At 36.8% G+C, this 72,089-nt stretch overlaps 2 protein-coding genes across 4 annotated transcripts in view; both read right to left on the reverse strand.

The window, feature by feature from the left end:
* Positions 1-8,492: 8,492 nt before the first annotated feature.
* Positions 8,493-59,292, reverse strand: CRPPA (CDP-L-ribitol pyrophosphorylase A). 3 transcript variants are annotated; one of them, XM_087712756.1, is made up of 11 exons: positions 58,200-59,292; positions 47,218-47,497; positions 38,112-38,261; positions 35,031-35,135; positions 32,942-32,987; positions 29,568-29,665; positions 29,054-29,143; positions 27,992-28,084; positions 27,378-27,500; positions 23,103-23,187; positions 8,493-8,754 (listed from the first exon to the last, which is right to left on the reverse strand). In XM_087712756.1, the coding sequence occupies exons 1-11, from the start codon at positions 58,406-58,408 to the stop codon at positions 8,726-8,728; spliced, it is 1,308 nt and encodes a 435-aa protein (XP_087568882.1). In that variant the 5' UTR covers positions 58,409-59,292; the 3' UTR covers positions 8,493-8,725. The 3 variants fall into 3 exon arrangements, with proteins under 3 accessions (XP_087568882.1, XP_013931702.1, XP_013931709.1); XM_014076227.2 differs by lacking the exon at positions 8,493-8,754 and adding an exon at positions 12,150-13,830; XM_014076234.2 differs by lacking the exon at positions 8,493-8,754 and having other exon boundaries at positions 22,922-23,187; positions 58,200-59,290.
* An 8,214-nt stretch (positions 59,293-67,506) lies between these two features.
* Positions 67,507-72,089, reverse strand: part of SOSTDC1 (sclerostin domain containing 1) — a 4,852-nt gene continuing 269 nt past the window's right edge. Inside the window, exons 1-2 of the mRNA XM_014076132.2 lie at positions 72,074-72,089; positions 67,507-68,795 (exon numbers count right to left, since the gene is read on the reverse strand). The exon at positions 72,074-72,089 is cut by the window's right edge and continues 269 nt beyond it. Of these exons, the coding sequence (XP_013931607.1) occupies positions 68,380-68,795; positions 72,074-72,089 (432 nt within the window). The 3' untranslated portion in view covers positions 67,507-68,379. The remainder of the gene's footprint in view (positions 68,796-72,073) is intronic.

Raw genomic sequence — 72,089 nt, forward strand, 5'->3', positions numbered from 1 at the left:
TCACACAATAGCACACTGCTCCAGGTCCTGAAATTAACCAATAATATCTAGAGTAGTCCATTGGACTTTATAGGTCCAATGTTTGTTTCTCTGTGTCATATATGTGGGTATATGCATGATTTTGTGTTTGTTGGTTTGTTTGTTTCTTTGTCATAGTAATATAGTGCATATTGGAAGTGGTGCCCCTTTGAGAGCTGTCTGCAATGAAATTTCATTTTTATTTATTAGTATACCTCCAAAGTGACAATAATGTTATTCTACGTCTAAGGAACAAGTATAAGTAATTGATCTCCTACATATTTCCAACTGCCAATCAATTATTTATTCAGGCTTATTTTTCTATGTATTCTCATTTCTCCTTCTTCTCAGCAATTACCTATATTTCAATAGAAGAAGTCTGAAGGATAGCCCCTCTTTAACATAATTGTTGGAGAATGTTGAACTGCTACTTCAGTAAAGACCTGGAATGGAAAGCTATCTCTTTTGATGTATCATTTATTATGCTATAGTCCCTCTGCTGGACCAAGTAAAAATAACAGACACTTGACATTTCTTTTGCAATTCCTAAGTACAAACCAGTGTAAGACAGTGTAAGACTCAATGCATAGTATCACAATGATGGGTGAGCCAATCAAATTATTTCAGTACATGAAAAAAATCCCTTTATCACTTCCATCCCTGATGGTAGCAGAGTAAGAATTAAATTAATGTATACTGTGGCTGTTTGCTAGTTTACCTTTTCAACACACTTCAGGTTCATTCTATCTTTTGATGAAGGACAATGGGCAAAACTAATTAGTGGCTGTAGTACTGTTTTAGATGGTTAGCCTAGACACGATAGCCCCTTGATGGTGAACCTTGCCTGAAATGGCAAGTGGAGCTGTTAAGTCGCTGGACACACATGGCTGCGCTTGTTCCTCTTCTGGGTTTCTGGCATGCATGTAGGCACAATGATCAGCTGGCCTTTGTGCATGAAGCAGTGCCGGAAACTAGAAGAGCTGGTCTTCCATTTTTGGGCATGAGTATGCGCGCTGGCCAGCTGACTGTCTCATGTCCAAGCATGCCAGCTACTGGAAGACTAGCTGGCCAGAAACTGGAAGTTCATTTTCTGGCATGCACATGGCCCCTGGGATGCTCCTCTTCTGGATTGCGGCCCTGATGAGCACCCGCACATATGTGCACATGCTTCCTTTTTGGCCATCACTGTGATAGGGGATGAAGGGGAAAGTGTAATATGGCTTGGGGACCATCTACACATGATAGTACACAATTGACATCATATGAGAGCCACAACTCTACCTATGATTCAATCCATGTTGATGAAAAAGTTTTCTTCTCACATTGGTTCTTCTTTACAATGTCATTGGAATGTATAATTAAATCAGAAGTGGAAACATGTGATCCTCCAGATGTCTTTATATTCCAATTGCCATTAAACCAAGCAAGCAAATCTACAGTTGGGCATGATAGGAATTATGGGCCAAAAATATTTAAACATTGTAATTTTTCAACATTTTTAGTAGTAAAAAAAATCAGGGTCTGAAGGCAAATAATTTGGTCAAGAATATACAAACATGTCTAGCAGTTCCTTCTCTAAGTCATATTGCAAATGATTCGACATGCCTCTGATTATATGATCTGGTCTTATGACATTGAAATGTCACCTATAAAGTTTACAGTTAAACATATTTGCTATGTAATAAGGCAACAACTAAGAATAAAAAATTGCCTAAAATAGGGTTAATTTTACTGTTGCTCTTCACACATACTAGCTGCATGATCTCCATCCTACAATATATTTTGACTGATTTATTGTATTTTATAATTTTAGTAAATCTCAGTCCTTCATACAATCAAAATATCAACATATATCAATTTAGATATAAGAAAATCACAATATAATATAAAAGGCAATAAATGCAATTAAAAACAGTAGTGATAACCTCATTTGCAGGTTGACTGCTGGAACTGTTCAAACCTAAACAGTTTCTTGCAGGTAAACAGTTATGCAGCCTAACCTAGAGAGTGTAAGAAGCCATTGCAAAGTGTGGAAGTGCAGCTGAAAAACATTGCCCGCTTTATCTCTTGGCCTGAGAATTACTAGCAGGCAATGAGGGGATGTATAGCTTAGTGTCAGGCCAGACAAGAGACACCAAGCCATTTAGGACTTTGTAGATTAAAAAAAACACATACATTATATGTGTTTCTGAATAAAAATACACTGAATTTCAGGCACGATTTCCAGCAATGCAACCTCAAAACAGGTGGATTATGGTTATGCTTCATTAACATGAGAGATAAATACTAACAAATAAACAAACCAGCACAAGATGTAAGCAAATAAAGGTAAACAAATAATTAATTGCCACTAGATGAAATGGTTGGCATTAAATGACTTTAGAAATGGGATAAAATAATACTACAATTGCTATACATGCATAAAGCAAAGATTCTATACTACAACAACTAAAAATAAGTTTTTTAGTCAGCAATGTCGAAATGGCAGATGCTTTTGGAGCTTTTGATCAGCTGTCCTTAAATCTCAACCCCCTTTAACCACTTAATTTGCTAAAATTGCTACATGCCTGGAAAGGTGACAAAATCTATCTGTTACTTACTTTGATGAGTGACTGCCATATGAACATTTAAATATACTCCTAATAAAATTCAATTGTGGTGTGAGTGTGAAATGACTATTGCTGAATAATTAAATGAGTTTTATTTATGGAAATGTTTTCCAGATCTCTAACTTTCCAATTTATACATCTCTGTATCTTAATTTTGATTTTCCAAGAGAATCAATTAATAATTCTGATTGTCCCTGGAATAGAGATGGGTCAACCATTCTGCCATTCTGGTTGGAGTTTAAGAATGTTCTTTTTTATCAGGACTTTTACTCAAAATTAAGATATTGAGCAACCAACTTTTTTGCTTGTGTATTTGTTTTGCTTTGCTTTAGTTTGAAATTGGAGTCATAAAGTAAGTAAAAAATAAGCAAAATATAGCATTAAAAACTGCATCCACAAATAATTTGAAAGTCAGGATTCTTGTGTATGAAATCCTCAGTTCTTGCTACTGAAGCTAAATTTGAATGAGAAAGTAGATAATGGCTGCACCAAGGGTACAAAGAGTTTGCTCCAAAGATAAAAATAAAATAGATGTAATCTGTGACTTACCATTTTACTATTATCAGTATATGCTGCAATTTGTTGTCAGATAGCAAGTATCTTGCACATATATAAATATAGTAGAAAGGCAAAAAAAAATCTAAGCATAGGATCTGAAAGCTAAATAACTTCAGGGCAAGTATAGTAATATATTTGCTACAATCCTATGAAGAATCCAAATGTACATAATAAAATCAAAAGTGAAACATTGTGTTATAAGGTGAGGTGAGATGAGATGAGATATGAGACGACCTTTATTGTCACTTTTTCTGTAAACAGACCAGCACACATTAAAAAATAAAATTCTTATGCTTGCTCTCAAAAGAAAAGCCGAAATGTTGAAAATCCACCCAAGCTAACAGAATAATATGGAACCAAATGCTTTATTCAAGTTTGTATTGCAATGATGACACAGCAGTTTCTCGCCTCCTGATTTGTTATTAAATCTACCTACATCAGTGGTGGGTTTCAAAATTTTTTAGAACCTCTTCTGTAGGTGTGGCCTGCTTTGTGGGAGTGGTTTTCCAGCCATGTGACCAGGTGGGAGTGGCTTGCCAGCCATGTGCCCGGGTGGGAGTGGCTTGGCAGTCATGTGACTGAGTGGGCATGGCCAACTTGTAAAATGTGATGAAACTCACTTAACAACGCTCTTGCTTAGCAACCAAAATGTTGGCTCAGAAACTAGTATTTGAAGCATGCAAGTCTTAAAGCTGTTAAGTTACAAGACCCTTGCACCCTAAGCCTTTAGAAAAAAAACTCCAGGAGTGTTCAAACTTGATAGCTTTAAGACTTGTGGACTTTAACTTCCAGAATTCCTCCTCCAGTCATGTTGGCTCAGGAACTCTGGCCTTGAAGCACACAAGTCTTAAAGCTGCCACGTTACAAGACCCTTGCACCCCCTAACCCTTTAGGGGGGAAAAACCCAGGGGTGTTCAAACTTGACAGCTTTAAGACTTGTGGACTTCAACTTCCAGAATTCCTCCTCTTGCTCTTCATCTTGATGATGTGCGGATGGATGGGGTGAAGGAGCTGGAACTGATTCTAAACGGCACTGTAGATTTGTGGAACCTCTTCTATAGAAGAGGTTACAACTGGCAGGAACCCACCCTTGATATACATGTAATCCATTTTAGGCTCTAAGGAATGAACATTAGCAAACAAAATAGATGATTGTACAGGTGAAACTTGGAAAATTAGAATATCGTGCAAATTTCAGTAATGCAACTTAAAAGGTGAAACTAATATATGAGATAAGACTCATTACATGCAAAGCATGATAGTTCAAGCCATGATTTGTCATAATTATGATGATTATGGCTTACAGCTCATGAAAAACCCCAAATCCACCATCTCAGAAAATTAGAATATTACATGCAATCAATAAAACAAGGAGTGTACCTAGAACAATATTGGACCTCTGAAAAGTATAAGCATGCATATGTACTCAGTACTTGGTTTGGGCCCCTTTTGCAGCAATTACTGCCTCAATGCAGCGTGGCATGTAAGCTATCAGCCTGTAGCACTGCTGAGGTTTTATGGAAGACCAGGATGCTTCAATAGCGGCCTTCAGCTCTTTTGCATTGTTCGGACTCATGTCTCTTATCTTTCTCTTGACAATGCCCCATAGATTCTCTATGGGGTTCAGGTCAGTCAAGTTTGCTGGCCAATCAAGCACAGTAATCCCACGGTTATTGAACCAGGTTTTAGTGCTTTTGGCAAAAGTTGCTCTCATCAGAAAAGAGGACTTTGGACCACTGAGCAACAGGGCTTTGGACCACTGTGCATCATTAAGGCCAGGGTCAATGCAGCCATCTACCTGGAGATTTTGGAGCACTTCATGCTTCCTTCCGGGGATGTTTCCTTCTGGGGATGCTGACTTCATTTTCCAGCTGCCCACACTGCCAAAAGCCCCAAAACCTGGTTCAATGACTATGGAATGACTGTGCTTGATTGGCCAGCAAACTTGTCTGACCTGAACCCCAAAGAGAAACTATGGGGCATTACCAAGAGAAAAATGAGAGATATGAGACTGAACAATACAGAACAGCTGAAGGCCACTATTGAAGCATCCTGGTCTTCCATAACACCTCAGCAGTGCCATAGGCAGATAGCTTCCATGCCATGCCGCATTGAGGCAGTAATTGCTGCAAAAGGGGCCCAAACCAAGTACTGAGTACATATGCATGCTTATACTTTTCAGAAGTTCTATATTGTTCTATGTACAATTTTTGTACATAGAATTGTACAATTGATTGCATGTAATATTCTAATTTTCTGAGATAGTGGATTTGGGGTTTTCATGAGCTGTACACCATAATCATCACAATTATGACAAATCACGGCTTGAACTATCTTGCTTTGCATGTAATGAGTCTTATCTCATATATTAGTTTCACCTTTTAAATTGCATTACTGAAATAAATGAACATTTGCACGATATTCTAATTTTTCTAGTTTCACTTGTATATATGGATTAGCCTTTAGTGGTTGTTAGCACTCCAAGTTTGCCTCATTTTCTCTTTCGATCACACTGGAAGAAGACTTCCTTGCCTCAAAAGTTGCTGCTCCCCCCGATGATTCCACTGCCAAAAACACCAATCACTTTCAGAGATTGCATTCAATCTCACACCCTCTATGCAATCCCAAACTTCTGCTGCTGGCACCTTCAACAGAAACAGTCTGAACAATTTTATCAATATCCTCTGTTGTTAAGTATCTCCAAATACAATATAGATTGATGGTCATATAATAGTTTGGTAATGCAATTACACCTTCTTGACACAATTTCCATAGATTCACTCAAAACAGATAGCATTTTCATTTCTAAAACCTGAACACTCTTGAGAGTCAAAGCAGCTGCAATGAAGCAAGGCACCGCCTTTTTAGAACCAATGCAGAACACTTTAATTGTCAGTGAAATTATTCAAGCATTATTTCTTCATATGTCCTACCTTTGCTATTAAAACTATGGATCTATAGTTCCATAGATTTTGCATCTTATAGGATACACATAAGGAATAGTTGGTAGGATTATAAATATTCTAATTAGTGACAGAACAACATAGTAGGACAAAAAATATCTTTCTACGGACAACACAATGTAGCACAACTAGAAGAGATTTGTTTAAATTTTGGCAATGAGATAATTATTTTTTATCCCTTTCCCAATTGGTGACAACTCTTGTAGTGATGTATAACCAAAATGGATTGGGCAATATAGCTAGTACAACACAATATTGTGTTGCCAATGTGATCATGGTTAGTTCCAATTACATCACAATCAGATTACTGAATTGAAATATGTCTTGCAGGAATAGTGAGTTTAGATGAATAGATACAAAATTCTTAAAAAACTGAGAAGGGGTTTGCATCCAATTTGGATGCAAATTGTGCCTGGTAGGTAACTGAGCAGGTTGCTAGATTAAATACTTACTCAAGATGAAGAATAATTTTATAAGAAATAGAAAGAAGCTCCTATGTGTTTCAAATTGTATCTTTATAACTAAAAGTATCTACAACAGGACTGTTAAATTCTCAGACTGCGGGACAGATGTGTCACGCAGTGGCCATGCCCAGGCCCGGTTTAGCGAAGAGGGGAAAAGTCCCAATATGTCATGTGACACCACCATGGCGACATGAGTTCGACATCTGGAAGGATCTTGCTTTTCATTAGAAACAGAGAAGACTATCATAGAAGGCAAATCAAGGGAATAAGATGCTCTGTATTACTATGCTGGTATTTTATGGTAAAATGAATTTATCCCACTAATAGGAAGTTTGTTTACATTTTATTTTAAAGTAAGTCAATTTTTCAATTAGTCTCACCAAAGTGAGAGTTTAACTACACTTTCTTAAGAATTAGACTTCTTATTTCTAGATATTGGTATAATTGTGATTTGACACTATGTGTGTTTAAAATACTAAGAGAATTGCATTATTTCAACTTCTTCTGAATATCCTACTGAGATAGCAATTGTAATTCATAACAAAATTGCCAATTGTTGAATTTTACTCAATGTTTCAGATTTTTTTTTAACTCATGAGAAATAAGAGAACTGTCTAAGTTTAACTAATAATAAAACTTCTAAGTAACTAATTTCAGTAATGTCACAAGTTATAACTATTTTTCATCTACACCAGGTGGCAGCACTTCACTGATTATAAAAAGTAACTTGGTGAGATGAAGCTACTATTTCATGGGGGATTATTAGAAAATGCCAGGGATGCAGTTTAAAGTGGCAATTAGAATATCCTGGAAGACAATGTTGTTTGATTTCCATCCTTGGACTCATAGGAATGACTTGTATCAAGGAATTTTTATCTTGGTTTTATCTGGTTTATATCTGACTGTCTAATCCTAAAAAGCTAAGAAGAGAGTCTTGTCAGCACTCGGGTGGAATATCACCAAGAAATCCAAGGGCTATAGACTATATCCGTGATGTCAAACCTATGGCATGAGTGCCAGAGGCGGCACGCAGAGCCTGCTCTGTGGGCACGTGCATCATCACCAGCTGGTCTTTGCTGGCACTGGAGCACCAGAAAATGGCCTGAAAATGCCGCCAAACATCCCCCAAAAACAGACCATTATCCGGGCCTTTTTCAGGACACTTGGGGGTCATTTTTCAGGCCAAAAATAGCACAGAAAACTGCCAAAAAATGCCCCCAAAACAGGTATGAACGCTGGCGAGCTGGTCTTTAGTTTTCTGGCGCACGAACATGGATGCACATGCACACACGTTCCTGTTTGGGCACTCGGTGCTGAAAAGATTTGCCATCACTGGACTATTTGGTAAAGCAGGAAGAATGTTCTAGGCAAAATCAATAGCAAACTTATTATGTTGTCTTTTACGCACCTAGAGGGGACATTTTTCTAAACTCACTATGCATTAGGCATAACTGAAGGGGAAAGTTATTACAATGAATGGTTAAGCAGAATCTAGACTAGCTTGGAGAGCAAATTTGGTTTTAATATAAATTAATCAACACTTAATTGATTTATTGGTTCTAGGCCACTAAGAATTTCAAACCATTAATTTGGAAGTTTGTTAACTCAGAAAACACAATTGTTACATAATCAGGCCTGGTTTTTTTCAATATCCCTCAGGAATTTGGCTCAAGTTAACTATGGAAGAAACTGACTCCTCACAAAATGAAATAATTCACAATATTTTAGAAAAAATGCTCTTAATTTATTGCTTTAATTCTATTTTAATTGTAATTTTTTTCTTTTAAGAAATTTCTCTAAGAAATTCATATGCCTGATTATTACTGACTGTCAATTGGTTTTACTTATTAAGAGCAGTAAATGCAATTATTCTTGTCTTTGTTTTTAAATCTTTCTGGATAGAAATGTTGCTGAAGTCTCTGGGTGGCAGCTTGCATGAAGCTATACAAAATACACACTGGATTAATGAGGGATTGTTATGATTTCAAACAACAGGGAAAAGGTAGCTTTTGCGTTGTTGACTCAAGGCATTAGGAAAAGTTTGTTTTTTCAAGCTTAGTATGATTTCCTTGAGCGGGTGTTAAGCAGCCACTCCCAGCTCCTTTGCAGACAGTTAAGTTTCCTTCCTCTCTTTTCTTTTGCCTATATGAAAAAACAAAAGCAAACATAAAGCCCACATTTAAACCTCTAAATCTTTTTAAATATTATTTTCATGACAAATTTAGAAAAAAGTTAGTGGAAGTCTGGAGTGCATTGAAATTGGTCTGTTCATTACTTTTCATGGAAACTGGTTTTGAACAATCCAAGGAAGAAATGGATTGACTTAGTTAAGAGTTGGTATGTGTGTGGAGCAACAAGCAAACTCCTATAGTGGTAGGTTATCCTTTCCACCAGCTGCTCTTCATCTGTAGTTTGTTGGCTGCAGAAGTGCCATCTGCTCTCTGAGCCCCACCAAGCAAAGCTGAAAGATGCCAGAGACTAACAGCCTTAGTTCCTGATCCAAAGAGGCAAGGGAAGAACTCTTCTGCCAGACCATGGAAGAAGACCATTTAAAATCAAGCAGGGTGGGCTTTCAACAAGGAAAGTTGGCCAAGGGAAGCACAGAAACCATGAAAGCTGGATTGGTCAAAGACCATTTGAGGACAAAATGCTCTGAAAGCGTAAGACATTCTGGAAAAGATGATCAATAATGAGTGATGTTGTATATACTCCTCCTTTTCCAGTACAGCCTGAACAGTCAGAAGGAATAGACTGAGTGAAATGATCACAAATATACTCATTTAGAAAAGTACCTACAGCAGTGATGAATGTCCACAGGCAAGAACCTGAGGACATGTATATAAAGATGCAACTCTTGGTCTTAACAAATGGCAGTTAAACCACTGTCATCAGTGAAAATAGAAACAAGCAGAAACAAACAAGTAATTACCACATTTAGACTGGCCTATTTGAACTAACTCTTCTAATTTGGGGAGGAGCGGGTTAAGGCAGTTTCAGATCAAAGGGAACTCCCACTATTAGATAATATTTTCTTATTGTTAAAGGAAAGAAAGCTCCATCTGTTTTCTCCTGAAGCCCCAGTGTAGCCACCATTATTAATATCACTCTTCTTGTGTCATATACTATTTGCAACAGAAAAATTTGCACTATCAGGGTTTAACATGTGAAAATCGGCATAAACTTCTCCAATAGAAAAATATTACTGTTTTTTTCTGTTTTTAAGTCACAAAGAAAAAATATCTAACAGTTGGTGGGCTGTCCAGATTTCTTAAGACATCAATAGCGCTAAATAAACATGTTAAATCTCTAGATAAATAATAATCCTGAGTGCAATCATAGCAAGTACAGAATTTAGTGCCTAAAAATGTGATTCAAAAGCAAGCAATATTTCGAGTTCGTAAAAATTATCACAAAATGTGATGTCTATTAATAAAATAGTTGCCATCGTGGGTATGGAACAAAAAAAAACCCCTTCTATTTAATTAGAGGGTGAATGGACAACATTCCTATCTTCTAATTCAGTTTTGTTCTTTCAGGGCAGTTGTTTCCAAACAACATTTCAATGTTTTAAAAATGCCTATTCTTGTAAATAAAGATACTTTCTATATACTTGATTGGCACTTTGTTGTGTAATTACATTCATTTTTAATTGCAGATATCTTTGAAATAAAAACATAAGAAGTCAACAAGATTAATCAAAGGAAACTTCCACAGGTATTTTGGAATCAACAAACCCTACTTATCTCCTTATTATCTGATGGAAAGTTCACAAACCAAGACTACCTGCTATACTTATTTTCCTTTTTGATTATAATAAACGTGTGTCATGTGGAATTAATATTCTTTTCCAGTTATGCAGATTAAACAATGCTTGGATTCACTTCACATCCTGTAGCAACAATGGAAATGAACACACCCAACTCTGACTCATTGTCTTACAAATCCATGATTGTTCTGTGTTAACTTGCTCTCTTGACTCCAATTGGATAGGATTAGAACACTTCTAATTTATTTAATTGCTTTCATTTTCTTTTCCTCAGTTACATTGCAGAAAGCTAAATTTTGCAAGCAGACTGATATATATTCACAACTTTTTAATTCCTGCAAATGTTGAGTTTTGGGTTTTTTTCCAGAACATTTTTTATCTTTTCCCAAGAAAAGATGGCTTTAGGCAATTTTCAACACTCCCTTGGCTAAACTTTAAAAAATTGCCCTTAAAAAAATAAATAACAAAAAAAAATGAAAAATTCCCACTGTGGAGACAACTGGGTTTATTCTTTTTCTTTCTGAACCATTAGTAGTTGACAAACTTGATCTCAAATATAGATCCATATCAGCATGCAAGTCCTGTGGGAAAGAATTTAATGTGAGTGGAGGAAACTATGTTTAGAGTTGCCTCTCTCTTTACATTCAAGCATCTAAGTGAAATAGAGCCATTTGGACTGATATCTAACGGCTTTGGCAATGCGGGTTAAGTAATACAGTGCATTTTAGATTATTTTGAACAATAATTTCCAGCAACTTAAGCAATGCAGCAGATGGCAAAAATTTGTAGGAGTTAAAAAAATCTGGAGGACACCAGGGTGCTTATTTCTGCCTGCGGCAACAAAAGTGTCAACAGAGTATTAAGACAGGAAGCGCCGAGCCTAAAGGAATAGATTTTCTTTCTATTTCAAAGGAACAGATGGGGAAACAAATTACAATGAACAGGAATTAAAAGTAGTTGATTAATGTAAAAAGCACAGTGTCTGCTTTTTTGTGGCAAAAAAATTCAAATCCCTTAAGTAGAAAGCTTTCAAATGTAAATCAAGTCTTACAAAAACTAAATTCAATATTATTTTAGAATATAAATAGATTCTGCTTAGTATTAATCCACAAGCCATAGTGTTGGACTTCCTTGACGCCATGTAAATTAATATTTACAGAAAGCTGCATCAAACAACTTATTTAACATTGTATTTCCATAGGTCAACAATGTATGAATCAGTTTTTAAACTGCAAAAAAACCCTTCAAAAAGTAACAATGTCTTTCATACCTGACACATTTCTAATACACTTTTCTTTATTGTTTTGCAGATATTCCAGTGTTCAAATTCTCCATAAAATTCCCACAATCATTATTTATTTTATAGGGCTATCAATACTGTTTTTAATTGTATAACTATTTTCAATCAAGGCCACTGCATTTGATTAATTTATTTGAGAAAAAAGATTAAAAAATAGCCATAATAATAATCATGTGTGGAAGTAACTATCACAATAATTCCTTGTTCAAAATTGGCAGAAAGCACCTGTAAGATACATGTGCTATGTGGTCTATTTGAAAATTAAAAATTAAAATGGTAGTTCTTAAAAGGTTAAGTTTTGGTGATACACCCTGGATAAAATATAAGTCACTAACAAAACAAAGAATTTCCAACTATAATTTTCACCAATAGATTTTAAAATTAATTGCTTTTGCTGCATTTTTGCAGTAAAAATATTTATTGCAAAATATTTTTTCAGTGAATGTAAATATGGAAACATGAAAAACAGGATCAGATACATCAACTTTTATTCTTATGTTTGCAAATTCAATATCAATCAAGCTTCAAGAAGATGGCCATGAAATAGATCTTTCAGCTAGATTTACTGTATTATACAAATACAAAAGACAGCAATTCATGAAAAATGTTATCAACCAAAGCACCACAAGGGATATTTATTTTGCATGTCTTGATATCTGTCCAAGTTTATCTAGAAACAAAAACGTGATTCAAGAAAGCAATCTTTGAAACAAGCAAAAAAGAAACACTTTTGAACAGCATTTTTAATCACATAACGAAACCATATATTTCACCGAACCATATATTTCAAGATAGGATAAATATCAAATCATAAATTTTCAACAAATGAGATTAGAATTAAATAATTTCACTATATAATTAAAAGACTATTTAGGAGTCTATAAGGATAGCCCCAGAATAGTTCTGAGGGATATACCAAGGCTTCTCTGCTATTGCATTGTCAAATTGCTTGCTTAGAGAATTGTTTGTTTACTGCTCCTTATATTGCTGCAGTATGAAAGTACAACCTCTTCCTGAATTTGAGCCAAGGTGTATTAGAGCAGAATTTTCCCGAAAAAATTTGATATGAAGAAGTTTTCAACCAATATCTCTAGTCATTGCCAGTTTGGTTTAGTGGTTAAGGCATCAGGCCAGAAACCATGACATTGAGTTATCTAGTCCTATCTTTGGCATCAAAGTCAAGTGATTTTGGGCCTGTCATTTTCTCTCAGCCCAATTCATCTCACAGGGTTGCTGTTGTGGGGAAAACAGGAAGAGGAAGGGATATTAAAGATGTTCTTTGCCTTGGGTTATTATAAAAATAATAAAGGGGGAATATAAATACATATTCTATTATTATTTTTCAATCAGCAAGCTTGGATTAAATGGTTTTGTGCTGTTCTCCAAGATCTCAAACTCTGGAACAAAGCATGCAATAATCCTAAACATTTTTACCACAATTATCATGATTTTAAAGTCATCAGGAAAATTGCTGCTTTGTTGAGACTATCTAAACACTTGGTTAGCTCTTGACTTACACGAAGGACTAGAAAGGGAACTTAACAAATTTGGGATCATACTAAGCTGGCAAGAATACTCAACACCTTAAATGATAGGTTCAAGAGCCAGATGTATCTTGATAAACTTCAACACTGGGCCCTATCTAACAAAATAAATTCAATGTATTGAAAAGTGAAGTCTTACATTTAGGCAAGAAAAACCAAAAGTACACATATAGACTGGGTGAAACCAGGCTTAATAGCAGTAACTGAGAGGAATCTTTGAATCTTAGTGGACAACCAAATAAATATGAGTCAGCAGCAGCTAAAAAAGCCAATGCAATCCTAAATTGCATTAACAGAGATATTCAATCAAGATCACGTGAGGTACTAATACCACTCTATAAAGCCTTAGTAAGGCCACACCTAGAATACTGCATTCAGTTTTTGTCATCATGCTGTAAAAAAAAAAGATGTTGAGACTCTAGAAAGGGTGCAAAGAAAGACAACAAAGATGATTAAGGGATTGGACTATAAAACATATAAAGAATGATTACAGGAACTGGGCATTGCTAGTCTGGTGACAAGAAGGACCATCGTAGACATGATAGCAGTCTTCCATTATTTGAGGGGTGATCACAAATAGCAGGAGATCAACCTGTTTTCCAAAGCACCTGAAGGCCAGACCAGGAACAATAGATGGAAACTGATCAAGTAGAGATTCAATCTTTAAAAAAAATTGACAGTGAGAACAATCAATCAATGAAACTGCTTGCTTTCAGAAGTTGTGGGAGCTTCATCACTGGAAGTTTTCAAGAAGAGACAGGACTGCCACCTGTCAAAAATGTTGTAGGATCTCCTGGTTGGGTTGGACTAAATGATCTATATTGTCCTTTCCAATTCTGTTAATCTAAATGGAGTTGCTTAAAGCTTTTGCCTCTACAAATCATCAAGTCTTTATTTGCACCACTGCAGAAAATCAAGACAGTTGAAATGCAGAGCATATTTTACCTGTTAAAATGCATCACTATTGCTTTGGGTATGAATTTAAGACAAATCTGATTGAAGTACTTTAAATTTAGAATGGTTCTTGACCCTTTAACTAAGATTGTTAGCAATGAAGTAAAGTTGGCAGAAACATATTTTTGATGTTACATGCACTATATCAGTAATTCTGATTCAATATTGTAAAATTTATATTCCAGTCAAATTAAGAAATAAATATATGCGTCAGAATAAATTATAATTCTGTTAATAATATTGCTTTTATTTTGAATTAGTAGTCAAAGCAGTTCATACATCATTTCAGAAATCAAGCAACATCCCTATAAAATATGCTAACAAGATTATTTCTATTCTGCAAATAAGAAAATTATACACTCTTTGCATCTAAGACCATTTGTACAAAATTATTAACTTAAATTTATCATTTATTTTGTTAACCACTACATCTCATTTTTTATATTCTAATGTTGATATTTATAAAAATAACACTTTCTTTTTTTTATTTTTCCTTGAAAAGTTTAACAGCATTGTTCTTTCCAATTGGCATCCAGTGCTTGGTGCATATGAAAGTACACAATTGTAGACATTGTTATGAAGAACTCACATAATTATTGAACACAGAGAAAAACAAGGCCAAAAGATACTCTGTCTATGCAGCCATTCACCATATTAGTTTGCTTTTAATAATTTGCATGATCTTCTCAGTATTGATTATATCATACTGCACTCTTCAGAAGGAAGCTCTAAAATTTTCAGAAGAATTACTTGAAAATAGAATTTCTGCACCAAACCGCTCTAACTGATCTATTAGCTCTATCATAAATGATAAAATTTAAATCCATGAAGCAAACAGCATCTCGGGGATATTCAAGGTGTCAGTTTATAAGCATTTTTATTTACCTCAAGTATGTATGAAATGATGTAAGAGATGATTAATTCTCAACTCAACCTCAAAGACTTTGTGCGTGAATATACACAGAAAAATATAAAATTGCTTAATGATCATCTAACATCAGTCAAACTTATTTAGTGTGTGTGTGTGTGTGTGTATATATATATATATATATATATATATGTATGTATGTATGTATGTATGTATGTATGTATGTATGTATGTATGTATATATATATACATATACACACACACACTATATATATATATATATATATATATATATATATATATATACACACACACACACACACACACACACACACACACACACACACATATATATATATATATATATATATATATATATATATATATATATATATATATATATGGAAACATGCAGATGAGGCTCATAAATGCAACAGGAGTGTGTTCATGCATACACAAGGGTATTAGGGTAGAAATTATTCCATATGAATACTAAGAGACAACTATCAAAGTGGGCATTACATGATTTCTTAAGATAGCACCATAACTTAAATTAGTATTAAAATAATGTTTTCCAAAAATAATATATAGAAAATAATGTTTTAACATTTCAAAAGACATTTAAGCTCTTTCAGTCCTTACTACCAAGACCATAGAATTATAAATATGCAATCTAAATGTTTAACATTTACTGCTGAACACAAGTGGTACAGTACAATGGTCAAGATGTTGGCATAAAAACCATCTAGTTTTCCTTCAGACATAAAAGACAGGCTGGTAGCTTTGGGCCAATCATCCTCTCAGTTCACTTTACAGAATTGTTGTTTATAGTAGGCAGGACTATTAGGTATATATTCTATCAACATGTTCCAAAATAAAGGTTGGATAAAAATAGCATTAAATGCAGCATCTGCATTAAAATGGCAGTTGGACTTACCTGAACTTCAGAGTGGCGTGGGAGGAGTAACACGTGGGTATTACCAAAGCCTTCTTGCCTATTGGAGACTGAGGTATTAATCTTTTGGAGCCACACCTCCGTACCTCCTCCTACTCTCCCAGATTACCGATGTATCGTAGCAGACACTGAAAAGGAAGGACAAACAAAGAACAGCCAACACATATCCTTCCTAATTGCTAACGCTGAACCTGGACTCGCTCAGGTCCCCTCTAGGCGCAGGGCGCCCAGAATGGGAGGGAAGTGACTCCTCCCACGCCACTCTCCGAAACATGCAGTTCAGGTAAGTCCAACTGCCAGTTTCCGAAGAGAAGGCATGGGAGGAGTAACACGTGGGACATACCAAAGCTAGATGTCCTGGGAGGGATTCGTTGGGCCTGAGCCCCCCGGGGAGTCCAGAACCCCCTGCAGAACCTCCTGCCAAAGGCAGCCTCCGCAGAGGTATGGCATCCAGTCTGTAGTGTTTAATGAAGGGGGAAGGAGAAGTCCAGGCGGCCGCCCGGCAGATCTCCTCTATGGGGGCCTGGGTGGACCAGGCTGCAGAGGTGGCTGCACTTCTAGTGGAATGAGCCGTGATACCTTCAGGAACCAGAAGTCCTTGGGCCCTGTAAGTCTGTGAGATGGCCGCCCTAATCCATCTACTGATGGTGGTCGGAGAGACCTTGGCTCCCCGGGAGGAAGGCTGATAAGACACAAACAGAGCCTCCGAGCGTCTAAAGGAGGCCTTGCGCTTTAGGTATATGCGCAAGGCTCTCTTGACATCCAGCTTGTGCCAGGATTTTTCCCTGTCACCTGAGGGGTGAGGACAGAATAATCTCAAGAGCCCTGTGGAAGGGGGAATTAACCTTGGGCATGAAAGCGGGGTCCAGTCTGAGGATGACCCGGTTATCTAAGAAGGTGCAGAGATCCGCCCTGTTAGAGAGGGCGTTGATTTCGGAGACCCTCCTGGCCAAGGTGATAGCGACCAGGAAGACGACCTTGAGGGTTAGGAGCTGAAAGGAGACCTCTCTCAGGGGCTCAAACGGGGCTTCGGTGAGGGCCTGAAGGACTGTGGGAAGGTCCCAGGTGGGGAATCGATGGACCACTGAGGGTTTCAGATTCGCTGCCCCCTTGAGGTAGCATTTTAGGACCGGATGTTGGGACAAGGGAGGAGCATTCACCCCCCCTAGGACCGTGGATAGGGGGGAGACTTGTCTCCTGAGCGTGCTAGTGGCTAGACCCTTTTCGTGTCCCTCCTGGAGGAAGTCCAGGACCTGTGGAACCAAGGCGGCGGCTGGACGGAGACCCTTAGCTCGGCACCAGTCCGCGAAGGCCACCCAAGACGCGTTGTAGATGCGCATGGTGGACTGTCTCCTGGATGCCTCCACAGTTCTGATGACCTTTTCGGAATATTGGGCCTCCTTTAATTGTTCCCGCTCAATCGCCAGGCAGTCAGATGAAGCCTTCTGGGTTCAGATGCTCCAGAGACCCCTGGCGGAGGGCCAGCACCCCCGCTGGGATCCTCCAGTGGGGGCCTGTGGACAGATCCACAAGATCTGCCAGCCAGGGGTGACGAGGCCAGAAGGGAGCCACCATTATCATCTCCGCTCCCTCCGCCACCACCCTCCTCAGGACCCCGGGAATGAGAGGGGGGGAAGGCATAAAGAAGACCTGGTGGCCATCTGCAACGAAGGGCATCCGTGTCCATGGCTCCCCTGGTCGGAAGCCTCGAAACGAACTCTGGCAGCTGGGCGTTCTGCAGGGTCGCGAAGAGGTCCACCATCGGATAACCGAATCTCTTGCAGATCTGATGGAAGATCGAGGAACGGAGCTGCCACTCTCTGTTGTCCATCGTCTCCCTGCTGAGCCAGTCTGCTTGATGGTTGTCTGTTCCGGAGATGTGTTCAGCTTTTATGGACTGAAGGTGCCTCTCTGCCCAGTTCTCCAACCGCAGGGCCTCGTCGCGAAGGGCCCTGGAGTGGGTGCCGCCCTATCGGTTCACGTGCGCCTTGGCCGCTAAGTTGTCGGTAAGAACCAGGATGTGTTGACCGGCTACCGAGCCCTTGAAGTGTCGAAGGGCCAGATGGATGGCTCTGAGCTCCAGCCAGTTGATGTTGTTTCGCAGATCTGACGGGGTCCAGCGGCCCTGGGCGATCTGATTCTCCAGGTGGGGCCCCCAGCCGAAGAGACTTGCGTCTGTGGTGAGGATTCTCCTCGTCGGTTCTCTGAAGAGGCATCCTCTGTTCAGTGCTGGGGAGAGCCACCAATGGAGGGATAGCCATACCTGCGGGTTCACTCTGATCCTGAAGGTAGCATCGCTCGTCCCGGCTCTCTGGTGAGGTAGCAGGAACCACTGGAGCTCCCTGGCGTGCAGTCGGGCCCACGGTACGATTCCTATGCACGAGATGAACTTCCCCAGGAGCCTGGAAAGAAGAACTACAGGGACAGAGCGTAACTTGCGAACCTCAAGAATCATTTTAATGATGCTGTCCTTGCGATCCTGGGACAGGAAGACCTCCCCAGCTACCGAATCGATAATGGTGAATAATAAGTGAAGAAGCCTGGTGGAAGGGACCAGATGGCTCTTTTCCAAATTGATGGAAAACCCCAGGGCCCTAAGGGTGTCTATGGTGGTTCTCAGGTCTCACTCAGCCAGGGCGGGAGACCTGGCTAAGATGAGGATGTCATCCAAATAACAAAACAAATGGACTGGAGGGAGCGTAGGTGACCGGCTGCTGCTGCTAGGATCTTGGTGAAGGTTCTGGGGGCTGATGCCAGCCCAAAGGGAAGGGCCCTGTATTGGAAATGTTGCCCTTCATGTGAAAACCTGAGGAATTTATGGTGTTCCGGGGCGATCCTGATGTGTATGTATGCCTCTGTGAAGTCGATAGAGGCTAGGAAGTCGCCCGGTTGAATACCCTCCAGAATGGACTTTAGGGAGGTCATTTTAAATTTGCGGTATACCACCCTGGAATTTAGGAGCTTAAGGTCCAGGATGGCCCTCCATCCCCCTGAGCTCTTAGGGACTAAGAAGAGGTTCGAGTAGAACCCGGATCCCTCTTCCCCTTCTGGGACTCTTTCAATGGCCCTGATGTCAAGTAGATGTTTAATGGCCTTGGCCTTAAGGGCCCGCTTGGCCGGTACAGAATCTGCTGGGGGGAAGAGAACGAAACTCCAGGTGTAGCCCGAGCTTTACAGTCTGGAGAACCCACTCATCCAAGGTGACCCGTTCCCAGGCATCCGCAAACAGGGAGAGGCGACCACCGATGGGGAACTCCGGGCCCAGATTACCTGAATCTGCGGAAGGGACGACCGCCTCGCCCTCGAAAGGGCCACTTGCCCTGCTGCTGGCCCCTGAATCTGTCCCTCTGGAACTGTCTATCCCCTTGCCTGTGGAATCTAGGGTTCTGGTACCTCTGATTCTGGGTGGTCGGTACGAGGCCCTCCTGGGGTATGGCGTGTGGCGGAAGTCCGATCGCTTAGTTGTTGTTTGGAGCACCTTCCGCTTGTTTTTATCCTCTACGAGGAGAGGATCCAGCACCGTCCCGAATAGCTTCTCCCTGGTGTAGTCTGCGCCCGTTAGGTGCAACTTCATCCGGGATTCCGCCTGCCAGTGACGTAGCCGGAGCATGCGCCTAGAAGCAACTGAGGAAGACATAGCTTGGGCCACATACTTTACCGCATCCAGCGTGGCATCTGCTGAGAACTGCGTTGCCGCCAGCATCTTGGATATGTCTTGTAGGAGGCGCACATCAGAGGCCGGAGTCCTGTCCCTCAGCTGCTCCAACCATAGGACTGTGGACCTGTTAAAGAAAGAGGCGGAGGCAGCCGCCCTGATAGCCCAGGTGATGGCCTGAAATGTTTTGCGCAGGACAATGTCTGCCTTCTTGTCCTCAGGCTTGAGGCAATTGGCAGTGTCTCCTGCGACCATTGTTGAGGATGAAACCAGAGTGGCCACTGGGTTGTCCACCTCCGGTACCTGGAGAGCCTGGGCAAAGGTTTGATTAAGGTTGTAAAACTTTCTTTCATTCCCACCTGGGGTGGGGAAGGACCCTGGTTTTACCCACTGCGATTTAAGGACTTCCATGAACATCTCCGAAGTGGGAATCTCCTCCTTGGCCACGGGGGGTCTATGAAAGGGCCCCTTTTTCTTTTTGCTCTTACCCTTGCCTGATGATTCTGCTGCCGGTTTGGGATCCGGGGGAGGATCCAGATCGGCTGTGGCCGCTGCCTTGCGAAGTAAGGAGCTAAATAAGGAAGACGGAAAAAGCCCTGCCACGGTGGAATCATCCTGTCTGGGGATCCTCATCTTCTGAGAACCCCACCTCTTTTAATTCTCCTTCCTCTAGGTCGGAGGCCTCGCTAGCTGTGGAAGGGGAGGGAGACCTGGCTTCCCTGGCAGCTGGGGTGCTGGGACGTTCCTGCTGGATCCTAGGGGGATCCTGTGGGGCCCTGCTCCTGGAACCTTGAGGTTGCTGACCTAAGCTAGAAGCCATTACCTGGGCCAGAGCCCTGGCTAGCATGTCCTGGAAACTGTTAGTTAAGTCAGGTAGAGCAGGCTGTAGTTCTGGAGGCTGCAAATATTCCCTGGGCTCCAGAGAAAGTGGAGCCAGGCGAGGCCTGGTTGGGCTGGTGGTTCTGCGCCCAAAGGAATCCACTCTGGAGTCCGCTGGGGGAGCAGGCGAAAGGGGGGGTGATAAAGAGCTATGCCTTCTAAAGGAGCCCCCTGGAGAGGCTGGAGATGCTGCCTGGGCCTCCACCCGGGCTGGGGCCCTGTGAGGGGAGACCTGGAAGGGGAAGGGCTAATGGTCGCCCTGAATTCCCTGGCTGAGGCCCTGGTGTTTCTGGCCTCCTTCCTGGGGGCTGCCTGTTTGGGGGCCCTGGCCTTATCCCTCCTCAGTGGGGATCTCCCCCTGGGTGCTGGGGAAAAACCTCTGGAAGTTCCCTCGCCGGGATCCTCACCCCCTGGGGCCTTGGGCCTGGTGCCCTTGCTCCTGGTTGCCTCTGCCATTACTCACGGTTAGATGCACACCACCTCCTCCTCCTATAGCTGGCTGCAAGGTCGGATTCTGCTCTCAGGGGCTGGATCTGCTCCTTAAGCCCTTTGCTGATCCTCTGAAGCAGTTGCCGGCAGGCCCAGCTCTGGATTACCCCCCCCCCCCGGATCACCGGCGGGGTGGAGCCTAGAAGAAGCCTCTTCCGGCTTGCTGGAGCCTTCTGAGCACTTTGGGCCTCCGTAGGGAAGCTCCGATCACCTGCTCGACCACGTGGTCTTTTCAAAATGGCGACCGGGCCGATTCTCCTGCTGCTGGAGATCGTAGGGGGAAGCTCCTGGAAGTCCCCGAGCCTTGCAGGTCCTCTTCTGCCTCCCACAGGACTGGGCTTCGCCTGGATCGATCGTGCCAGGCAGAGGCTTCTTTGCCCTCTCTTACGCAACCAGCCGGTCGTACGGGGCACGCGCACACACGCTGGTTTGCAATGAGGCTTTTCCAGCGGCGCAGAGCACAGCGGAGGAGAGGTGAGGAGAAAGGCAAGGTCTTTGTCGGAATCCTTTGTAGCTAGAGATCGCTGATCCAAATATGAGGGGGGAAAACTCTAAGTCTTCGCAGAGAAGGGAGAGAAGGAAAAACACTCCTTTTCAGGCTTCAGACTGAGGTAATCTGAGAGAGTAGGAGGAGGTACGGAGGTGTGGCTCCAAAAGATTAATACCTCAGTCTCCAATAGGCAAGAAGGCTTTGGTAATACCCACGTGTTACTCCTCCCACGCCTTCTCTTCGGAAACAAGAGAATACCTAGGATACTGTCAGCCTTCCCAAGTAAACCAGACAGGAAAAATATAGATATGAGCCAATTCTACTTTACTGTAAGGCTACATTAACAGAGTGTTGCAACTTTGAAAGTGCAAATATCCCACTGTCTCCTTAACAGCCTGTTAAGGAAAGAAAGAGACCCTTCTGAGTCTCTTTCTCTGCCCATTGGCTATGCAGCTTATTTTACCATTTCCTAGGGAGCATTTTTTTCATCCTATTTCTCTTTCTCACATACCAGTAGAGATATAAGCTATCTGTTCACAATATTTGACAATGCAAAGATGATGCATTCATGTGCAACATCAAGCCCACGACCATGAACAACAAACCCTAACAGCTGGGCTGATACAACTTACTAGGCCAAAATCAAACAAAAAACTTAGTGTAGTGTAATGTGTAAAGCTAGTTTACAGTTACTTGAGTCAGTCTTTTATTAGTCTTTTATTTTCAGCTCAGGAGATGAGCAAACCTGTAGTAGTGGCAATACTTTTATTTTCCCTAAAAGAGTCAGAATTTCATTTGGAGTTAATGGAATTGTGTTTAATCCTATTCTGTAGTTATTAGGATATAATAACTTGTTTCTTAAGTGTAATTTGGAACACTTTGTTTTAATTTTCCCATATAATTCATTTTACTATTGTGTTTCACCACATTCAATTCAGTCTTCTCCAATTTTTAAATTTTTCAGCAGTTTAGATATTATGGAAACTGAAATCCAGGACATCTGAGGGAAAATATTTTGGGAATGCTGATCTATCTCCATTATATGTTTAAGATGAAATCTACTACAGGGGCTACATAAAGCAAATATATATATTGTAACACTTATATTTTTCACAGACTTTTCCTCCCCCTTTTTCCTACTTACACAAAAGAGCAAAACTATGAGCATACAACTATACAGTATTTCTCTAAAATAATAGTCATACACATTTTAATAAATAACTACTGATAGGTTCCTTAGTTTATAGTTCAACAGAACCAGACTTAAAACATTTTTCGGTTTACCAGCTCATTATTATCATATAAATTTGAAACATTCACTTTTTACTTATCTCTTCCTAGAAGTATTTTATTTAGCCTATTTCCTACCTTCCTCTCTGCTCAAGGCACTTGAGGCAATGTGCCTCAAGGCACTTGAGGCAATGTGCAACTGAATCTTCTGTATTTATTATAAATATATTTTATTTAAAATATTTGTATTTCATGCTAAATATATTAGTGACAAACCCTAGTTTTTAATTGTTAAAAACATATGTACTTTCAAACACAAATAACTAAAAATATTATTTTTTCATGCTACTAGAAGCTGACCAACAAATGCAGGATTTCGTTCTCTTATTAATACAGTAATAAGTGCAGCTGCTGAATCCATGGTCTCTTGAAGCTTTAGACTTTCCTGAAAGAAAAGGAAAAGTTTTCAAGAATGAGATACATATCTAGAATTTTAATATAAAATTTCCTTCACAACAGCAATGTTTGAAAGCAAGTCCCTAGTTCAGTATTTCAGTTCTGCATTTTGAATGTTCTTAGATTGATGTAGACATAATTGCTTCTGAAATCCAAATTCAATTCACAACCTATAACTACATTTTTCTAATTATTCTGGATTTTTTTTCATTTGTAGTGAATAAATTTATATACAATAAATTATCAAATATATCAGAATAGGAAGCATGCCAAAAATAATTTGTTCTTAACATGTTAAATATTTCACAGGATCATCCAACAGTTGATTCTTTCTGCAGTTATTGCTGGCATTTTATATTCCAGCTTATAGATGATATGAAATATTGTTACTCATTACCAAAACCTGAACAAGGAAGGAAGGTTTTAGTAATTACAAACTCTTTATGTTCAGTAATTGGATGCTATTGAACTATTCATCAATTATTTCCATCCATGTAAATACTGCATCAGGTACTGAAATATATGGAACAATGTAAACTCTACATTTTATATGCCATAGCTATTATCCTCTGCTTGCTTGGTAAAAAAATATGCATGGAAGCATTATTTCAAGAAGAATCTTTTTACAATTTAAAGATTGAAGTACACATATTATCAGACCCTAACCTTCTTTTCACAAACCCGGGAATATCTGGTGGAATGCAAGAATCTCAAATTTCAAAAGCACTATTTTTCATGGATTTGTTCAAAATTAACCATTTAAGCCTTTCCTTGGAACCATGAGGATGAACTATTACCCTTAAAATATTCTAGAAATGTGATTTCACATGTTATAATCCTTATAATCCATACATATTATTTTTTCCTGAACACCTAAACAGAACAAATATTTATTTTTTGAACAGTATTAATAATTCTAAAAAAAACAGCAAGCGAACAAATAAAATCACCTTTTTTTTAAACCTTACTAGTGCTATCCAGAAAGGAGAGACCACCAAATGTGTAGAGTATATGTATAACGTGTATAAAGTGTAGACAGCAATGTTGCATTGCATATAGGGTGACAGAAGTAGGACAACATAATTCTTTGCTTTTTGATAGCAATTATATTTTGCATCTTCATTAGGTGACAGCTTGAGCTTCAAGCCTCAACAGACATATAAGAAGCAACTTGATTTAAGAAAAATTAGTAATGCAAAAGCATGAAGTATATATGGATATTTGTGGAAAGAACCATTAATAGAAGAAGCTGGAAATAGAAAATAATTTTGGCTTTTAATATTATTACTGACATATCTTGTTTATATTTATACTACTATTCAGCATTGCCAAAGTCCTAAAGAATATTGGTTTTGATGAATACACAAAAGGAAATTACACTAAACAAACTAAAAAAAACCCACCCTTTAAAACAAAGCCAAGAAAGGCTTTAATGACAAGATACTTTTTATTGAACAGTGATATTTCTGCCAAATAAACATGCACTCTTTCTAAATTAAATAATGGCATGCTTATGGAGTTTTTCTTCAAAATTGCTAATTATTCAATTCTTTAGCAAACATTTTATTCCTAAGCAAAATAGCTATTCAACTATAACTTCCTGCTTTTCTACACTGTTCTTCCAACTGCCAAAAGCATTTTCCAAATTTCTCTTTTAATTTATTTCTTTGCTTTGTTTAGTAATTGGTTATTTTAATTGCAATGAAAAAAAATAATAAATACTTTTCAAAATTGCTTTGTGAAGGAGTGTTGGTTTATGTCAAGATTTCATCATTAAAATTAACTAAGCTTCATGATTTAGCTGAAAAGAATAACTTGCCTTACAAATTAAAACAGAAAACTAATATACGGCGCCATAATTTTTCTTCCACCAAATACAAGTTTGGAGACCAGGAGAATTTCATGAAAGAAGATACAAATTTTGTAAATATTGTATATCAACAGAATTATAAATGGCTTTCCCACTATTTCTACTTCTATTACCAGAGATGACTTTTACAGATTTTAATTAGGAATTCTGAATAATAGAAGTTAGAAGGGACCTTGGAGGTTTTCTATACCCTGCTGAAGCAGGATACCTATAACATTTCAGACACATCACTGTCTAGTCTCTTCTATCAGTAATTGTTCTTGATATATTTGGCAGGCACCAAATATATCATATCTTTGCGGAAGGCTTTCCAAACATACATAATATTTTTTTTCCACACAACACTTCATTGGCTTTATTTTGCATTGCATATTACATCATTGCATCTGCCTCTATCTGTATGTAGATATGTATATATTAATATTATATTCTACTCTAGAGTAACATATTCTATTTGGGGAAAAGGAAATAAATATCATTCTTGAACACAGGTATGAGCAGTCATAAAAATAGGTACAATAGGTACAGCCAAGTATTGTCCTCTGAGGAAATTAGTGGAATTCATTGGGATTTATTTCTTGGGAAGGTTGCTTAGAATTTATATGAACTTCAAACTTCTATTGGGAATTTGTCCTTTCTGGAAAAGAAGATGACTACTATTTATATATCAAGTATATATTTTTAAATATGCTTTACTTTATTCTTGTTCACTGAAAAATGCTTTGAACATCAGCATTGTCAGGATGCATGCATGAGCAGGTAAATGAATGTCTAATGTCAATATAAAGTGTTAGAACTTGGGCAATAAATTTATAATTATAAATTAGGACAAAGTGAAGATCTATTACCTGTTACTGTAATTATATTAATAAAATCACTGTTGACTGATGAAGACATGTGATATTTATGCTTGAGGGTTTGTAAAGGAAAACTTACTGACGGTCAAAATATTTGAGCAATTGCATTTTGGTTGAGATTTTTACCAGAAAGGTAGTATAATTCTCCCCTCCCCCAAATTCCACATATAGCTTTTAGCATTCTTGTACATAATTCAGCAATGCACTGTTATCTGATTTACTTGCTCACAATTATATTTTATCGAAGGTAGTGATGAAGTAGTATGCATTTTATACAGTTCAATGCAGGTAAACCATTTTTTCAATTAAGTTAATACAGTAAGGTAATACTTTATTTCTCAATAACCACAAATCATAGCCAAACCTATAAACTATATAGGTTTATTTTTCAAAAGACTGATGATCCCGGACATATCACACCAATAACATTTATTCTACCCTGTTTACCTGAAAAGAGCCCTCCCAGATAATTAGCCTAATCAGACTTTTGAGTGCATGCGCTAAAATAAGCCCTTCCCTGAAAATAAGCCCTCCCTGAAAATATTGCAGCACAGCATATTTGGTACCTCTTGCACCTGAAAAATCATCAAACCTTCCCGAAAATAAGCCCAAGCGCTGTCTTATTTTCAAGGACACACAGAATGTAAGCTATACTTGTAACATTTTTATTAACACAAGGATTCTTGTTTTCGAATGATTCCAAGTATTTTATGCTTAGAATAATCCTCCTTTTAACTACAATATGGAATGATAAATTTGTATATCACAGGTTTGGTTGTGAGGTGGTACCAGCCTGGTTGAAAATATTGTGTTGGCTAATATGACTGCTACTAAAGTCAAGCTTCTGGGCTACCTGAGACCTCTACTACCAGGCCTTCCAAGGTTTCTACTTGTTAATTTTTTCTCACCATCACACATCAGACTTTCACTTCCTGTTTCTTCTAATTCTCCATTGCCTGCTTCTCTCCTATAATATCTCTAGGACTTTAGTATTTCTTATTCTTTTCTTCCTTTTTTATTTCTATGAATGACTACTTGCCACCTCAATCACAGGCAGAAAAGCTTAAGCTTCAACTGGTAGGAAGTATGGGTGAAGTTCTGGGCACATTCTCAAAATATGCCTTGGAATCTGTTATCACCCTCCCCCACCACCACCACACACACTCCCTAGTATCAGCTCACAGCTCTCCTCTGTAAGATTGCAAACTCAAACTCTTTACACACTGCCTTTATGTGATGCCCACTTAATGACCCACATGGACTTGGGTTTATGATAGTAACCACTGCCAGGACTGCTGTTGCTAAATGATATAATCATGCGATGTCTTGCTTTACAATTGCATTGTTTAGCAATGGAAATTCCAGTCCCAATTGCTATCATAACCCAAGAACTACTTTTATATGTTACAAAAAACTGATACAGATTTTTTCCCCACTCATTGTAACACATACCTTTTTATACTGCATAAAGAGACCATAAAGTAAAATATTTTTCTTTTTAACTTCCTTGGCAAGTATAGTAAAACTTTCAATTCCACTGTTAAAAGGTGTATTTTCTAAAATACTCATGTTTATCTGCAAAGGAAAGACACATCACAAATTATTTATTATCAGAAATGTTTATATTTTCTATAGATACAAGGGAAAAGGTGATTGCTATTTAACAGTTGACAAAATATTTTTTCTCAGAAATATTATGTACATTTTGCTTGTAATTGTTAGCATGCTAACCAGGAAATAAATGCAAAGACTAGTCTATTTCTAAACAAACATGCATGACTGAATCCTATATCTTATCAATTCTTTTATATATTGTCCATCTGAATTTTAAACTATTGCTTTTTGTATGGAATAAGAAATCAAATAAAATATCCAACAAAATAAAAAACCCTCTTCTCGAAGAGTAATAAATTAAAAAACCACGTAACTAGTTGAATAATTTTGGTTTCCTTTTTACAAGATCTCTTACTTGTTACCAAAGTCACAACAATTATGAAAAACAAAATATTAATGTATTGTACCAGACTGATAAAATATTTTAGAAACCTGAAGAAATTTTAACCTACCAAAATGAGAACAACAGGGTACAAAACCGAAGCACCTGTCTTTTCAAGTTTGTCTACCAGCAGTGAGACTTCATCAAAGCCAGGCAGTTTATTCTAACAAAAAGGGAAATAAGATTCATTTTAGAAACCTGAAATATATTATGTTCCTTTTCTTTTATAAATATGGGAAATTGCCACGCTGAATCAGTTCATGTACATTCAGTACATACCTACAATGAATTTAAGGTACTATTAAGATTTAAATCTCTCTTTTCCCAAGTAACTATGGGAGTTTTTTCTAGACTTCCATATATCACTATAATATAAATTATTAACCTGTTTATAAATTAGTTTTCCCATTTTCTGGCCATTCTGAGCCATAGAATCAGAGAAACTGGAAAGAAACATAAAATGTAATCTTCTTAAGGTCATTTGTATAGTCAAAAAATAAAACATTCATATTAGAATCATGGTCTGGATGAGATGTCTTCAGCATCATGAACACATCACTTACAGAGGATATAACAGGTTTTTTTTTAGAGCAATTTGTTCAGAAAGTTATTTTAAAAGCTTCAAATAATTTGGATCACAATAAATCTGCCCAGGTAAGCCAAGTGCAAACATGTTTTTTAAAAAAAAGCTAAAATTGCTAATAAATTTGATGTCTTCCCATATGTGATGAATTAGTTACACCCTCTGATACTGAAAGCATATTTTGAAACTTTATATCTCGCTGCTACTGTTGTGCAAAACATTCTGAATTCAGAATTTCCAGTGCACAGACTTTTCAGTTTTTCCAATCATTTTGAAAATGTTTCAAGCTCATATTAGCCTTGTTTCAAGTTTGAAAAAAATTAAGCTCAAAATATTTTCAAAATGATCAACACAACATTTTACTCTAAAATGCATCATATCAAATTTAAGCTATATTTCCACACTTCTCTGAATGTAAAAATTTGGTTAACATATACGTTAGTACAAATTTAGAAAAAACGTTTAAGTAATATTATGTGGCTAAAATATTTTTAAAATTATGAAGTGGTCTTCCCTCATAAACTATTATTTACTTTCTGTAATACTTACTTTTATGCAAATAAAGTTGTAGTACTGTCCTAACAAAATATTTTGTAGATTGTCATTTTTTTGAAGGGTGATTGCTACATTTTTAACATGCTGAAAAGAGAAATAAAAATCATTGAATTAATTCATTACAATTCATTTTTAGTAATGAATTGCTAAAACTGCATGTCTCAACTGAAATACAAATTGTTTACTGAAGAATATAGAGTATTATTTGCATGATTTATAAGTAATAATTAATACTTAATTATTCAAAGGAAAAAAGAACAATAAAGTATCACAGTGCAGAAGAGAAAAAGCATTTTGCAGACTGTTTTCTGATCAACATTTATTTCTTTATTAAATAATATATGTATATAACCACCCAAAAGGTATGTAAGAAATATTACAGAAAACCTGTGATATTTTAACTGTGATAAAACCTAACAGAGGAGGTGATAAACTTGTTGAACACAAAGAGTTATTGGCCAACAGCAACTTTTATATATTGGCTTTACATGTTGCTGAGAATACTCACTTTCACGTGATTCTTCATTTTTTCATTAAGGAGCAATCCCACTTGTACAGCATCTTCCTCTATGTCAGTAATAATGCAAACTCCCTGCGATATAGTGTCTAGCAAAGACAATTTCAAAAAAAGAAGAACAAAAAGAGGGGGAGATTCATTTTCTTTACTATTACCTCATTTCCAGGATCCTTTCATTTCCCTATACAAAATCACAGTGTATATAGAAAACAGAATGTTGTTTATGACAACCATTAATATTAATGACATTTCCAGGCTTAAAATCTTGGCTAATCTTATGAATTTTTATAAGGGGAATATATTATGGATTGTTCATGATAAATTGTACAAAACAGTTCTAGGAATCAAAATAATATCTGTTCTGGGCATGACTGTTTTGTCTTTCATTCATAAAACTGGTTGCTACTCATGGATATTCAGAAGACAGCTTTGTATTTCACTGTTCAATTGGTTATTCACTTCTACATTAAAGAGATTCTATAAGCTTTGTAGCGGACTTTGTTTTTAAACTGTTTTTTATAATAAGATATAAATGAGTTTAAAGGGTATAATAAAGTTATTGGTTTTTCTTTTGGGTGCTTGCAACTGTAGATAAAAACAAGGGATTCAGTTGCTTTATTTAACACACAATATTATACTTATTCAATCATTCACCTACAATTTGTTTTTAAGTTTTTGTACACAGAAATTTTACTGACTGTCCAATGATTATCCTGAATTATGCTATGTGTGAAGAATAACTACTAATAAAAAGTCTTCCTACCAACCAAGAGTTTTAGCATGAAAAAAATGCATAAATGTTCCTTTAATACGTACTTAATTAATGAAGGTTCTGTCTGCAACTCTGGATAATATTCTTCTAACTGGGATTAGGGAGGGATAGAACAACTACAGATAACATGTAAAAGGAGCATTTTTATTTTCAGCAGCATCATTTTACTACATAAAAAATGTTGACGAGGTGACAAGTCCAAGCAGGACATACAAAGTTATGTAGTGCCTGCTGGCAATTCCCCTGTGAACATAAGACTTAGTGATTTTAAAAAAGGTAAGCTGAAACTGGAATTCAGGAGGTCATATCATCATAAGAATTTGATCAGAGTTCCAAAAATATTAATTCTTCACCTAATTTTAAATATACATTTTAGGGACTACCTTAAAGGCAGACTGAAATCTTCAAGCTTACATGTTTCAACTAGAGGTTCAAAGATATAGTTAGCCTGAGGCAAGAAATCCTTACACAGATTCTTTCAGGATGTTTTTATGCTATCCAGGTTCTAACTACTTTTATAAATGAGTCATCTTAACTGCAGGATGAGGTTTCCCTATTTGCAGACTAATAATATAAGAAAAAGGAGAGACATGCGCCACATTGTCTGCACATCCAGCAAGTTGCTACCTGCTTTATTTCAAGTGCATTAAGACTTATTTTTATTAAATCAGTATTCTATTATTTTCCAATCTACATTTTAAAAGAAATACAAAAACTAAAAAAATCCATGGTTATTAGTTTGTATGTGTGTTTGTATGGAGTCCTTGGTGTTCTCTGAACTTAGTTGTTGGCTTGCAGATGTTTCATTATCAACTCCCCAAATCATCATATATAAAACTGTTTGTTTTTCTTACCTACATCAGTGTTCAATTTAATAGAATGGAATGTGTTCTTTATCAACAGTTTATTCTGCATACAGGAAAACACTTGATTTTTTCCTCAAGCATTTGAAACTTATTCTACATTTGCATAGATAAGATTACATTTGTAATTCAAAGTATCAAACAGAGCTCAAATAATTAATATATATATGATATATTAATTTGTTCTAAATTATTTTAGGCCATGTATCTCCAGTTGACTTGATCAATTACTTTAAAGATCAACAGGACAAATTAATAGCTATTATTTGAAATGCCTGTAAAAATATCTATGCAAAGGTTCTGTTTAGTATTTAGTTGTAATATTTATTTAACAAATATATATGGCCATCCATATTTTAGTAGAAATCATAGGCAACCATATACACACAAAAACTATTTGAAATAAGCAACCCTTCCCAGAAACCACTTGTATCCATCCATCCATCCATCCATCCATCCATCCCATTATGCCATTTATAGCTCATTTATAATTAAGACAAATGAATGCTAAAGCAAATATCTACTTATTCTTCACTTTTTATTGTTATGTTCCAGCTGAAGTTTCATAATAAATTCTCTTTTTAATTTGTCTATGATATAAAGCATTATCAATAATGTCATGATATATGTGTGATTCATCTGTTATCAATGAATATTCAGTTTGGATCCAGATTTAAGATGATTCAATAAATAAACTTCTTAGTTACTAAAATTTTCATTAAGTTGAATGTTGACCCTAATGTAATTCTCTAAAAAATTCAAATCTGGATAATTTGATCCCAGAAATACATAGCATTTACCTCACTGACTACTCTTAAAGGAAACTAATTACCATATGTATCTTTCAACAATCTTCATATGAATAATTAATATAGGTTTTTCAAAACAGTTAATATATAGTTCTATATACATAATAGAATGTAGAATTAACTTGAAACTGTAGAATATCTGATGAAAATGTCTGGTTGATTCAATTTTAAAATTATTTAAAAATATTTACATTTTTAATATTTAATTATTATTTTAGAAATATCTTAGATGGTCAGAAATCTGAAGCCTGCATAATTGTTTCATTTAATTTTTTTCATAATAATTTCTCATAAATAACTCAGTGCTTTTTTCATAATTTCTAGTTGCTCTTATATGGGAATAACTTAATCTACCAGCAATGAAATTTTTATTTGTTTATGCAAATTTCTGAAATTAACATCAAACTTAATATTAACTGGTGATTGCCAATCTATTAAATAGTTACATTCACAGAGAAATATGACTAATACTAAAGAAATGAAAAGAAAAACCTACAATTCTGTTTTGTTCAAAAACTCAAAAGGGAACCACTCCATATGACATCAATATATTTGCTATTGGGATCTAAATAATTATAATAGCGTTTCTGCTCTTCACAAAAGCAGCATATATGCCTATATCTATACATCATATCATTCATCAGCTATTCACACCCACTGACCATTTCCCACTAATGTTACATGTTAAACAAAATTTATATTCTACAACCCTCATTGATTAGTATATTTTTAGACTTACCAAATATAATTATAGAAATTTTTTATTCTAACTGATGTTCTTTTTATATACAGGAATTTCCCCCCTTATTTGTAAAGCACTCTCAGGTAGAAGGAACTGCAATGTTACCAAAAAGAATTGGTGACTGTGTCCAATGCCTAGAAGGAAATATGTAAATTGCAGAAACAAGGAAAAACACATACCTTTGATTAAACAATCAGCTGCAAAAAGATCCCACTTGTAAGTTACCTAAAGGATAAATAATATTTTCTAGAGCAATCAATATATTAATAAATAATTGCAAGCAGAACAGTGTCCAAAAGCAACTGTTTACAATATATGTAAACACCTCCAAAAATTTCTTAATCTTATTTTTCTAAAAGATTAAGATTTTGTAGCATTTAAAATCTATTGAACATTAATTTTGACTCCTTGCAAAGAACTTGTATTTCATTTAACAATACTATTTATTATAATTTACAATTAATAGAGTAATTATAATTCATTCAGTAACAGAGATATGTCTGAAAATTATAATCTTAATGCATAATATCATCAAATCAAATATCTTTATTACATTCTTTGATCAGTTTATGCAGTAAAAAAGGAATGTAATTTAACAAAACAATTCATTATCAGCAGGTCAAAACAATAAAGACAATAAAACAAGGTATATAATTGTTCAACTGCATCAGTTGGCAAAAAAAGTATCTGGAACCTAGTATGTGACTTAACAACTCTTAAAAAGTAACCAATTTATATTTAATTAGTATGATTTATAATTTAGTGGTAATGGGGAGATCATACTATATCTTAGGACATCACAGAAAGGACATCATAAAAGAGACATAATTAAAAAAAGAGCGATAAGTCAAGGGGCATAATAAAAACAGAATTAAAAAGGCAAGCTTAAAGGTGGAAGGAATGCCCTATTATAGATTCGATGCCAATGAGATTTAGTTGCTATCTGACCTCAGCAGAGGCAGCAGGCCAGTACTGTTAACGATTACTCTGAGTCCTCAGATTAGAACTGAGGAGCAGACCTAAGTCTTAATATTTGACACATTAAATTCAACTTCAAGACTGCATATTGGGTGCATTCTGGGCTACTGAACAAAATCCTAGGAATTTAACTGAAGCTTCATAAGACCATAAGTTTATATATAACCCCAGTTCAATTGCTTTTGGGATGTAATTTATCTATGGAATTTAGTTATTGCTTGTGTGTTCTGTTGGGGAGTTGAAGTGGCATAATTTGCCTGTGCTGGTAATATCATCTACAAGTGTTTAGGTTTTTTAATAGTTCAACTTTTTTTTTCTTTAATAGAAAAGCAAATAAAATAAATTCAATATAAATTTACAAAATAGGACAATCAATATATAGTAGTACTCTCCATGGACTGGTGGCTTCAAAAGTTTGTGTAATTCTTTCAACATAATTTTCAACCTAAATACCTTAACAAGAATGAAAAAATACAACTGCCATTCTTGCTTTTTCCTCGTGCCAATCAAACCTGAGATGGACAATGCATGTTAGGGGCAAGATCAGCACTTGATTATTTAACTACTTTTGCCATCAAATGTTGATGCTGTTGCCAAGGCTACATATGTTGTTGGACTATTCCAATCATCAGCAGAGGAAAAAAAGTCTGTAATTCTCGCAGTTACAGTAGCAATATTCAATATACAGTAGCAAAGACTAGGAGATTAGCCTCCTTCTCTAATGGAACTCCTAAAGTCTGTAGTTCATTTCCATTTTCTTGTCCCAATCAGATAATTAAAAGAAACATGGAAACTAACATGACAGGCCATGCAATTTATAAACTATGAAATATCTTCTGATAATTGCTACAGAAAATTACAATTACTTGTAATGTGTAATTTTATATAAACTCAAATTTGATATTGCATAGATTAAATTATAAAGAAAACTTCCTTGATGTTACCCGTCAAAACAGAAGGAAAAAGCCATCCCATCCATTATGTGATATTTTGTATTATTCTCTTGCACAGTGTTGTTCTAGTAGCTTTTCTACCTGCCATGTTTGATATTACCAGAATATTTTCCATTCTCCTCTATGCTTTCTCTTTTAAGATGATGGTTTTCTACTGAAATATTTTATTAAACATAAGCATTATTTATTAAACAACATAATTAATGTGTTAAATTTAATAAGATGGTCACGTTTTATTATAGTTAGTGTTATTAGCACCTAGACATTAACACCCTGTAAAAAATTCTGTATTATCAGAAAATGTTTCAATAATAAGCAGCAATAGCAATGTTCTTACCTTCCATAGGTCAGGAGGTCCTTCAATAAGTTTAGCATTTATATTGCTATATTTTAGAACTAGATGCAAACATTCTGTTCCATAATCCAGATCATAATCACTACACTGTAGAAAACAAAAAGAACAAATTATAGAATATTTTAAAAATAAAATATGTCATTTAAAATATGTAATGGGATCTTCAAAATATATATAGAAATTCAACAAAATAGATAATACTTCTCTATGTTTGGTTAATCTTTTCAAAATGTTGCTACAAACACAGTACATTCACTCTCCTGGAAAAAGGTAAATTCTGTAGTATTTCAAATATTTTTAGAATCACACAGCAGGTTTTATCGCTCTGTATATATACTTAAATGCTCCCTATTATAATGATTACAATTTTAATGCTGAGCTCTCACTTTGGAATTCAACCTCTTTTTGCTCCACAACTGTAACTGTGCTTCAATCAAATATTTATTAATATAATGATGTATCATGGTATCAGGATACAAATGCAACTTATTGACTTGTTGCTTAATGACCATTCAAAGTTACAACACATATAATGCACTTCTGAACATTGCAAAATTCCACACAACTTCCCCTGCATAGTCAGATGAGTGTAATCTGGCTTCTTGGCAACCTGATTGCACTAATCAACATCTGTCAAGTGGTAGCTCAGCATTATAATTGTTATCATTATAATAGAGAACATTTAAGTGTTTACACATACAGAAATGACACCTGCTGTATGAATCTAAACATATTTGATATGCTAAAAACGATGGGCACATAATTGCATTTGAAATCTTCTCTGCTCTCAATGATGAGAGATCAATGAGGAAATCTGCAAGGAAGATTGCAAGCTGTTGCCACCTGCTGAGAGGATTCCCTCTTGTCTCTGGGAGCTGGCTGAAAGAACTCCTTTCTAACTTGTGCATGCTTGGATTTTGAAGGTCAAAATTTGAGTTGGCAAGAGCTAAAAATCCTTCTTTTCCACCTCAATACCTGCTTGAACCTTGGCAGCCAAAATCCAAATGTACACAGAGCCCAAAATTTCTTTCAGTCTTCTAGTCTTTCCTTGGTCTATCTCACAGCCCTTTCGCTGTCAGGACTTGACTGCTAAAAGAGAATCTCTCTTGTTGAAGTATGTGTTTTGTGTGTGCATGCGCACTAACACAGCCGTAACTTAAATTTGACCAATATTGAAATGAGTTTTAGCCTTCCATAAAAACTTTTTCATTAACTTATCCATTTAATATAGCTAATAGGAAGTAATCCTGGAATCTCTCTTAAAATATACATATAAATGTAATGTTCTCTTAAAAATAACAACAAATACTTGACTTTTAGTTTTTGCAATTGTATGCACTAAATGAAAGTCTTTCCATAACTGAAGCACTTATAAAGAAAGATATGGATAAATGATCATTTATCCATTGTGTTTCAGTTGTAGCTTGTCTTGAAAGCTGTAAAAGATGATCTCTTGTACTAGACTTTAAAAAATTAAATTATAGGAAAGAGTCTCTGTGAATAATTCCCTCTTGTTCTGTAAGCATCCATTATCATACTTTAAAATCAATTGGCAATGAGAAGCATTCCTGAAGGAATCCTTATGTGCAATTTAATAAAGATTTCCGCTACTCATCATCCAATGATAGGCTACTTACTTTTTAATTATTTCTGCTGAGCTGCCCCCATACTTTAAGTAGTTTTGATTGTAATTTTGTAATTTTTTTTATCATGGAATTGATCATGTTGCCTCAGGTCTTAATCCTAGAGAAATAGCAATAATGCTCTTTAACCATTCCATAATTTTAAGATCTCTGTGGATTGTGGATATGCCAGTTACCAAACTTGTACATCTAATATCAATTTGGGTAGAAATGGGTTGGAATTTCATTAATAATTCTAAGTATGTTATCTTTTCTAATTGAGAGAATAATATATCTCAAATTAATACCGTTCTGTTTAGTCCATTAGAGAAGGAGCCATCATTTTTTCTTCTCTCTATGGCATATCAATACATTATATATACATTTATTCAATTTTTCTCTAGTTTTTGGAATTGAACTCTTGTTTTAATTGAGTGAGGAAGACCTATTTAATTTATGACACATATTGTTAAAATAATATTATATTCACTAAGACAAATTTAAAAAGTTTAGGCACAAATCATTCACCATGAACTATTTATCTGAGCAATTTACACTGTGATGGTAATGATGATTTAATAGCTGACCAGCTGCTGTAAGGCTATAAACTGAAATGAGAATGCAATGAGAATGGATCAGAAGGGTTATCACTTTAAGAGGCTGTCTATATAAGAGAGATCCTGTGAGGGCATGTCTCTGGGTGTGTGCGAGCTTCCGTGCTATATTTGATGATTGATTGCCTGATTGTATCTAGTACGTATATGTATATTCTTTGTAGATAAACCACTGTTTGAAAGACAAACCACTGTTTACTGTATTTTGCTCCTGGGTTGTCTCAAAATAGTTAAATTGTGTGCACTCTGACATAAAACCATAGATTTGAACAAGATAGAAAGCAATCATGAAAATAAGGGCTGCAGAAAGGAGGAATATTGCCTCCCTTTCAGCCAAAAGAGAATTGGGGGGGGGGGGAAACAGGTCAGAAAGTGGATAGAAAGGGACCTTCCATAAGAATCAATTGGAGACACAACTTTGCCAATGTCATTTCTAGTTCCATTCCCACTGGTTTCATTCATTCTAAATTTCCTATGTGTAGTATTTGGAAGTAGGGTAAGTGACAAAAATGTCATTTTCAGAGAGAACCTTCATCTTCCAGCTACCTCAGTTACAGATGGATAATGACATACACGTGGTAATAGGTAGACATATCCTTGGGAAATAGTAGTCTGATCCTGTAGCAGGATAAGGAAGCTGCCTATCCTGAGATCTACCTATATTCAAGCACATGCCAAATCCCTAGCCAAGGAAAAGAAACACTACAACTTGTTCTTTAAAAGAATACTCATTTGGAGCTTTCAGGTGAGAAATGGCATTTAGTACTATACAAATAATCCAGATGTTCTTACTGTTACACTGACGGCAAAAAACCCAAAATACTTACCTGAAGATATGCTTGATGGATTTTATCAAATAAGAAAGCCTGAGGCATTTCACTTGCTCTGTACTTGGCACGATCTAGTGAATGGTCTAAACATCCCTCTGTAGTGGAAGCAATAACCGTGGAGACAAGAGGACGGATTGCTCCTGCAGCCTAGGGTATAAAAAATGTCAGTTTTAAAACAAGTCAAATCAAATTAAAGAGTTTAATCTTTACATACACTATTAACCGAATATAGATACAGATGAATTCCATGTGAATAAATGGCACACCAGAATTAATTGCACAAAATATTTATATATCAAGTTCATGCACGATCAACTAATTGCACTAGACAACAAAATTATTCAATGATACACCGATAATTAATCTAAACTCTTATTTATATTTTTTGTTGTTTCTAAATGGAATATTCATTATCACTACTTGATTAAGCTGATCATCAAATTGACATACTTTATTACCCTAGCTCTTAATATTGATTGAATGCTGTTATGAATGTATGGCAAAGTTTCTTTGAATTTGGGTGTCAAAGATTTTCTGAACAATACTGAAAATTATTGATGACTATGCCTTCAAATGGAACAACATTACATGATCAAATATGAATCAGTCATTATCAATAATAATGATCATTGTGAAATAGTTTACTTATATTAAAACCTTTCCTTTGCTAAACATTTCATTTCTGGTTCATTGATAAATAACTATAAAACATTTGTTTGACTATTAAATTTGATTTAATACCTTTGTAAAGGAGTACCGGAACATTAGATTAACTTAATTTAGTCAAATGATATGCTTATAGATATCCTATGCTAAGCATTTATGAAACTTATGAATTAATTTCTAATATATATTAGATTGATATAAATAATACATTCCAATTACAGGAAGTGGTTAGCAATAGAACTTTAGTGGTTAGAACTTTGAGAACAAGCTTTTCCCCTATCTAAAATTTAGCTCTATTTTTACAAGCGTAAATAAAATGCAAAAGTACATTAAAACGATGTAACAATTTTCAAATTCATGTCATCAATTGTCCATTTCATCAAATTAAACATTGATACTTCTAAATATTCATATTAATATGGTTTTAAACCATAGGACAAAGATCAAAAGCAAAGGGGAGGGGTGAAATCACCTTGATCTTATCACTGACTTTGTTGGGAAGGTTTTAGTTTACCAATATTTAATCAGATTCCCTATTTATCTAATTGTGCCCACTATTTGTCCCTCTTATTGTTAGAACACTGCCAACTGGAACTAGAATTTACATAATTGAAACAACTTTTATTTGACAACATTCATAACAAATTCATTACAAATTCTACATTCAAGCAGAATTAACTGTGTACTTATTTTTGCAACAAGTAGAAACATGTACATCTGTTCAGACATCCATGCTTTCACCAATTATATATCTAATAATCAACATGCTTTACCCATAACTGTAATTACCACTTCTGCTAGCAGAACTGTCTTAAAGAATTACTGTCTTAAAGAATTACCTCTTTTACATTTTTAGAAATGCCACCTTCAAAGAAAAAGCAACCATGATTATGTGACTTAAATATTTCAGTTATTTTTCAGAAAGTACATATTTTGTATAATGAATTTTGTATAAATTCACATTGGATTTATACCATTTCTTTGGAATTAAATTGATTCTGTAATTATTTTAATTACCAACAAACTTGTAAATTAATTAGCAGCAATTACAGAACCAACATTTATATGTTACCATATTGCTGATCAGTAAACCCATTGTTATTTCTTTGACATCACACACATATTTATTTTGGACCCTTTTTGGATAGTCACTTGCTTAAGTTCTAGTATTACAGTACATATACTTTCAGTAAGCATAATCTCAGACTCTCAATGCAAGAAAATACTGTGAACAATTACGGATATGTGAACATTCTATTGTTAATAATTAGATATACAATGGTAATTTGAGTGAAGGGGAAAATCTCTCTATGTTTACATACAATACAATACAATAGCAGAGTTTGAAGGGACCTTGGAGGTCTTCTAGTCCAACCCCCTGCCTAGACAGGAAATTCTATACCATTTCAGACAAATGGTTATCCAATATCTTCTTGAAGATTTTCAGTGTTGGGGCATTCAATTCTGGAGGCAAGCTGTTCCACTGATTAATTGTTCCGTCAGAAAATTTCTCCTCACTTCTAAGTTGCTTCTCTCCTTGATTACTTCATCTTTAGAGGCTTGGGCTATTTGCTTATATTGTGCCTTAATTATGTCTCCCTCTTTCCACTTTTTATACTTTTGTCTTTCAATTTGTCAGAGAGTTCTTTATGCAGCCATGCTGGTTTCTTTTGGGAGCTGTTATTTTCCTTCTTCATTGGTATTGTGCAAAACTGGGCCTTTGTAATCTCATTTTTCAAAATTTCCCAAGCTTCTTGGGTTGTTTTCCCCTTGAGGATTCTCATCCATGGAATTCTTCCCAAGCGCTCTCTAAGTTTATTGAAATTAGCTCTCTTAAAATCCAAGACTCTAGTTTGACTTTGTTCTACTACTTGGGTTTGCATAATGTTGAATTCCAATATTGCAAGGTCACTTGCCCCCAGGGTTCCTATGGCTACAACACCTTCTATCATTTCCTCTCTTTTAGTGAGAATTAAGTCCAATATGGCTGATCCGCTTGTTCCCATCTCTACCTTTTGGGAAACAAAGTTGTCTGTTAGGTTCATTGGAAACCTGTTGGATCTTCCACTTGGTAAAGACTTTATTTCCCAGTTGATGTCAGTAGTTAAAATCTGCCATTACAATTGTGGTCCTACATACCTTAGTTAGCTGACTAGCAAAAAGTTCATCTACTCCTCTGCTTGGTTGGGTGGCCTGTAGTATAAACCTATGGCAATGTCATTCCCCCGCCCCCATAACATTTAATATTGACCCAAATGCATTCAAGATAGTTCTCATCATTGTTGTGCTCTATTTCTGTAGAGATGTAGTTATTTCTTATATATAATGCAACTCCACGTTCTTCTTTTATTTGGTCTATTTCTTTTAAATAATTTAAATCCTTCTAGCTGTGTGTTCCATTTGGGGGGTTCATTCCACCAAGTTTCTGTAATGGCAACAGTATCGTATCTGCCCTCATTTACTTGAATTTCTAATTCACCCTGTTTATTTCTCATATTCTGTGCAGTGGTGTATAGACACTTGAGTCCATTTTGATTGACCCTGTGTTTACTGTCTACATAACCTTTGTTATGCCTGATTGCCCCTATTTTCTTGCCACTTGTATTATTCATGCATATGGTATGGCACTCACTATTAAATGCTTGGTTTTGCTTGACGGCAGGAGTGATAATGTTACCTGCACAAACATCTATATTACATGCACTGATAACCCTATGAGTTTTAGATTGCTAGGGACAAAAATGTTCTGTATCAATTAATTCTCTGTCCCCGCTGTTCAGTTTAAATGTTTATCCAGAAAATCTGTGAATTTAATGCCAAGTAACTCAGTCCCTTTCTTGGATGGGTGCAAACCATCTCTTTTGTACAGTTTTTCATTGGACCAGCTGCACGCATCATGACTAATAAAACCAAAGCCTTCCCTTTTACACAACTCTTTAGCCACACATTAAACTCTGCTACACGCTGGCCCTTTGCTTTTGTTTCTTATATACTGGTAAAACCTCTGAAAAGATAAGCCTACAATCTACACTATTAAGTTTATACCCCAAACTCTGGAAATTATTCTTCACAGAAAGTACATCTTTTTGGGACACATCATTTGTGCCAAGATGTATAATAGCATCAATGTCACAGTCCTTACTTGCATTCTTGACTATGATTATATATATATATATATCTCCCAAACTGCCTTTTTCCTAAAAAGCCCCATATTTCTATAGTTTTTTCTCATAAGGAAATACCTATATTTTTTAAGAACTAAAGGCTAGGGTGAGACAGAAATAAATTAGCAGTAAACATTAAACTGTAATTTGGCTTACATCTAGATCTTGTTTAGCTAGACCTAAGTTTTTCTCTGTTTGGGGTCCTTATATTTAAAATGTCATTATATTTAAAATGCCATTGATGTGTACCATAATCCTTATCAGATCCAAGACAGTTTTCCTTCTTTGAATTTGAACAACTGCACATCACTCTAATAAACAAGAGCAGAGATTTGTCCAATGAACGAAACTCTAGAAGTAAATTCAAGACAGAATGCAACTAGAGTGCAGTACAAGCAGATTTACAGATTTTCCTTCAGAATCTAATTTAAGTATAAAATTAATAGAGCCTTCCAGGTTTATCTATCTCATTGATGGCTAACGTTTTTGGCGCTGACTGCCAAAAGCACACATCCATAATGCAATGTGTGTGCGTGCGCCCCGTGCGCCCTACCCCCATGCATTCGTATGTGACCCATGTGAGCCCTACACCCCACACATGTGCGTCCCTGTGTGTGCCCTGCCACCACACATGTGCACACATGACCCACCCCCGCACATGTGCGTGCATCTTAAGCATGCACCCCACCCCCACGTATGCATGGCAGAGACCCAAAAATCATCTGGCTGGTAGGAGGCAGCATGCATACAGGGCAGAACTGAGCTGAGGCGATGGTTCATGTGCCCACAGAGAGGGCTCTGTGTGCCATCTTTGGCACACATGCCATAGGTTCATCATCACGGATCTAGCCAGTCCCACTGTCAGGAAAACCAAGCAGGATTAATGAAGCAGCTTCAACTATAATTTCAGTACGATCATAATCAGCCCAAATTAGAACTCTGGTTATTATTACATGTGAAAAAGATTTATTTTCTATAGCTAATACAAAAAAAATTCTTTTTGCTATTATAGACCAACATAAAAAAAGCTGCTGAGTTATTGTTAGATACATGTTACTGCAAGTTTCTGTAGCAACAGTAGCTTGCTTTCCAATTACACCTGATTTCCTGGAAATCAGAAAAAAGATGCATAGCTTAAGGCTGTTGATCATTTATGGTCTTGCACTTCTCAGTGAAATGACATGCACTAATTGTGTTGGAAATGCTTCATCCCTGGAGCCTGGTATAGATGAAAGAAAGCTAGGATATCCATGAAAAGCAGGCTTGAGTATACATTTTATGTATTTGTATCCTAATTTTCATTCCAAAATGAAGCCCTAACAATTTTGAGCAAAAAACAACAACCCCACAATATTTTAAAAGATAAATGTTGATAAACTGCTAAAATGAACATATTTCAATAAATCTGTAAATATAATTTAAGTAGCAACTAATTCAGTTCATGAACTACTATAAACTCATAAACACAGAGCTCTAGAAACAGTTGTATAGTTGTGTGAGCAGTGGTGGGTTTCAAAAAATTTTGGAACCTCTTCTGTAGGTGTGGCCTGCTTTCCGGGTCCACTGGTGGAACCTCTTCTAATCAGTTCGGTAGATTTGATGAATCGGTTCTACCGAATAGGTGCGAACTGGTAGGAACCCACCTCTGTGTGTGAGTATATATAGTTTTATAGTTAAGGTATTTTAGTTTTTTCTCAAAGCTTGAATATTATTCTTGTAATAATGTAAAATTCTAACTATTAGACTTCAAGCGTTTTTTGATGGAAATGTGGCTATATTATACTTACTACCATAAGTATAATATATATTGTATTTAGCATATGAGAAACAAACAAATAGACATCAATTAAAGCAAGTAAAGGTATTCCTTGTCTGGCTTTCAGGTGCTTTGGAAAATGTATGGAACCTGACCAGGAGAGATTCAACCTAGAAATAAGGAGGAACTTTCTGACAGTGGGAAAAATCAACCAACCCCTTCGGAAGTTGTGGGCGCTTCATCACTTGAGACTTTTAAGAAGAGATTGGACTGCCATTTATCAGAAATGGTGTATGGTTTCCTGCTTGAGCAGAGGGTTGGACTAGATGACCAACACCCTGCCAATGACCTGCCAACTCTATTAATCTGTTTTCTGTTAAAAGACTGGCAATGGACCAAGTTTTATCGCTGCATAAACATTATGGTTAAAACTGGAACATTGGTGTAGCATATTTCTTTGAATCTCCCAACAGATATTTTTATAATCAACATTCATATAAAAATATATCTTTATATATTTGTCTTAATCATATACTAGCACTATATCTGAATGTCAAAACACCCCCATTTCACCTTTTTTTGCCATTAATGAAATAATAATCCAAGTTTTAAGGAAAAGGCACTAGCATGATATTAACTTATTCCTGAAGTTATAACAGAATAAGCTGAAGTTTTAGTTATAAGATTTCATGAGAAAATTGGAGTTAAGAAAACTCCTGGTCCCAGGATTGACAATTTTTTTTTTTTTTTTAAAGTGCCGAAATTTTTTTTCCTTGTGGTACTGTTAAAACTTTTAGCAATACAAAATTGCTAGGGGCTTTGGAATGCTGCCTTCTTCTGTATTCACTACCTTTCACAACTTGTATTGGCAACAAAAAATGGGTTTCTAGAAATGTATGTTTAATTATGAATTGCTTCAAAACATAAATGGAATTTAATTGGTTACAAAGCTATATTCTAACAAACAGGAGATTGTTTCATATAATTAATTTACGAGGGCATAATTTAGTAGTTCTCATAAGCTCCACATTTGAATCCTGCAGGCACATAACAAACTGATTAGTAAATATAATAATGTAATTTATTCTACTGACAAGTGGAATTAAAAAGTGAAATATCCTACTTGATCAATTGCCATTTCAAGAACATTAGGACTTCATACAATTATGCTATTCATATGGTATGCAGAATCTGAATTTACAATATCATTGTTGCATGAGTGATTTAATGTTAAGTTTCAGCCAAGATTTTTTTTTAAAAAAATAGGAAGTCTAAGTACATAATTTAAAAAGGAAATAATTACTCTTCATAAAAATGTTTAACAAAGAAATATTTATGTAGATTTCTCATTCATCTCACTTCATGTTTCAGAATAGGCTTTGTATATTTTTTTCCTAAGTGGCCATCAATAAAGAAGGATTTAGGATGACACTCCAGTTTACTATGCCAAAAAAAGAGAATATTTATATTGCTTTTCTATGGATGCAGGCACTAGCTATGCATAGGCTTTGCAAAGAAGCCTCCGGAGGACGAAAAATGGACCTACGGGCAGCCCGGAAATTTGGGAACTGACTTTTGGGTTGCTACATTTTTCCCTCCAGAGTCTTCAGGTGGTTTCCCTGAAGCCTCCAGAGGGAGAAAAACAGCCCAACACACAAACTTGAAGTCCGTTCCCGAACTTTTGGTTTGCATGTTGGGTTGTTTTTTGCCCTCTGGAAGCCTCAGCAAAAAATGCCCAAAAATGAAGGCCGAAGTCATTTGGCGCTTCACGTGCCCTAACAAATAGCTCACGTGCCACCTGGGACACAGTGCCATAGGTTCACCATCATGGATATATACATAAATATACATACATACACACATACATGCATGTATACAAACATTTGTGTGTATACATATATGTACAAATATCTTAATCACTGTCCATTTTAATTTTAATACATGGTAGAAAGATGAAACACAAGACGCTTTCAATCTTTTTTCTAGCAGTTATAAATGCATTTATATTTTATCATCACAAGTTAAGTTTATGACATGGTTTCGTCCTTTTCAGTTCTTTCCTTTCTAATTATCAAACCTATAAATCACAAATTTATTTTTTTGTTTTCAGAAAACGTTTAAAGTGCAAAAGTTACCTTAATAAAAAAAATTGTGTATTTTCTTCTAAATTCTTTCTGGAGATAAATATACTTTAAAATCCCATTACCATAATCCTGAAATTTATATTTGGTCTCAATTATTTTTTTCCTAGAATCTTAGATAACATGAGGGTATTTCTATCATTTACTCAAATGGTTAATTAAATAATTCTTTTTACCAATAATACTGTAAAATCTTCATCTATTCTTATTTATAAAATGGCTCTTTAATTTGTCAAAAGGATTATTAGTGTTTCTCTTTTAATTTACACTGATCAGAGTGGATAAAAAGTGATGATTTTTTTTAAAAAAATCATATTTTTAAATTTAAACCCGATTTTCTTATTTAAATCAGATTTTTATTTTATTTTATCAATTTTATTTTAAGAAAATGTTTTTGGAGTAAAATGTATCTAAAGATAGTTTTCTATTTAAGATACATTAGTAATTTAAATCAAATTCACCCTGACACTGATCATGTTCTTCTTTTATTCTTCTTACTCTATCAAATGCCTCTCTCATTTGCTCCTTCTTGCTTAGCTACTCACCCACCCATAAGCCCAGCTTTTGGTGTCTTCCTTAAAACAGTGTAACTGAGTAATGATTCCTCATACAGAAGAAAAAAAGATTTTACTGAATAATTTCGGATAAATGTTTAGAATGTTCTGATATACTATGTGAAAATGCAACAGATTAAGTAAAAATAAATATGGCTAATATTGATTGTAATAACTATTTCAATTATGTCTGTTTATGTTAACTATTTCTGACATCCATAACATATTTTTGATTCTTTGTTTAATAAAATAAAGAAATTCACCAAAGAAAGGCATTTCTTACTTAGCTATCCTATTAATAGATTCAAGTTCAATATTCAGTATTTCATTGATTTAACCATTTACAGTATAAAAAATTAAACAATCTTTACTTATTAAACTTTTAGATGGACTATGATAAGGCAATAAAACATTTTGCTATATATTTAAGTGTGACTTAAACCCTTAAAATAAATTTTAATATATTTTACTGAAGTTAATTGTATTTTCAGGTGGCTAACATTCAAAGGTTACAAAGCAAGCACAAGAGTTTTAACTTCCAATGGTATTTTTCTCTGTATCCCATTCCACATAATTTACTACACACTGGAATTAAGATCCATTCATTTTTAAAAGCAATGTGCCCAATTTGTACTGGCAACTCTTATCCATTCAAGAAAGCAAATTAAAAGTTGCCATGGGTACATAACATTTGTATCTTGAGTATTTTTTTTAATCTTAGTCAATAATTTTAGTTATGCATATTAATGGAGAATATAAGGTTGATAGACTAAACTGAATATTACTATTAGTACAACATTACAGATCTTTTATAATACTTACCCCGTGCTCTTTGGCAGCCATAACTACTTTAAAAAGAATATCTTCCTCAACAAATGGTCTGACAGCATCATGGATTACTATTATTTCTGGTTTCTGGAGTGAGGCACAGAATGTATTGCCTTTTCCAAATACTTTCAATCCATTGAAAATAGATCTGTGACGGGTTAGTCCTCCTTCCACTACCGTTGTCCGTTCATGGCCGTATTTTCTAATAATAGATTTCATTATTTCAATATTCTCTGAAGAGACCACAACAACAACATCAGTAATCCAGTTGATTCTGTAAGACATTGAAGAAAAAATACAATGTCTAAAACTTCCTGGAACGTAATGTTTAAATTTTATTCTATTCGGAAATAAATATATAATATAGCTTCCAAATTTTGCCTATACATTTAGTCTATTTTTCACCATAATACATAGAACAAATATTTACTGTATAATTTATAATATATATTCAGTGAGTGTATAATTGCAGCATTAGTAATAAGATTATGACTAGAGTAGAAAAACCTCTTGTAGTTATAACTATGTTTTACTAATTTTGATGGAAATATAATCTCCGTTTCCAAATCGTAGTTTACATTTATGACTTCAGATTCATCTTGAAAGTTTTCCATGGGGTTGTTAGTTGAGGAAGTTGCAAGGCAAAGATAACATTTAAATTTAAAGTCTATTTTGATTAAGGTGTTGGATTAGAAATCTAAAAACTCAGGTTTCATTCCAATCTGAGCCTAACTAGTTAACTAGGTGACTTTAGACAATCTAATTCCAATCTACCTCATGCCTAGTTAACCTGAACTGAGCTCCTAAATAAGAATCTGAATATAAATCTAATAAGGAAATATAGAAATATATATATATATATATATTGTTGAAGTTTATTAGTGATTATAAAAATTGTTCCTGCTGAATTTTATTAGTCAATATAATTATAATTTATGATTATATAATACAATTATTTATAATTTATAGGAAACTTGACTTGATAATTCCACAGCAAATTTTCCTAATACAGTATTTTAATATTATCTCCTGTTTATATCTTAGATCTAGGGCACATATTATCATATTAAAAGAGTGCTCCAGATTTATATATTCAAACTCTAATAAAAAAGGATTTTTTAAAATGTGAAGATAAATATTCTACTAGCATAAAATACACATTAAAACTAACATTTTATCATGCAACTATACATATTTTCAAAACACAGCTGAAGCAAACGAAGAACTGTGGTTTTTTTAAAAATATATATTAAAACTTGTTAATTTGAATTTGAAAAGGTGATTCAAAGACAGTATACCCCATTCTTTCACAAATTCTGCGTCTGTAATGTGGTATTTATATTTTCCTACTAATGCAAGTACTGCACTGCGTAAACTGTGTTGCTCTTGTCAATTCTATTGACATGGTCAGCAGAAAAGCTCAAAGCATCCTGTTTTTGTGCGTGGAACTAAGAATGTTGAAACTGATCTGAGGCTAAAGCTGACTAACATAATATCCAAATTCACAAACTAATACTATCTAAACAGAATACTTTATTTGGCCAAATGTGATTAGACACACAAGGAATTTGACTCCAGAGGTTCTCAATGTATATGCAAAGCAACAGATTAATAATAATCATACTATTGTACCAATAAGATGGTAGTAGATAAGGTGAGAAGAGAATAATAATATTATAATCATATAATATGAGTAAATATACTGAGACATAATACAATACAGTAAGGATTAAGTGTTCATAAGAGTGATGGCACAAGGACAAAAAAACCTGTCCCTGTGTCTAGATATTCTGGCATGCAAAGTCCTATAGTAAAGTGACCAGATTTTAACATTAGTAAAGTGGGACACCATTGACGGATGGACAGGGGTGTTCTTGATTAAAACTTTTCCTCCAGCGCTGTGGCTGAGGTGAAGCCACCAAAACTCCCACTGGCGCCTCCGCCCGTGGCAGCGGTGCCTCCCTCTCTGCTTGGAGCACCTGAGCTGGGCACTGCGTTACCCCTGCTGCCACCTCCTCCGCCACTGTGATGCTTTTGAGAAGCCACGGAGCCTTTTTTTCCTGCTGCCGCCCCCTCCGCCACCTTCCTACTGGCTCCCGCGGCCTCATGGCTCCTCAAAAGCATGGCGGAGGAGGAGGGGGCAGGGGTAATGCAGTGCCCAGCTCAGGTGCTCCAAGCATAGAGGGAGGCACCGCTGCCACGGGCGGGGGCGCCAGTGGGAGCTTTGGCGGCTTCACCTCAGCCACAGAACTGGGCGGCAAAAGTTTTAATCAAGAACAACCCCCTCATTCCATTCCCAGGCAGAAGAAAGAGACTCTGTGGAGGAGAGCTTGGCCAGTCATTGGAAGGCATTTGAGAAGGAGAAAAGCAGGCAAGGAAACTTCTCAGGAAGTTCCAGAAGCAGCTGCTTCTCCTCTGGAGGAGGGAAGGAGAAGGAAGGAAGGGTAGGGAGGTAGTGAATAAAAGAAAGAAGGAAAGAAGAAAGGGAGGGAGGGCAAGGAAAGGAATGGAAAAGAAAGTAAGGTAGAGAAAGCAGGAAAGAAGGAAGGGAGGGAAAGGGGAGGGAGGAGAAGGAAGGAAAAAAGGAAGATAAGGTAGGGAAGGAAAGAAAGACGGAGGGAGGGAGGAGAAAGGGAGAAGAAGGAAGGAAGAAGGAAGGAAAGAGGAAGGTAAGGTAGATAGGGAAGGAAAGGAGGGAAGGATGAAGGAAGGGAGAAGAAAGAAAAGAAGGAAGGGAAGGTAGATAGGGAAGGAAAGAAGGAGGGAAGCAGGAAGGGGAGGAGGGAGGAGAAGGAAGGAAGAAAGGAAGGAGAGAAGAGGAAGGGAGGGAGAAAGGGAGAAGGAAGGAAGAAAGGAAGGAAAGAAGGGAGGGAAGGAAAGAAGGGAGGGAAGCGAAAGGAAGGAAGGAAGGGGAAAGAGAGGAAGCGAAGAGAAGGGAGGGAGGGAGGAAGAACCCGGCTTTCCTGAGAACAGTCTGCTCCGGGCTGGGGAGGGCGAACCAAAAAGTTTAGACGGGACTTTGCTGGCGGTTGCAAAGCAGCCTTCCCCTGATTGCCTTCCCCCAACACCCCCTAACCCTTTCAAAAGCCACCCCCATCGCTGGCCTCTCCCACCCGGATCCCCTCCTGCCTCCCCTCGGCTCACCCGGACCAGGTTGCTGACGGCTGCTTGCACAGCGGCCACCGGGGTGGTGACATCCAGGATGGCTTTGCCATCTACCTCGCCCTCCTCGTGCATGATGACCAGGTGGGAGATCTGCTGGGCCACCGGCTCCAGGATGCTCTCGATGGTGCGGGTGTGGAAGACCGGCATGGCTGCAGGGAGAGCGGCGCCCAAGAGAAGCGGGGGAAAAAACTTGCGACGGCTGAGCTGCTTGGCCCGGGACCGAGCACTGGGGGCTTTGGGGGAGCCCTTTGGACTTCGGGGACCGGAGCCGCAGCCGAGCCAGGACTTCCCCCTCAAAAAAAAAAAAAAACACCTCGCTTCGCCCAGCTCAGCCTTCCGCTCTGCAGTCCTGATCCCACACCACTAATCCCCAGTTCTAGCTGCCTGCAAAGGACCTCCCCAGCTTCTGGAGCCTGTGACAGTAGAAATCACTGTGCAGCAGTTGCAAACTGCCACACAATGTTTTCTTTCCATGTGTGCGGTCGCGTGAAAAATCAGGACTTTTTAAAAATGCCGCGGAACACGGGACAAATTTTAAAAAATCGGGACTGTCCCGCCAATAGCAGGATGTCTGGTCACCTTACCCTATAGTGGCATCCTGAGGGGAAGCATGGAAACAAATGATCAAATCCAGGATGTGAGGAAACTATAGACATTTTCTCAGTCCTTGAACCCTCTCATTCCATGAACGATTCAGTTCATGCACATTCATTACATTAGAAAAGTACATTTATTAAAATCTAAATTATATACTTTGATTAAGTGGTCCTCCAAAATATTAAAAAGATTTCAAGCAGTTCATGTGGAAAAACAAAAACATTACACAAACCCTTTGATCTTCATTATTGCAGGATGTAATGGAAATAATTGATTTGTTTATCAAAACAATTGGAAATAAAGAAAAGCTATAATATAATAAATACATTATTCTAAGCATATTTTAATCACTAATACTTAAAAAAATATCTCAACTTGTTTATTCTCTGAGAAAAAAATATTCTTAAACTTCCTACTTTGTACTAAATTTGCAGAAAAGGTGTGATTCATGTTTTCCAGATGTCACTTTTGTTTTTAAAAAGTTGAGCATGCTGTAACACAGCCAACAAAAAAAATGACTGAAAAGAAATTGGTCTGAAATTAAAAGATTAATTACTTTAAAACATAATTAGATTTGAGATAATTTTGCATTGAACTTATACCCTGGCAAACATGGAGAGTTAGAAAACTTCTTAGCTTCTACACATGATCTTAGCCAAAAGACTGAGAAGCGATCATACCCATTTATAAAAAAGGTAATAGAAATGACCCAGGCAATTACAGACCCATTAGTCTTCTAAGCATTATTAGTAAACTGTAGGCGAAACACCTAAACTATAAACTTCAGGATTGGCTAATTTCAGGGGAGATAATCAAAGATGAACAAGCTTGTTTTAGAGAAGGAAGATTTACGGTGGATCACATCTGGTACTCCACCATCTAGTACAAAAATACAGGCCTTTGATTCAATATCCAGGAGAAATTAAAATGCGCTACTATCGATAAATGCCTCCTTTTCCTTATATAAAACTTGTATGACAATTCCACCTTGAAAGTGAGGTGCAATCCTCAAGGGACTCTAACTGGCCTAGTAAGGGTACAAAAAGGGGTATGGCAGGTTGCATCCTGTCCCTCTCCCTTTTTAACCTCTATATCAGCGATGGCGAACCTTTTTTGGCTCACATGCCATAAGTGGGGGGAGTGCACAGGAGTCGTGTGCGGGTGTGCTGCACCCATAATGCAATATGGGATCCCCCAGTGCACATACGTGCACTACAGGAACTCCCTCCCATTTTTGCATGCTTTCTTTGCCCTCCCCAGGCTCCAGATGCTTTATAAGAGCCTGGAGAGGGCGAAAACAGCCTCCCCACCCTTCTGAAGGCCCTCAGGAGACTTCAGGGACCTTCAGGAGGCTTCCCTGAAGCCTCCGGAGCACTCAAAACGACCCTCCAAGCAAACCGGAAGTCCGTTCGTGAACTTCTGGTTTGCCCATAGGGCTGGTTTTTTTGCACTCCGAGGCTTCAGGGAAGCTCATGAAGCCGCCAGGGGGGCCTCGGGGGGGGGGAGCGAGCGGGGACTCATGTCACCCTCCCCAGTCTCCTATAAAGCCTCTGGAGCCTGGGGAGGGCAAAAAATGGCTTTAAAAAGGGTGAACTCAGCTGGCCAGCACATGCATGCGCGCTGACGAGCTGATGGGGCAGCGCCTCACATATCTTGACAAATGGCTCCGCGTGCCACCTGTGGCACGCGTGCCATAGGTTCACCATCCCGGTTCTATATCAACCCTCTGATCAATCTTTTACAGAACCCTAATCTGTATCCTCCAAAACTAGCACAACACAAAATACCGATTCTCCTATATGCCAATGATGCCGCTATTATTTCACAAACTCCTGTAGGACTGAAGAGAGAAATTAGGGCAACACTTGGCTATTTCAGGCAAAACAAGCTGGTCCCTAACTTTGATAAATCAAAAATTTTAATTTTTGCTAAAAGACTAGCCAATACTTCTGGAAAATAGAAGGCATAGTTTGGAAAAGGTTAGAATATTTAGATATCTTGGGGTGGTTTTTCACTCACAAGGGACATGGAAGGCACACCTGTATCATACATTGCAAGCAGCCAATAGGTCCTCAAATGCAACTAAGCACTTCTTTTACACAGGCATAGGGCAGTTAGTACCTGCTGCCTTAAAACTTTTCAAGGCCAAAATATTGGAGCAAATTCTATATGGGGACAAACAGGAATCCTTGCAAAAAAAAAAAAAAAAAAGATTTGCTAGAAACCATACAAACCAAATTCCTGAAAGCCATTTTAGCTTCACCCAAAGGAACTCCAATGCCCAGTTAAGAATTGAGACAGGCATGCTCAAATTCAGGTAAGAGCCTGGAAGATGATGATCATTTATTGGCTTAAAATACATTTCTTTCAAGAGGGACTGTCCCCAGTGGTGTTGCTTGATAACTTCCCCTTCCCCTGGAAATAGGCAATAGATCACAAGCTGGGCTCTTATAGGTTCCCACCAGTATTCTTAATGTCCTTAGGCCAGCGATGGTGAACCTTTTTTGGCTTGTGTGCCAAAAGCGGGGGGGAGTGCAGGGGAGTCAAGCGTGGGCGTGCCACATCCATAATGCTATGCGCATGACCCCAGCATGCATGCATGCATGACCAACGCTTCCCTCCATTTCTGGCATGCTTTTTTCACCCTGCCCGGGATCCAGAGGCTTTATAGGAGCCTAGGGAGAGCGAAAACAGCCTCCTCCACCCTCCCGGAGACCCTCTGGAGGCTTCAGGAGATTCAGGACTTCCGGTTTGCTCGTAGGGCCAGTTTTAGCCCTCCTGAGTCTTCAGGAACCTTCAGGATGCTTCCCTGAAGGCTCTGGAGGGCAAAAAAATGACCTTACGAGTGATTTCCGGTTTGCTCATAGAGTCATTTTTTGCCCTCCAGACCCTTCAGGGACACCTCCTGGAGGCCCCTGAACGCTTCGGAGGTCTAAAACCGGCCCTATGAGCAAACTGGAAGTCTGTTTCTGAACTTCTGGTTTGCCCTTAGGGCCGGTTTTTCGCGCTCCAGAGGTTTCCTGAAGTCTCTGGAGGGTGAAAAATGGCCTCAAAAGAAGGCCGCAGTCAGCTGGTCAGAACGCACATGCATGCTGACCAGCTGACAGGACAACACCTCACCTAAGCATCTTATGCCGCACTTAACAACTCACACATTTGTTTATTAAGGGCTTCAGAGAGAGCGGGGGGGGGCGGGTAGACGTCATTAATGAAGACTTACTCACTTAACAGCTAGCCCCATTTGCGACTGCAGTAGGCAGACAACCATTATTATGGTTATAGATTGAGGACCAGCTGTTTCATTTATCAGATGTAACTCAGGTAATTTTTACAGCTACAAAGCTAATAACATTGTTTGCCAGCAGCATTTTCAGAGACACCAGAGATACTAAAACAATTAGTTAAATCTTTTAAACCTAGAAGACTTACTGTTTATTTTTATAGTTTTACCAATCAATTAATTTGAAATTTGGAAGTTAAGAAATGGAATAAAGAATGAGAAGTTCTTATATTGCCTAGATAATGGGAAAATATTTTCACTTCCATAGCAATAGTTTCAATAGGTCAAACTATGGATGAAAACTGCTTAGAATGTATGGGACTTCATTGCGCCTGTATAGAAAAGGACAATCTAAGACATCATTTTCTTGGAAATGTAATAGTTATAATACTTCTTCAAATCATGTTTCACAATGCCCTGTACTTACTATGTTTGAAATAAAATAGTGGATTATATAAATGTGACTGTGCAACAAAAGCTAAAACTTTTGAAATGATAATCTTTACTTGAACTATATTGGTAGTATATGGAATCTGACAACAAGATAACATAAATGGATTGCCCATGCTCTTACTAAAGCTAAAAGATTGATATTGCCATCATATGAATGGAGACATGATTACACTTCCTCGTTATAAGTAGATTGCTAACAGATGTAGACTTATTTAAGTTAATGTCAAAGACCAACTGTATTAATACTCTCCATACAAATATTATTTGTACAAAAGTATTGAGCATAATTATTTTGTTGCTATCTATTCTTCTAACAAGCTATTTTAGCCCATGATAAATAAGTGAATGAACCATTTTCCCAAGAAGGCATTTTACATAATAATATAAAGTATCCTAAAGTTGTCTGACTGAATGCAAAATTTCCATTTACATGTCCATTTCCCCCCATATAACAGTTCTATTGACAAAGAACAATAAAACAAAACTGAATAGCATAAAAAACTTTCATAAAACAGTTATGCAAACTACAAGAATTTAAAACTTGAATTGATAACAAGGTGCTTGAGAGCAAAAGTCACGGTCCATGCCTTAGTGCAGTGATCCCCAACCCCCGGTCTGCGGACCGGTGCCGGGCCGTGGAGTACCTGGCACCGGGCCGCACAGCGGCCGGGGGCCATGATCGCTGCAGCGGCCGGGGGCCATGATCGCTGCAGCGGCCGGGGGCCATGATCGCTGCAGCGGCCGGGGGCCATGATCGCTGCAGCGGCCGGGGGCCATAGTTTCTTTCTGTATGCAAATTAGGGCTAACTGGCACAAGGGGTGTTACTGGACCACTGGTGGCACTCTGACGTCACCAGCGGCCCACCGCCCCCCTGTGTCCAGCGCCGCCCTTCTCATTCCTTTTCAGCACTTCAGCGCTGGCCGATTCCTGAAAAAAACCTAAGAGCGCCTGCGCAGCTATGTAGGGCTAGCGTAGACAGCGCTAGTAGCGTAGCCTTGCGTAGGCGTAGTTTGTGCTACGCTATCTACGCTAGCCATACTGAACTGCGCCTGTGCAAGGCTACGCTACTAGCGCTGGTCATCGACGCGCTCAGCGGGCCACGGTAAAATTATCAAAGGCTGACTGGTCCGCGGCGATAAAAAGGTTGGGGACCACTGCCTTAGTGGATGTGAAGTTTTGTTTTTCTCAACTTCATTGTTCGTTTGTTTTTAAAGTCTGTTAGTTTTAAAAAATAATTGCAAAGTTAACATCCTACAAAGCAAAGAATTGACCTTAATAGCAATAGCACTTAGACTTATATACCACTTCTTAGTGCTTTGCAGCCCCATCTAAGGAGTTTACAGAGTCAGAATATTGCCCTCAACAATCTGGATTCTCAGTTTACTGACTCAGAGCATAATCTATATTTCTAACACAAACTCTGTGCTTCATATAGATCTCAGATAATAATCTTAGCAAATAAGATAGTGGGTAACTTGCTTTGCTTTCTGGTTGGTTCAGTAGGCCACTGAAATCATTTTGAGTATGCCAGAAAATGTATTCTTATAATTCCTGAAGAGTTTGTTAATTTAAAAATCTGCAGATCTCAATCTAAATTAAATGAAATTGAGCAAGTTTTAGTTCAATGAGTGCAGTGCTGGATGCAATACTAGCATAATGACTCACACTAATGTACTGCAGAAAAATAAATTATTTGTCCCAAGCCAATATTATTTCATGCTTGTTCTTTCAATTATATGCTTGGAACAAATACAAACCCATTTTGTTTTCCACAATTCCATCACACAAAATATATAAAAGATTTTAAGGGGTGAGTGGGTCCAGAACCAGGCTATTTTGTTCAACATGCACAAGAAGAAACTTCATTTAGAAGTTTTTCTGTATTTCTCAATCAGGTATGATCCATTAAATGTGAAGTTCTAAACTTATCCTGTTTGTTTGTTTGTTTTTGTTTGTCTTCAAATCATCTATTAGTTTGGATTATCTTTAACCCGGATGGTTTTACAGAAATTTAAAAATACAACTATGACAAATTCTCAAAGTCAAAATACATAACAAACCTGAAACTTCAATTAAAGAACTGCATGGAACAACAGATGATAAAATACTACAACATTTTTACTGCAGTTGAGTGGATGATGTATATATCAAAAAGATACAACAAAAAGACTTAGGGAATGTCGGGTCCTATGTTTTAATGTCTTTTTTGATCTCTTGCAGGCATAAAAAGGGATTGAAAACAAAATTATAGCACAGAAATTTGGAACTCCTAACAGTATATAATTAAATGAAAATTTAATACTATAACTCTATTATTCAGAAACCAAAGGGGGAAAAATACAAGGATTACTAGTAACTTTAAAGCTAAGTACAACATAATAAATCAACATTAAATGCAATATAAATAAATATATTATTGTTAATCAATTTAATAATTTGAGACATTTCCTAATGTAATAATCAATATAAACAAATCATTGTATAATTCATCATGTACATGTATACATCCGAATTAGACTCTGTTGTTTCTCCATGTCATATATGTGGGTATGTGCATAATTTTGTAATTATTATTTATTTCGTCATGTTTGTGTAGTGTATATTGGAGTTGGTGACCCTTCGACAGCTGTATGCAACTAAATTTCATTTTAATGTATGCCAATTAGTGTACTTTCAAAGTAACATCAAACTACACAGCTCAAGTAACCTTACCATTAAACATATGTCAAGAGATGTATATCCCTAGATTTTAAAATACTACATATTATCATTTTGTAGAATTGCCATCTCTGCTTTATTGATACAAATTTGAATGTAGGTGATCTTTAAAAGACCATTCAAGATCCAGAATACAACAGTGCATATGATGAAGATCATACATCAATTCATGGGGATTGCTGCGCTGTTCTGGGAGTTGTCGTCCAGACATTGTTACCAAGTTTGAGAAACACTGATGTGGTTAATGCACCAAGTCAGAAACCAAAGACTTTGTGAGTTCTTAGGCACAAAGGGAACTGAATGACCTTAGGCTACTCACTATCTTTCAGTACTAGGAAGGAAGCAACATTGACAAGAAAGCATACAGAGGGAGGGGGAGATAATGAATATGAATACATCCAAATCGTTCCATGAATCTTATTACACAGAAAGCACACATCCTCGCTTTAAATACATCATGAGAAGTTCAGAACTGCACATGAGAAGTTCCATCTTTAACCTTTTCCTTAGCCATGCTTCCACCGTGCTAAGCAGCAGCCTCCCAAACCCTCCAAGTCTGGGCCAAGCTGCTCTTAGTGCTATCATGAGCTTTGTAAAACTCGCTATGCACAGCTCCGCTTTGCGCGCATGCGTAGAACGGAACAGCCCTTGGAAGCACCTGGCCCGCTACGCATCTTTTCCCCTCTTAAGCACATGGGAATGGGATGCTGAGTGACACAGGTGTGTTTGGGACGGAAGGATGAAGCAACAATATAGCTTTACCTTTCTATCGCCCGCACGGTATAGCTAATGAGCGGCCTTCCCAGCATGGGGCAAAACTGCTTCGGGGTGCTGCCACCCAGCCTTTCCCCGCTTCCTCCGGCAGGTAGAACTGCTGCTACCGATACTGGCGGCGATCGCCGGCAGGGTCCGGTCTCACCTGCCTCTTCTAAGTCATCGGCTTTCCCGACTCCAGCCCCCGGCGGCTCCATTACGTGCTTACCCCTCAAAAACGACTCGCAGCAGGCTACGCTCAATTGCTTTGCCTTGGATTTGAAAACTGTGAGTCGCAAGAGTGCCCCGTTTTAATCACTCCATATTGTCATGGGACAATTGATTTTAGTCTCCATTTTTAAATCGTTTCTTTAAAGCTTTGCTGGCCCTTTAAAGGACCTTTCGGAAGTGGAAGAGAAGCCGAAGAACGGGCGGAAGAGAAGGGGGGAACCTACTGCGCACGCGTTGCGCTTCTTACTCAGCTGGAAAGCCATTGATTGGAGAAGCAAAAGCTTCCAGTCTCGCTGCTGGGTTCAGACTGTGCCCGCTATTTGGATTGCGATGTACCTTTCAAATGTTTTTATTCGTGCATATATGGTGTGTTGACTTTAAAAAAGGCTTTTATAAACCCAACAGGTTCAGAGAGATTACCATTCTCGCCTTTTGTCACAGAAACTTATCTTAAATATTAACTTGTATTCTCTGCCATAAAATATACATAAAACTATGTTTTCTATGAATATAGACTATCGTAGATGGAAGTAATCTACACTATGGGGCATATATTTAGTATTTATTCTTCTGTGAATACTTGATAACCTCTAGAAAGGTTAAGAATGCTGACACCAACTTTAGAATATAGTGGTTTTTATGCTTAAAAAGTTTTGAAAAATTAAAAATGGACAATACAGATTCTGATGGGCACAATGAAAGGTATCTGTTAGTAGATTGGTACCTGTGATGATACGTTGCCTGTAACAACTTTTAATTTCCTTAGAATTCAGCTAAGACGCTGAACTTGTCGATCAGAAAGGTCGGCAGTTCAGTGGTTCGAATCCCTAGCGCTGCGTGCGGAGTGAGCTCCCGTGACTTGTCCCAACTTCTGCCAACCTACCAGTATGAAACCACGTAAAAATGCAAGTAGAACATCATTCCAGGTGCCTTTCATTTTTAGTCATGCCAGCCACATGACCACAGAGACATCTTCAGACAGTGGTGGCTCTTCAGCTTTGAAACAGAGATGAGCACCACCCTCTAGAGTCGGGAACAACTAGTACATACTATATTGCCAAAAGTATTCGCTCACCCATCCAAATAATCAGAATCAGGTGTTCCAATCACTTCCATGGCCACAAGTGTATAAAATCAAGTACCTAGGCACGCAGACTGTTTTTACAAACATTTGTAAAAGAATGGGTCGCTCTCAGGAGCTCAGTGAATTTCAGCATGGAACTGTGATAGGATGCCACCTGTGCAACAAATCCAGTTGTGAAATTTCCTCACTCTTAAATATTCCACAGTCAATTGTCAGGTGTATTATAAGAATGTGGAAGTGTTTAGGAACCACAGCAACTCAGCCACAAAGTGGTAGGCCACGTAAACTCGTCTAACATCAGTATGTGACCTCGCAAATGCGCTTCTGGAAGAATGGTCAAAAATTCCCATAAACACACTCCTAAACCTTGTGGACAGCCTTCCCAGAAGAGTTGAAGCTGTTATAGCTACTAAGAGTAGACTGACATCATATTGAACCCTATGGATTAGGAATGGGATGTCATTTACAGTATGTTCATATGCGAGTAAAGACAGGTGAGCGAATACTTTTGGCAATATAGTGTATGTGCGAGGAGAATCTTTACCTTTAATACTTCTAAAGCACTCCACATGCCTACTTCCAAGATTTGCAGTTTTTTCTCTGAAAAGACAATATTTATAAGCTGGCATCCTTACATATACATCTTTATACTGTTTATGAGCAGCTATTTAGATTTTAGAAATGGTGGTAGAATTTTTATGTTTTATGTTTTTATTAGTACAGTTTTGCTATTGTGGACAGAATAATTTCCTATAGATGTTGTGGCTCCTATACAATAGACTACTTTCTTCTATATTGAAAAACAAGAAAGTTTTACATAATTAATCTAAATAAATGGAGTGAATCCTAAAATACCCGTAACTTGTGGTGTATTCCACAACAGATTTAATATTTCTTTTTTTAAAAAAAAAGAGGTGATGAGATAAAACAACTTTGGGGATAAGGCACCAGACTAGAAACCAGGAGACAGATATTTCTAGTCCCACTTTAGGCATAAAAACTGGCTAGATGATTTTGGGCCAGTCATTTTCTGTCAACCCATAACAATCTGTTGGTAAATTCTTGTCACAACTAATGGATCAGCATTTGCACCTTGTATGGGCAGAAAAAAAAGTTAAAAGATAAAGTAGCCATCTTTATTTTTGCTCATCCCTATCCCATGCATACATCTGCATGTGGGTTTAGGTTTAGGTTTCGTTTTATTTATATGCCACCCTATTCCCAACGGGACTCAGGGCGGCTCACAAACCCAAGGGGGGAAGGGAAACACAAAAACTACAAATACAAGCATTTAAAAGTAACCAACAGACACACAAATCGAGAGGGGAAGGGAACTCATCAACCCCATGCCTGCCGACATAGCCAGGTTTTAACGGCTTTTCGGAAGGCCTGGAGAGAGGTGAGGGTCCGAATCTCTGCGGGGAGTTTGTTCCAGAGGGCCGGAGCTGCCACAGAGAAGGCCCTCCCCCGGGTAGTAGCCAGATGGCATTGGCTGGTAGACGGAACCCAGAGGAGGCCAACCCTGTGTGATCTAATGGATCTTTGGGAGGTAATTGGCAGCAGGCGGTCTCTCAAGTACCCAGGTCCAATACCATGAAGGGCTTTATAAGTGACAATTAGTACCTTGAAGCGTATCCGGAGACCAATTGGTAACCAGTGCAGCTCGCGGAGGATAGGTGTAACGTGGGTGTGCCGAGGTGCACCCACAATCGCTCGCGCGGCTGCATTCTGGACGAGCTGAAGTCTCTGAATGCTATTCAAGGGCTGCCCCATGTAGAGCGCATTGCAGTAGTCCAGTCTTGAGGTCATGAGGGCATGAGTGACTGTTGCGAGTGCCTCCCGGTTCAAGTAGGGACGCAATTGGTGCACCAGGCGAACCTGGGCAAATGCCCCCCTGGTCACAGCCGACAAATGATGTTCTAAAGTCAGCTGTGGGTCCAGGAGGATTCCCAAATTGCGAACCCTGTCTGAGGGGCATAAAATTTCACCCCCCAGCCTGATTGATGGAATGCTAACCAAATTTTTGGGAGGGAAACATAACAGCCACTCGGTCTTGTCTGGATTGAGTGCAAGCTTGTTGACCCCCATCCAGATCCTGACAGCCTCCAGGCACTGGCACATCACGTCAACCGCTTCACTGGGAGTATCAGAACATAAATAACTACTGAACGAATATAAACTATGATCTACAATAATATAGTAATACAAGCAAAGACAGAGGGGAAAAAACAAGAGCTGTTTTACATGCTGTTATCATACTGAATAATAATGGAGCTTTCTGATAACATTTTAATACAATGACTTTCTGCAAATGATACAGATGATTAGGTATACACGAAGTCTAAATTTTAAGCCTTAAAACATTCTTTTTAAGGGTAAATCTTTCCTTAAATCTTGTTTCTGTTCTAAAATCTGAACTTTACGTAAGACCTAATTGCACCAACTATGGTACTAGTGATGTAGAAACATTGCTTTTTGAAATAAAATTTTGCACTAGTATCTGCAAGTGTCTCGGGAAGCACCACACATAAGGATTTAGCTTATAATATTTGAAAGATATGCGAATAATTTGTGAAACAATTGATTTGTACTTCTTATGTCTAGCATTAGTAAGAATTAAGTGCTATAAATCCATATTTATAGTGCAAAATGTGCATGCATTCAATATGCATTGTTATCCCCAATTGCATTGTATATTTCACAATATTAGCTTCCAAATTCTGTATATCCTTTACTTTTCAATTTAGAAACTGGAAAGTGAGAAGCATAACAGCATTTTAATAACAATGCAAGTCATACTGCCTTATGTTTCATCTATTTTATTTTGAAAACATGTTAATAACAAATTGAAGGTAGGATTGAAGTGTGGATTTATAAATACTATTTGTATATGGCATTATGTATTGAAGGTAATTCTTTAGTTATAGAAAATATAATTTTGCATTTATATATGTTAACTAGGAAATACATTTGAATTTAGGAAGGAAAAGAGATACAAATTACTATGTAGATCTCAGAAGGTTCATATCAGTTCCACTTTCAATGTCTTTATGCTGTTTTCTTCTTAGTCATTCTTATTGCAAGATATTTCAGTTACAAAAGAAGCTAGAGCACAAACTATGTTTTGTCACATCACATATCACATTGCACACATATTGGACAGCTATGTTGTACTTTCAGCATCATTTTCTAGAGAACGGAATTCATACTGGGTGCAGAACATAAATCATCCATCTCATACTACACTATGTATATTTTGGAAGAATGGCAGGATGGATAAGGATGCTAATTCCAATCTGTTACTATAATCAATAGGTATTTCTAAATGTCATAGATGAATGTGCATAATTATGTTTTATTTACATGTGATATATATATCTATATCTATATCTATATCTATATCTATATCTATCTATCTATATCTATATATCTATATCTATATCTATATCTATATCTATATCTATATCTATATCTATATCATATATATATATATATATATGTATGTATGTATGTATGTATGTATGTATGTATGTATGTATGTATGTATACATACATACATACATACACACACACAAACACACACAAAAGTACATATATGTGTGTGGGATTATGTTTATGTATGTATGTATTACAATGTTTTGGTGTCTTCTGGGTATGCATTTATCAAATACTTGAAATTTGAACCCCATCTTATCATTGTGAGCATACTAGGATAGGGTATATTTTAATAACCCAATAAAACTCATGTTTGAAAAACTGGGAATTCTGTTTGCACTCCAGTTCTAATCTGAATTTCTGAGACTGCAGGAAACCATCCCAAAAAAACAATATATAAATATATGTAGTTTTCTCTCAAGCTAAGGAGGTTGATGTTAGTACTGCCTTAGTTACTGATGCTATCAGAAATAACTTCATGTTGTAAGATTCCCTTTCATCTGCCTGCTTTTCATAGAAAATAGTCCTGGATCTCAGTTCAAGCTGGATTTTCTTCAAGATATTAGTTTTAAATTTTCTGTGTGCTTATCCTGAATGTCAGTTCAGCTTAATACATTATATTGAAATGAGCCTAATCATAATAATTAAAAGCTTGCATGTTATCTACAAACTTGATTCTATTTTTGAGGACAATTGAATTTAGGAAGGAAAAGAGATGGGCAATGCATTCCTATTGTACTTTTTTTCTCAAAGTTAATAGCAGTAGACTTATATACCGCTTCATAGGCCTTTCAGGCCTCTCTAAGCGGTTTACAGAGAGTCAGCATATTGCCCCCAACAATCTGGGTCCTTAAGACCCACTGTGTTTCATGGAGTTTACTATATACAGAATTGGGTGACAAATAAATTTGAATGCATGCATGCATGAATGAATGAATGATTCCCTGATAACTCTGCACAGAATTGGCTGCTTTCTGATGTAATGAGGTTGATTGGGCTACAAAGCAAAGTAGAAATATGAAATTATTTGAAAAGTTGGCTGTCTTTCAGGAAAACTCTGGCAGGCTCAGTTAAATGGATAATGCCAAAGCAAAAGGAAGAAGCCCTGTGACAGAATGTCTGCCTGGCTCATAAATCTGCAGACAAATTTAAGTTTTAACCTGAAGCTACATTTATAAGTATGTCAGTAAAATTAAATCAAAGCTTTCTTGCCTGGCCTGCAGGAAAGGAAATGCATCATGAAAAGAGAATGTTTTTCAGCACTCACCATTTTTTCTGAGTTGTCTAAACCCTCCAAGTTAGCACATTAGCCAAAAAAATTCCAGAGTGGAATGTGTTGAACTCACACATGATTAATATGGCACTCTTTAAGGAAGGATTCAAAGACCAAGTTTAGAGAGATGATTGTTATTTATGAAGCAGAAACATTTTAGTATTTCCAAGGGCATTATTTAAAAAGTCAGCATTATTCTACTACCTGCACTGAACTTGGTTTGACATTTCAAGTTTGCTAGATCTTTGAAAATGAAGGAATTTTAGATGTTCCAATTTTTGCCAGTAAGATTATTATTATTTTAAGGAGACAAAGCAGAACCAAAAAAAACAAAACTCCTATTTTTTGTTGCAACAGAATACCATGTAGATAGTGTTTTAAATGAAAAAAAAATTCATGCTTTCCTAATATATCTGTTCAAATCACTGTATATTATTATTTCATGGCACTATCAAATTAACTTCTGTACTGCAGTAGAATACATTTCTTTATTTTTTCCCCAATATTTAGCAGAGGACATTTTTATCAACAAATAACAGTTTACTAATAATTACTAATAACATTGTTCTTTCAGCTTAGTTCCTAATTTCATTTCAGTACTGGATTTTTAACAATAGTAATCATTCCTGTCCTTAAATGTAATTAATACTTTTCAATGTACACTTTTTATTCTAAAATCACACAGAAGCTTAATCATAACTCTTTATCTATTACTGCAAACAGATCTGTTAACATTCTGAAACCACCCACCCATTCAAATATTTCATATATATTGTATTCAGCAAATGAAAAGTGTATCAGGTGAAAGCTATTATTTTACAGTAGGTAATATAGTTAATATGTCAAGATGTCTTTTTAAATGCTCGTTATACTTTAATCAGAACATAGCTAAGGTTCAGAAGATAAAGTCACTCATTCTTGTCATAAATAATTCTGGTACTGTGCCAAGCTCAGAGGTCAAGAGCAAGATTAAATCAAGAACAGAAATGCTATGTCGGATCCAGAAGATGCAAGTGAGCAAGTGATGCCCTTTTAGATATTTAATCACAACTTATTCACCTTTTTCGCTATTGGCTCATTTCCTATTCCTTATACAATATGGGGCTCTTTCATGTGACATAGTGTCTATGTTCAAACAGTGTGATTGACCCAGTGTAATTATCCAAATAGAAATACTCTTTATATCAGTGGGTATACATGGTAGCACATGACTTGGTGAAATGGGGATCAGTCATATGATTACCTCCCACCTATTGCAAAGATTACTTGAAGGTTGTCACTTTTTGCTGCTTTTTTTCTATTATTATGTAGAAGGAAATTACAACACTACTACTAATAGTACAGTTGTAAGGGGCTGTGAAAATAACCTTGGGAACTAGGATAAGGAGCTCCCTCAGGCTAGACTATAATTAGACAAAAGATCTGAGCTCACAGAAAAAATGGATATAGAAACCTACCTAGTTCTCTGAAAATAAAGGCAATAGAGAGAAATATTTTCAGACTTCCAGGATTCCATTATTCCAACCTTATAAAGAAGGTAGGCTTACTATTCATGAATTTTATTTGTTGTCTGAATTACCACAAAACGCTGATTACAGTCAGCCTCTGAAAAACAGAGATTATCCATCATATTCTCTCTCTACAAGAAATTGTAGTTATTTCTACAAGTATTTCTAGACATTCTCTGTATACATTTTAAGAATGGTCCAGTTAAATGAATAAAAATATCCTATTTGTAATCTATTAAAAATGGCATTAGAGACCCATAGCCAGTTGTGCCCAAAATTTCAATTTGTTAAGTGCCCTCACTTTACAACCTTTATTGTCACAGTTCTTAAATGAATCACTGCAGTTCTTAATTTAGTACTAGAATTGTTAAGTGAATCTAGTTTCCCCACTGATTTTGCTCGTCAGGTCACATAAGGTGATCACATGACCTTGGGACAAATATCAAAGTATATGCCCATTGCCAAGCATCTGAATTTTGGTTACGTGCTTCAACAGTCATAAGTGTAAAAAACAGTAATAATTGTTTGCCATTGTAACTGGTCACTAAATGGTTGTAAGGTGAGGATTATCTGTATAGAGAATAATTGTTCAAGATGCAAGTCATTTTGGTAATCATAACTAAGATGAACAACTGTTTTGCAGCTGTGGAAATGGCAGTGTTCCTTTTTAAAAATTTACTGCATGCATGAATGGTGCAAAAATATATTGGAATAGACAGGATTACATTACTGTTTTTTTGTAGTGAGGCTGAGGGAAATAAAAATAACTACGTTGGCCATACCCAAGAACTTGAACAAAGAATACAAGAAAATGGTATGTTTTGTATTGTCAACAGGTTGAAGATTCCAAATGGTATAGCAATCTTTAGTTAACCAGTGGTTAGTGATTATTGAATTATTATTCAAAATCAGTATTTCTCTTTAAACTTGATACCAGGATAAAACATTTTTTTATTTTTAAACAGTGTGCTTGAGTTCAGTTCTAATGAGATACAATTAGCGAACATCAGATTTAAGGGCATGCAGTCATTCAATGAATCATTTCAATTCATTTGCTGTTATGCCAATGCCAACACAATTGTCTTCCATATATATATGGGCATGGGAACTGGAAGGCCACTGAAGTAACTCCCTTAATGTATTTTCCCTACCACTGAGGACATCATCTGAAAAAAAAAAGGCTGTGAAGTGAAGTTTCAAGATAGTGTTCTCTGTTGGGCAATGCTCATTTTTCATACTAGCTAAGTCTCCTGATGTAGGATGGATGCAAAAACATTTATTGCCAGATTATTGTATGAATCAAGTAATTGGTTACGTAGTTCAGTGAATGAATTTTACATATATTCTGTGGCTATAGTACAGTAATGGCTAACCTTTTCCGGACCAAGTGCCCAAAGTGTGTGCATGCACCTGAACCTCCAAAATGCAATGTGCATACAGCCCTCCATATGCATCCCATCCCATGCATGCATGCATGGCTCCTCTCACATACCACCCCTGCCCTGTGTGCATGTGCGGCCCCATGCGTGCACAGATCTCTGTACATGTGCATCCCCTCCACGTATCACGCCCCAGCACGTGTGCAGCACAAAGGACAGCTGGCTGGTGGGAGGTACATGCACATGTGCAGCGGAGCTGAACTGGGGCGATGGCTCACATGCCCTCAGGGAGGGCACTGTGTGCCACCTCGGGCATGTGTGCCATAGGTTCGACATCATGCCATAGTACATACCATACTATCATACCACTTATTTTATTACATCAGACAAAATGAAAGGCATTGTTATTGGAATTTTTAATTAAAAAGGTTGAAATTGACAAGCAAAAAATGTATTTTACAAAGTATTTACAAAACATTTTAAAATGTCTTACTTGAACTGTGTTTATTTCAAAGAAAAAGTATAAAGGTTAAAATATCTACATTATCTACAAATATATATTCTAATTTGATAACAAATCATAAGAAAATATTTTGATGCTTGAAAGAATGGAAAATATATCAGACAGCCATCTTAAAAAATAGAAAGCACATAAAAATTCATTAAATAATTACACTGTCAAATAAATAGGTTTCATTCAAATTTCATTTTTTCCTGCTTTGTATTTTTCCTTTTTGTTGAGCAATTTGTTCATATCATTATACCATATTATGAGGGGAAATAATTCCAGCCAATTGACATTTTGTTTAAAATAAATGTTTTAATTTCACTCTAATGAATCTAATTAAAACATTTATTTTAAATAAGTTGTCTTTGCTGCCAATAAAATATGTGATATGGAAAGTGCCTTTGAAAATTTCAGAGTAGTTGCTGTCTGCAGTATAAAATGTTTGACTTCCCATGGCAAAATATTCATTTTCTTTATTTAGATATGCATATATAAAATAATAAACTGTAGGCTTATAGACCAGTTTTAAAATAAGAAGAGTCACCTCTAAAAATTGTTGTTCAGAAAAGAATGCCCTTCTGAGTTTGGTCAAAGCCACAAATGTATATATACCCATTGAAGAAGCAACCACAACATAAGATGGGTTTTGTTAGGTAGTGACATCTGTAAAATAGAGAGTCATTAATAAATTGTGTGTGGGTGTATTTTTGTGTGGGTGTACATGTTTGCGCACCCCTACACATACATGCACACTCCACATACATTAAGTTCTTAACTTGGAGACTGCTTCGTGGTTTTACTGTTCTTTTTTCTTTCTTTATGTTGTTGATTTGGCTTAGCTTGCGTTGCTCCTTCAAAGTTATGACTTGATTCATTGTGTTGTCTTGTGTAACGTTTACACTTACAAGCTGTAACCACAGTTACTTTGTAGGTTCTTGTGCTTCCATCTTGACACTGCAGCTGAATCCTCTGGGTGCGAGTTTTGTCATTGACACATCTCCATTCCTGTGAACTTCTTCTGCTCCAGTACTTGGATCCATAACCTCCCCCAATCCAGTTAGGTAGCACTGGCAAAGGAAGGCATTCCCCAGCACATACTAACTCTTTCAAAGGGTTTATGCTAGTACATTGACCATCTGAAATGTATTTTGTTGATCTCAGTTCCCGACATCCAACTTGAACTCGACCTGTCCAATACAAAACAAACCCTTATTTAAAGTTTTGTATCAGAGATAGCATCAGACATAGCCTCAATGTTTATTGAAGGTCATTCATATGATATCACATTTAGCTCCACCCTAAATTACTATGTAGATCTCAGAAGGTTCATATCAGTTCCACTTTCAATGTCTTTATGCTGTTTTCTTCTTAATCATTCTTATTGCAAGATACTTCAGTTACAAAAGAAGCTAGAGCACAATCTATGTTTTGTCACATCACATATCACATTGCACCCATATTGGACAGCTATGTTGTACCTTCAGCATCATTTTTCTAGAGAAGGGAAATCATACTGGGTGCAGAACATAAATCATCCATCTCATATTACACTATGTATATTTTGGAAGAATGGCAGGATGGATAAGGATGCTAATTCCAATCTGTTACTATAATCAATAGGTATTTCTAAATGTCATAGATGAATGTGCATAATGTGCATGTTTTATTTACATGTGTGATATACATACATACATACATACATGCATACATATATGCATGCATACATATATGTATTTAGTGTCACAACCCCTGGTATGCCCAAAAATGGGAGGAGGCATACTGCTTCCTTTCTCTGTCTATCGGCTCATCACAAGAGACCATCCAGACAGAAAGCCATTTTTGTTGTTGTTGCCTTTGTTACATTTATGTTGTATGTATGTGTATATATATATATATATATATATATATATATATATATATATAAGATTTTTACAACTCCTGGTAAGCCCCAATTATGGGAGGAAGCTATATATATATACACACACATATACACACACACACAAGTACATATATGTGTGTGGGATTATGTTTATATATGTATGTATTACAATGGTTTGATGTCTTCTGGGTATGCTTTTATCAAATACTTGAAATTTGAACCCCATCTTATCATTGTGGAGCATACTAGGATAGGGTATATTTTAATAACCCAATAAAATTCAGGTTTGAAAAACTGGGAGTTCTGCTTGCACTCCAGTTCTAATCTGAATTTCTGAGACTGCAGGAAACCATCCCCAAAAAAACAATATATAAATATATGTAGTTTTCTCTCAAGCTAAGGAGGTTAATGTTAGTACCGCCTTAGTTACTGATGTTATCAGAAATAACTTCATGTTGTAAGATTCCCTTTCATCTGCCTGCTTTTCATAGAAAATAGTCCTGGATCTCAGTTGAAGCTGGATTTTCTTCAAGGTATTAGTTTTAAATTTTCTGTCTGCTTATCCTGAATGTCACTTTAGCTTAATACATTATATTGAAATGAGCCTAATCATAATAATTAAAAGCTTGCATGTTATCTACAAACTTGATTCTATTTTTGAGGACAATTCTTATAATTTAATATTCTTTGTACATGTTCTTAGTTAATATATAGCACTTTCTTTAGAGAAAGTGTGTTATAGAATTACACCACTGCTTGCAAGTGTTTGTCTTAAGAATTGAGTACCCCTGCACAACCTGAGGCAATGTTATTTCGTTTTTTAAAGGCAACTGACATTGTGCTAAGGTGCTGAAATAGCAGCAAATGCAGACATGTTTCTGCCTGCTTCACCCTGTATATATCCTCATAGAAACAAGCCAGGTCCTTATTTTCATAATTATCCCTTTGAAAGGAACGCACACCATGAATTTCATCACACATCTTTCAGTCTTACATATTCTTAAAGTAAATGTTATCATGGAAACAATATTTTGTAATTTTCTTATGATATGAACTTTTCCAATGTACTAAACTACAACTCTAAATTCCTGGATCTGCTAACATTTTGGGATGTTATGTTAATATGTAGCACACTTAAGTGGTTACCAGCCTTCATAAGGCCTATGCTTATATGTAAGGGAAAAAATAAGCAAATTAAAAATGCAAAATTTATTTTAGAACTTGTTGAAATTGAGTCTTTATGTAATTAGATTCTTCTATCAATGTCATTCCTTTAGAATCGGCATGTGTATTTTGAGGTACATTCAGTGTGGAAGTTATATGTAAAATCTACTGAAATAAAACTTAGGTATGCACTGGATTTACATAAAATGCCAACATGACTTGATTGGATTTAACTTTTTTTTTCTTGAGCCAAAGAGGCATGGACCACTACTGGACAAAATGAGACATCAGATATAGTAAGTAGTTTTCAAGAAGATACCAATTTTACATTTTCAGAGGACTTCAGATTCCTTCCTGAAGAATTCTGCTCCATCACTATGTTCTTTTGAATATCTGTATGATAAGCTTTCATGGTATTTTTTTTTTAATTCCCGGGACAGTTTACTGACAGTGAATAACTACTGAGCTATTTCAGTAATCTTGCATTGACATGATAGTTCCTGTATCTTCCAGTCACCTTTCCTAGAAAAAGTAATTAAGCCTTTCTGTCACTGAAAAATGAAACTATTTCCTTTAAATATCAGTGTTTTCATCGCATTTTCCTTTTATATATTTTTTGAACTAGGTTGAGGCTAAAGACAGACAAAAGACTTTTTGGTTGCTTATACTTCTCTCTGAGCAAGAACTAAGCAAGATGCTGGGCCTTGGGAGTGGGGAGAAAATACTTTTAGCTGCCCAAAGTTGGTTGATGATGGTTTGCTATATAATAGCTTTAAATGCATGCATACATTTTAAGGCAGGTTGGAGCCAAGATATTTGCACACCTGCTTACACATCTAGATCAGTGTTTCTCAACATTGGCAAGTTTAAGTGGGCTTGGGATTCTGGGACTTGAAGGTCAAGCATCTTAAACTTGCTTAGGTTGACAAAAGACTCATACTCACGAGGTCTCATTGATGCAAGTGCTAAATCAGTATTTTAAAAATATAATAAAGTGGGGGTGGCAATGGAACAAAACTCTGTCCCTGAAGGTAAATGTTAGCTTTATGAAATAGCTAGAGACAAATACTTGTCTCAAAAAGCATGCTTGTATTTCTAAACTAAAGACATGGATGTACACTAGCCTCAATGCTTAGGTTTTGGAAGACAGAGTTAACCTTGAATAAAGCTACTTTTTTCTCAGGGTGGCACGACTGATCTGTCAGTCCGAATTCGGACTTGGGTCTCACAGGAGGAGTGAATCAAAGGTAAACACTTGTACCTATCGCTGAGTTGATCCTCGGTCTGCTTTATGGGGAAAATCAGAAAAGGTCGTGCTTAATATTCTTCACTGCAGGATCTCAGTGAGCATGTCCGTCTGGAACACCCCTGTTTTATAAAGGAAATATACTATATCTGAATACACACACATATAATACTTACTGCTCCGATCGAATCC

Source organism: Thamnophis sirtalis, unplaced genomic scaffold, assembly GCF_051295495.1.
Source record: "Thamnophis sirtalis isolate CommonGarterSnake01/CBP01778 unplaced genomic scaffold, rThaSir2_p1.2 scaffold_4, whole genome shotgun sequence".
Lineage (NCBI taxonomy): Eukaryota > Metazoa > Chordata > Lepidosauria > Squamata > Natricidae > Thamnophis > Thamnophis sirtalis.

Bases quoted from the DNA above. Each gene is read 5' to 3' on its own strand.
- CRPPA (XM_014076227.2), bottom strand. From the start codon at position 58,408: ATGGAGCCGCCGGGGGCTGGAGTCGGGAAAGCCGATGACTTAGAAGAG. The intron at 38,262-47,217 runs GTAAGTATTATA...TTTATACCCTAG, and splicing joins TGGCTGCCAAAGAGCACGGG to GCTGCAGGAGCAATCCGTCC. The intron at 27,501-27,991 runs GTAGGTTAAAAT...TTTCCTTTGCAG, and splicing joins ACCCTGTTGTTCTCATTTTG to ATAAACATGAGTATTTTAGA.